The 68,597-nt window shown below is 33.1% G+C and overlaps 1 protein-coding gene across 1 annotated transcript; it reads right to left on the bottom strand.

The window, feature by feature from the left end:
• Nucleotides 1-31,029: 31,029 nt before the first annotated feature.
• On the bottom strand, nt 31,030-46,925 carry LOC111696135 (delta-like protein B). Its single transcript, XM_023465689.1, has 9 exons — nt 46,781-46,925; nt 46,377-46,476; nt 45,962-46,255; nt 44,872-44,935; nt 40,330-40,587; nt 36,901-36,961; nt 35,539-35,839; nt 33,539-34,605; nt 31,030-31,704 (listed from the first exon to the last, which is right to left on the bottom strand). Exons 2-9 carry the CDS (start codon nt 46,425-46,427, stop codon nt 31,548-31,550), a joined length of 2,253 nt encoding a protein of 750 aa, XP_023321457.1. The 5' UTR covers nt 46,428-46,476; nt 46,781-46,925; the 3' UTR covers nt 31,030-31,547.
• Nucleotides 46,926-68,597: the final 21,672 nt, after the last annotated feature.

Genomic DNA, 68,597 nt, shown 5'->3' with positions numbered 1-68,597 from the left:
TCCCCTCGTCATCTTTCACAACTCATTACGCTACATTTCTTCAGAAACGCCTTTGCTCCCCTGAACCTGGAAACAACTTATGGAAATTTTCAATAAAAAAATGTTGAGAAAGAAAGCAAAATTCATAGTTTTAATAATTTCAAGATAGGTCTAAACAGATCTAAAATGTGTTATAAAATGTTTCAAAACTGGTTTAATTAGAAATGTCGCATCAACGACTCCTTTGATTTATCTCATTAACTCATACATACTTTTTTGATATATCTCCTTAATTCATTAATACTTTTTTTTATTTATCTCATTTACTCATTCATACTTTTTTTAGATTTATATCCTTAACTCATGCATACTTTTTTTTATTTATCTCATTTACTCATTCATACTTTTTTTTATTTATATCCTTAACTCATCCATACTTTTTTTTGATTTATCTCCTTTACTCATTCATACTTTTTTTTTGATTTATATCCTTAACTCATTCATACTTTTTTTTATTTATCTCCTTAACTCATATACTTCTTTTTGATTTATCTCCCAAACTTAGTCATACTTTTTTTTATTTATCTCCTTAACTCATATACTTTTTTTTGATTTATCTCCCAAACTCAGTCATACTTTTTTTAGATTTATCTCCCAAACTCAGTCATACTTTTTTTTGATTTAATAATAAGCCAGAAAACTCTGTAATTGAAAGACAACATTGAAACAATAATTTTGTGAATTTGATGTTTTTACAAAGCAAAAAGTGTCACCAGTAACTTATCAAATCACTTATTGAGATAAATAGGTCTGTTTACATTGCACAATTATGTGTGTCATGTTTATTGGACCCGTCCAAGAAAATTTTTGAGTCTATATAAGTCGTCTTTCTATTCCAGGTTTTTCTTGTTCTCATTGTACCACCGAAAATTGCCAATACTTAAATAATGAATAAATGAAGAAAGTTAAGAGGATGAATGCATAACAAATGAATAAGAATGAATGGATACGAATGAAGAATGGAACGATATGGATGAAAAGTTCAGATTAAATCAGTATTTCAATGTTTGACGGATTAGAACAGACATTGATTTTATCAATCTTAATCTTATTGTTATGTCAGGGGACCTCGGTTCATCATTTGTTCAATTTGTTTAGAGAAAATAAGGAAGTTCGGATAGATAGATAGATAGATAGATAGATAGATAGATAGATAGATAGATCGATATTTAGATAGATAGAAATAGATGAATGGAATTATATTAAGATAACCCCGAATTCAACTTTTTATTGTGGCTTTATCTGTAAACATCTTCTCTTTGTACTATACAAAACAATAACAAAAAAAAAGTTTGAAGGTTGCATATTGCTTTTTTTGCGCATTTTCATAACTTTTTGTAATTCTTATCATCAGAGGGCTTTCATGAAGAATTAACGAAAAGTTATTCGTAAAATAAATTAGTATCTGTCTGAAATACTAATATGAACTTTTGCAACCTGAGCCGTGTAACTTTGTATGTACACCCTGATGTGGAAAATTTTGGCAAAATTCAAAACCGAGTTTTAAACATTTAAAAACTTATTTTTTGGATTTTCTTGAAACTTTTAAAAGCAATTTTTTTTTCTGTTGATCTACTAAAAAGAACCATCTTGCGAAGCCGTGTTTTGTTTTGATTAAAAGTTTCCTGTTCTTGTATTGTGAGTGTGTATAGATTGCAATATTCACAAGAGGATATTAGGGTTAGCCAGGTCAATTCACACATTTTCCTTCATACCTTGTCTTTACAATATTATTTGCATCAACACCTCCCTCACCCCCCCCCCTCCACCTCATCTTCTCCTCCTAATTCTTCTCATTTCCTCACTTCACCTTACAGCAATATACCATGTCAACTTTTTTATTTTCATTGATTCTTTTTCCACACCCATTTAGTTTCCATCCTCCTCTAAAACAACATTCGATTTCTTAATTTGTTTTTACAATCAACATTCAAAGTCCTTTTTTGACCTCTATCAGTTTATTCCTCTTTTTTTCCTTGTTTTTTAATTTATATCCGTCTTACTTTTCTGGTTTTCTTCCTCTTTCTATTTTTTCCAATTTCTCCCTTTTCATTTTCCTATCTTGCTTTCTTACTCATCCTCATTTCTTCTCAGTTCTTCTCTTTTCATTCTCCTAACTAGTTTTCTTCCTCTTTCTATTTTTTCCAATTTCTCCCTTTTCATTCACCTATCTAGCTTTCTTACTATTCCTCTTTTCTTCTCAATTCTTCTCTTTTCATTCTTTTATTTAGCTTTCTTCTTCTTCCTCTTTTCATCCCAATTCTTCCCTTTTAAGTCTTCTATCTAGCTTTCTTCTTCTTCCTCTTTTTCTTCCCAATTCTTCCCTTTTAAGTCTTCTATTCAGCTTTCTTCCTCTTCCTCTTTTCATCCCAATTCCTCCCATTTTCACTCTCCTATCTAGCTTGTAGAAAATACCCTACTCCAGAACGGTTTCTCTAACATGTATCTATCCAGGTACAGTTCAGTTTCACTTAGCTATCAATGTTTAAACCCAGCTATCAATCTCGTTGGGTATCTTTGTCAACTAGGACACTAGCGATTAATCGATCTATCAGGGCACGATCCACACGGCTACACTCCCGTAACTATCGATCTCAAATTAAATGGGACAATCCAACCTGTTTATCAAAACAATCTTGGATCTATCAATGAAGCTCGTAACTATTAATTCCAAATAAAAGAGGACGATCCTCAACCTGTTTTATAAAAAAGGGAACAATTACTCTCTCATCGTTAACAGTACGGAGTTTCTATATAAACTGAGCTGAAAACTTTAGAATGAGTTATCCTTAATCCCGATTGCTTAATCTGAGTATCCAATGGACACACTTTTGATTTTCTTCTTAAACCGTTCTTTCTTGGATAAAGTAGATAAAAATCAAAAACCGGTGTTAGAGAGTCCCTCCTGTTTCTGAAAATTAATCAAATTTATCGGCTTCATATACCCGACTCTGATTGGATGAATTTTTTACACATTTCAGGATTCAGTACAAGATTAGGTTAGTCTCGATATTAAGAAAAAGAGTGGATCAAGCATTGATCTAAATATCCACCATTCTAAAGTTTTCAGCTCTGGTGTATTTGAGGTTTATATGTTACAAGTTAAAGTTCGTAGCCGCAAATACAATTGTCGTTATCTAAATCACATAATTAAGGCAATCCTGTTACGCATTATAGCACAGTTGAAATAGGCACAGTTAGGATGTACGTTATTATATATATCACAGGATTAAGCTTCTTCCCACCTGACTGAGGGGAGGATGGCCAGCCACAACAACTTCTCATCCGAGCAACATTCTCCTCATTGTCTTGTGGGAGCCACCTCGGAATACTTGTCCTTCGATTATTATGTGCTTAAAAGTTTCCAATTCTCGAAGATTAAACTAAAAATCTGGCCACGTTAGGGCATAAAATATGTATGGACTATAGTATTGCAATTATTACATCATGTTGGAATCTTCAAATCCATAAGAATGATGTCAAACTTTATTTTGGTAAAACTTAAATGTCTTCTGCCTCCGTAATGGCTAACCTTCTCGATAAAAAAACAAATAGAAAAATATTTCGCATAACTCTGCATATCATTTTCCACATGGAACACCCTGGAAATATTTTTAAAAATTCGATATTTCATTTATGCCCTAACGTGGCCCGATTCTTTAAAAATAGTTTTATCTACAGTCATAACAAGAAAACTGTGGAATTGGAACACGACATTATAGCCGTGTCTCTACCCCCTTCATTCCATAAATAAAAAAATACTCTATCATATTCCGTCTCTCTTCCCCCTTCATTCCATAAGGAAAAAAAGTCTATGATATTCCATCTATCTACCCCTTTCTTCCAAAAGTAAAAAAAAGGAATCTATGATATTCCATCTCTCTACCCCCTTCCTTCCATAAGTAAAAAAAAGACTTTGATATTCCATCTCTCTACCCCATCCTTCCTTAAGTAAAAAAAGACTCTATGATATTCCATCTCTCTACCCCATCCTTCCATAAATATAAAAAGACTCTATGATATTCCATCTCTCTACCCCACCCTTCCATAAGTAAAAAAAGACTCTATATGATATTCCATCTCTCTACCCCATCCTTCCATAAGTAAAAAAAGACTCTATATGATATTCCATCTCTCTACCCCATCCTTCCATAAGTAAAAAAAGACTCTATATGATATTCCATCTCTCTACCCCATCCTTCCATAAGTAAAAAAAGACTCTATATGATATTCCATCTCTCTACCCCATCCTTCCATAAGTAAAAAAAGACTCTATATGATATTCCATCTCTCTACCCCATCCTTCCATAAGTAAAAAAAGACTCTATATGATATTCCATCTCTCTACCCCATCCTTCCATAAGTAAAAAAAGACTCTATATGATATTCCATCTCTCTACCCCATCCTTCCATAAGTAAAAAAAGACTCTATATGATATTCCATCTCTCTACCCCATCCTTCCATAAGTAAAAAAAGACTCTATATGATATTCCATCTCTCTACCCNTCCTTCTTCCACCACCTGTAAACACCTGGTCCCCCTGAACCCTCCCAACTCCCCAACCCCCTCGTCGCCCCCTTGAAAAATATATCCTACGCTCCTAATCATGGTGTCTTAAACAAACAGAGTTCTAATCTTGCCTTAATTCTTTTGTTTACATTTTATCCGTCATTTTATCATTTGGGGGATTTTGGGTTGAAAGGAGCTTTTTTATATCTGAGAATCTATTTTGAGTATTGGATAGGTATTGGTTAGGTTAGGTTTTCAATAGACATAGATTTTATTTAATTTTGGGGATTTTCGTTTTGTAGGATTTCCACCATTTAGATTTAATTTGAGATATATTCTTTTTCTTTAAATTTAAAGTTTATTTCAGACATTTCTCTAGAATCTCATTATACCCTCTAATATGATATAATATCTCTGTATTTCTTTCAATATCTCAATATTTCCTTCAATATCTCAGTATTTCCTCCAATATCTCAATATTACTTCCAATATCTCAATATTTCTTCCAATATCTCAATATTTCTTCAATAGTTCAATATTTCTTCCAATATCTCAATATTTCTTCCAATAGTTCAATATTTCTTCCAATATCTCAATAGTTCCTCAAAAATCTCAATATTTCCTTCAAATTTCAATATACCCTTTGATATCTCAATATTTCCTCCAATATCTCAATAGTTCCTCCAATATCTTAATATTTCCTCCAATATCTTAATATGTCCGCAAATATCTCAATTAATTTTTCCAGTATGTCAATATTTCCTCCAATATCTCAATATTTGTTCCTCTATTTCAGTATTTTCTCCAATATCTCAGTATATTTTCCAATATCTCAATATGTCTTCCAATATCTCAATATTTCTTCCAATATCTCAATAGTTCTTCAAAAATCTCAATATTTCCTCCAATATCTCATTATTTCCTTCAATAATTCAATATACCCTTCGATATCTCAATATTTCCTCCAATATCTCAATATTTTCTCCAATATCTCAATAGTTCCTCCAATATCTTAATATTTCCTCCAATATCTAAAAATGTCCTTCGTTATCTCAATAAGTCCTCCAATATCTCAATTAATTTTTCCAGTATGTCAATATGTCCTCCAATATCTCAATATTTCTTCCACTATTTCAGTATTTTCTCTGTGTATCTTCCAATATCTCAGTATTTCCTCCTATATCTCAATATTTCTTCCAAAATCTCAATATTTATTCCAATATCCCAGTATTTCTTCCAATATCTCAGTATTTCTTCCAATATCCCAGTCTTCTTCCAATATCTCAGTATTTATTCCAATATCCCAATATTTCTTCCAATATCCCAGTATTTCTTCCAATATCCCAGTGTTTCTTCCAATTTTTCATAATATTTTTCAAGATTCTCAGTATTCCTCCCATTCTCTATAATTCTCATGATTGTTAATAAATTTCTTTGTTTTGAAACTCACAAATTAAATAGAGAAGCCCTGACGTTTCTCATCAAAATATAACCAAACCCTCTCTAATTTTGCAAAAAACAATTTTCTAAATAATTGTTTAGCAAAAAAAGTTGCATTAATTTCCAAATTTCCTTATTTTAAATGATTACTAGATTGCTGCTCTATAGTCTCACAAGGACAGAAAGGTTCTCATGATAGCTCAGTATATATATACATAAAGTTTAAAAAGATGAACAAATTTTTAACACTTTTTAAAAATAGTTAAACCTGGGGTGGTACCCATGAAACTGTGGAATACGAAGACGACGGTGATGCTTAAGTCATGAATTAAAATAGTCCAATAAACATGAAACATAGCAATTATGCAGTGTACGTACACTGTACACCGACAGCTTAGCCAAAACATCAAATACGCACAAGATTGCTACAATAACCTCTTCCTATTCCACAGTTTTGTGGGTCTCACTGTAGTTTCGTTTTACTTTTAATGTTGTTTAAAGTCTCTCAACTCAAGACACTGACATCAGGAAAAGATAAAATTTACTATTACGACTTTGTGATCTCGTATGTCCTCTAGTTTTCTTTTATGTAATATAAGAAAGCACATTTACATTGACACTAGAAATTCATAACATTTTTATCCTTGAATAAAATAATTTCGGTCAATCTGTTTAGATTGAACCGTGTACCCTACATCCAGAACACTGATGTACTTGAGAGGAAGATCTGAGAGAGAGTAGATTTGAGTCTGGAGTTTATGAGGCTTGTGAGGAGTTCTGATCAACTTAAGCAGAGCATGACTAGGTGTAATATCTCAAGAAGAATCTTGATATTTTGAGCCTAGAATTTAGGTGGATTAAGAACTAGAAATTTATAACATTTGTATCCTTGTCAATAGGTCTGCAAACAGAGAAGTTATGACATTGGAAACATGTAAGATGTTAATCTAACCCGAGGCCAAATTTAATGAATTTGAGCCGCGACTTAAATTTAAGACGCGGCTCAAATATGGTTGGTTCCACTTAAAATTGTATTTAATGTTTCAAGATTTAAGTCGGCGCTCAATTAAAACCGGTTTTGTGGATTTGAGACGCGGCCCAAATTCATAAAATTCGGACTCTGAAAACTTGAATTTACAGCGAATCACCCGAAGTGAACTAGATGTTGTGCAAGGAATTACAGTTAATTATAAAAATTCATTTAGATTTTGAGAAAGATCAAATTTTTGACTTTATACCTGTGTTTTTTATTTTGTGGCTAACTAAATTCTAAAAGTATTATTATTATTAAAACTGGCGGTAAAGAACGTAAATTAAACATATCGGTTCAGCCGTATTCACGTTTATTTGCTACAAACAAACAACTTAAATATATGATTCATGAATCTTTGCGAAGTTTCTATTTTAAATATGTGATTTTACAACACTTCAACCCTTCCTCGGTAGCCCACGCCCCCCCCCCCCTCATTTCACACCTCTACTCGTCCTCTCTTCCAAAATCTGCAAAATGTGGCTAAAGGCAAAAACAAATATTCCTTATAAGGAAAAACTTTATAATTATTTTCCCAACGTAAATTCAGATCAAAACATGGTCAAAAATTGGTGTTGAATATATTTATTCTTATCTTTATCAAATCTATAGCTTTCTATCTATACCTTTCTATACATTCATATTACTGTTCATCTATCTATCTATCTAACTATTTTTTTATGATCAACAATTTATTATCCATAAGATATATTTTAGTTTTTTTATGCTAAATTTGTATGTTTTTTTCTTCCTAAATTCAATGTAAATATTAATTACAAGAATTTCTTTTCTGTTCTAAAAGGACACAGCGCTTTGCCCCTATATTGTCTTCTAAATGGTTAAAAAACCATATTCATAAGATACTTACAGCTGCACTTCTCTCAAGTCTCATTGTTTTATGGTACGTTTATAAGAATTAAATTCAAAGGGTAAAGGAATTGATTCTTTGGAACAAAATCAAATTTTTAAACCTCAATACCTTAGAACTCGATGTTGTAAACCTTTGATATTTCAAACTCAGATTACTTGATCTAACAGAATTCATAGTTTGAAATATCTAAGGTCTGCACCATTCGGTTCCAAAGATATAAGTGATTAGAAAATCAGAGTTTGTGGCAAAGACTCAATTCCTTTTCGCGGTATTTTTGTGTTCAAGCCTTTTCTAAGCGTTCAAATCTTTTAACAGTTTTATCTTTCCTGCCTGCTCTATATATATCATCCGCTATCTATCTATCTATTGTTAAATATATCTATCTATCTATTGTTAAATATATCTATCTATCTATTGTTAAATATATCTATCTATCTATTGTTAAATATATCTATCTATCTCTCTAAATGTCTATTTAACTATTTGTAGCTTCCTCTTTAGTTGGGTTTTATCTTTCAGTTGGACAATATTTATCTGTATATCTAGTATCCATTCCGAAATATCTATAATGTCCTTTCTATCTATTTATCTTTGTCTCTATCATGGTATGAAAATGGAAGCCCCCCCCCCCTGCCTCAATTGCCGAAAAATAAAAATATTAAATAATTTATGTTAGGTAAATTTCTTGGTTAGACATGCTATCGAGTGACATACTATGGGGATCGAGTGATACTGCTTTGACATGCATAGAAAATATTCTGTGTAGTATGAACTTTTTTCTTTCTTTTTCTCTGCTGTTTCTGATAATTTTTATGACACTCTTACTTTTTTACTTATATCTATATCTTTGCAATTTATTATTATTTTATCTTTCTAATATTCTATTTTTGTCTCTTCGCTAAAACTTAGAGCAAATATTGTCCTGCCCCCCCCCCTTCCTCCTCCTTATTATCATTCCCTTAACCCCTTAAAAACCATAACCCCTCCCTTCATCCTTAAGCCCACCTGCCCCCTTCACAGGGGTCAATATATTTAAACAATTAAAATTTTTTTTTAAATCAAAAAAAAAAAAATTCTTGGAAACTTAAATTTAAAAAAAATTTTGTATTTTAGATTTGAAGAATATCTAACCCTGTTATATGCAGTGTTTACTCAGGGCTTACAGCCTAGTATCTACTTAAATCCTTTTCTAGAGTTTCTAGATATATTATAGATATGGAACATCATTTATCATTGCCCAGTGACAACTTCAATATTATAGCTGGTGACATCAGTTCTGTATCCAGTATTCAGTATCCAGTAACCAGTATCCAGTATCCAGTATCCAGTATCTAGTATCCAGTATCTAGTATCCAGTATCTAGTATCCATTATCCAGTATCCAGTATCCATCTATCCAGTATCCAGTATCCAGTATTCAGTATCCAATATCCAATATCCAGTATCCATTATTTAGTATCCAGTATCCAGTATCCAGTATCCAATATCCAGTATCCAGTATCCAGTATCCAGTATCCAGTATCCAGTATCCAGTATCCAGTATCCAGTATCCAGTATCCAGTATCCAGTAACCAGTATCCAGTATCCAGTATCAAGTGTCCAGTATCGAGTATTAATCCTTCTTTATCCATTGTCTAATATCCAGTATCCAGTATCCAGTTTTTATGTTTTTTTTCATTATAATACTAGGTGTTAACCCTATTCCTGCTGGGGGGGGATGATTAATCCCCCCCCCCTATAGTTTTTTACATAACTCAAAATGTATTGGTTTGAGGCTGTTGAGATTTTGTGACTTTTTCTGAATACCCACAGCCCCCTTTTATAATAACTGCCTGACTACTTTTTTCTGTAACAAACTAAATATTTGTTTTGACCCACTTTTAGTTGTCAAATTTTGAAAAGCCTATCACAAGGAAACGGATTGCAAAAGTTTTGCAAAGACATTTTTGCAAATTATTTGCACGTTATTAAATTTCTTAATTTCACATCAGGTTGTTTAAAATTTGGCAAAAATTTTTGCATATTAGAAATGCGGCATGGTCAAGGGCTTTTCAAAAATGTATATTTCATCATTTTTTGGACATAACTCTTTGCATACATTTTTACCATTTAACTTGATTTTGCAGAAAATTTCAATTTTGGCTAATTTTTTTGCAGATTTTAAAAGTGGAGCATAAAACATTTCCATTTGTCACTTTTGCACATCGAACTTGGGATTTGGAAGAGGGGTAAAATTGCCCCCTCCCCCCAGCGTATCCTGGTTTTCAAGTACCCCAGCAAGGATAGGGTTAAAATAATTTATTCTTAAATATCTGAAGAGTTAAGCAATTCTAAACATAAAAACACTGATTAATTTTGATAATTAAAAAAGCACATTTTCTCAAAATTCTCCACGTCCGCACAATATAACTGTAACGCAAATTGTTTTACCTCAAACACTTTTTAACAATTAATTGTAAAGAAATAAAATACTATACTATGATAAAAAGTATCATTTAGGATTGAATATTTGTATCGTGTTTTTGATAAAAAACTAAATTAGCTTTATGAAGAGTGTTTTTACACATAAATCTCGCTTCTAATGTATGAACGTCAAAGCGGCTGAAGGTATATGGCGCTTATTTGCTTGAAATTTTTTTCGAATAAAAAAAATCATCTTAAAAACAAAACAATTCACGCGATTGCAATTTGTGTCATACCTCTCAAAAGTATGAAAAAACGTACCGATAGATTAAATAGAAAAAGGTAATTATTATATTATTATTATAAAGAGGAGTGCGAAGCACTCTGGAATCCTAGTCAATATATATATATATTTGCAAAGTATGATGGATGACTGGTGTATCTAAACCTATCTAGGATCAAAGCTACCCAAGCTATCTAACCTATCAGTGTCCAATGAGTCAATTTCCCTTGTACGATAGGGGGCATGTGCTCTCACTAGATGGATACACGACAGTTAGATACATAGATAGATAGATAGATAGATAGAGAGATAGATGGATAGATAGATATATAGATATATATAGAGATAGATGGATAGATAGATAGATAGATAGATAGATAGATAGATAGATAGTGAGATAGAGAGATAGAGAGAAAGAGAGATAGAGATATAGAGAGATAGAAGGATAGATAGATAGATATATAGATAGATAGATAGATAGATAGATAGATAGATAGATAGATATGTGGATAGATAGATATATAGCGAGATAGAGAGATAGATAGATAAAGGTATTTTGGATAGAAGAATGAAAGGTAAGTAGTCAGGTAAGTAAGAGGTTAGGTTATGTGCAGGGTTACCCACAAATGATGAGACTTCAGAAACGCGTGATTCTACTTAATTTGTACTGTCCTTTTTCTTTTTATTCGGGATTCCCTGTGACTATATATACTTGTTTCTCTGTTTGCCAACTCAGTAAATAAGCCATTGAAAGTTTGCACTTATAGCAGAAGACTTATTCTTACCTTAAATCGTCAGATTTAAAGAGTTTTAGTCTCATCCTTTATGGGTAATCCTGTATATATAGGAAGGTTGAATTTGAAGGAGGTTAATTAGGTAGCTAATTGAAAAAGAGGTCAGGTAGGTTAAGGTAGATTAGATTGGAGGGTAAGAATGTAATAAATATCGGATTATACAATATTCCCTAAAATTTGCAGTACGTTGTACGTAAAACCCAATAATTCATTTTTACGTCCCTAAATGAATACGTAGCATGGTTAGCTTAATCATGTGATATATGTGACGTATATCTTAACTTGCGACTATTTCTGATTGTGCTGTGTAATACGTAACATGATTTGCTTTAAATCATATAGATAACGACGTAGGAATTGTAATTACGTCTATTAATTTAACTGGTAACCTAATAAACTGTAATGCAATTAGTTAGAATAAGAACTCTGCTTTGATTACAATGTAGAGTAATTGTACCCCCGGCCATTGAGTATTCGGGTTGAGAGCTTACCTCAGTATATGGTAGAATCGACTAAGGGCTTGACAGATAGCCAATGCTTGTGTCCTTATGTGACATTTAGAGCTTGAGTAAAAGCTTTTTGACAGCTACACTTGTGTACCTGTGTGGCATTACAAGCCGGAGTAATAGGTTGTTTGATAGCTATGCTTGTGTCCCTGTGTGGCATTACAAGCCGGAGTAATAGCTTGTGTGATATCTACGCTTGTGGCCCTGTGTGGCATTTAGAGCCTAAGTAATAGCCGGTTTGATAGCTATGCTTGTGTCCCTGCGTGGCATTAAGAGCCGGAGTAATAGCTTGTGTGATATCTACGCTTGTGGCCCTGTGTGGCATTTAGAGCCTAAGTAATAGCCGGTTTGATAGCTATGCTTGTGTTCCTGTGTGGCATTCAGAACCTGAGTAATAGCTTGTTGAATAGCAACCGGGATCGCGCCCAGTGATAATGGTGTTGACACTTCACGGGATTGAAGTGTGTGGATTGTGTCCTGGTTGACTGTGATAGCGGACGGGTTGAACCTGGACAGATACAGTTTGGGACGAACTTTTAAGAGTACGGCATGTACTAAAAGGAGTCGTTAGGTAGTTGCTTGGGTTGAAAATGGGTTTAGGAAGGTAGGCATAATGAAGGTATAGGTTGATACTTGATAACTAGATTCACTTACAACTCAACTAGATTAGGTAGTTATAAAGGGTATGGTAGATAGATACATAAATGTATAAACACTTCGCGCAATCATAAATTTGATTTGGAGAGGTGGGGGTAAAACAAAGCCTTCTCATTTTTAACACCACCCCCTTCAATTCCTTCTCCCCATGCAAGAATAAAAAAATTCCCAAATTAATTCTTCTAGGGGTAGATTTAACTAAAAGTGGTTCAACTACGAAGATTTAGTTAAACCACTTCTATACAACTTGAACTGCCGCACAAGAGAAGTGGTTAAACTATTAGTAGTTAAACTAATTCTCCTTTTTTTATTAAATCTGGTTAAATTTTACTTTATAAAGCAAGAGATTCAATTTTATAAATTTCAGAATTCTCAGGTAAGAAGCTTGGGTGGAACAATTTTACTGTTTAAATAATTCTGCAACAAGCCTGAACTGATTGTTTGTTTACGATTAGGTCTATAAATTGTGTTCACACAGTACGCTAGCAGAAGCGTAAACTCTGATTTTACGACTTTATACACAGCATTTAAGAGAGATATTCTTTAAAAATAAACATTAAGAATTTTGAAAATAAATAATTTTAATATATATGTCTTTGATAAGAAGCTTGGGTGGAACTATTTATTGTTTAACTGATTCTGCCACAAGCCAAGATTGTTTGTTTGTTTACGATTAGGTCTAATTGTGTTAAACTAAACAAACATATGAAGGGGCAGATTATTTAATAGTTTGACAACAACCACGGCCTTACATTTTATTGTCATTTGTGACCATACTTTTAATTTAAACAGTAGACAGTAGACAGTAGACAGTAGACAGTAGACAGTAGACAGTAGACAGTAGACAGTAGACAGTAGGCAGTTGACAGTAGACAGTAGACAGTAGACAGTAGACAGTAGACCGTAGACAGTAGACGGAATACAAAAAGGGAATTAATAAAAAGTCAAAAGGTATAAAGTTGTTGCCACAAACTCTCACTTTCTAATCCCTATATCTTTTCAACCCTAAGTCGTAGACCTTAGATATTTCAAACAATGGATTCTGTTAGATCAAATCGACTAAGTTTGAAATGTTTGAAGGTTTGCAAAATTTGAGTTTGTGGCAAAGACTCAATTCCTTTCCAGCTTGGGACTGAATTTAAGCCTTACTCTCCCTTTCATTTATCTTACCTAGAGCAAGCTTTTCCCTCCCTTTCTATATAATTAAATCGGACNCCCCCCCTCCTCCTTCACCGTAAAGGGTCATGACAGCCGGTACAAGATGTTTGACGGAATTAACCCCTAGGATCTACCAACTTGTCCTAAAGCAAATTTTTGCGCTCGATGTAAATTTCGGAATTTTGACAATTTTACTGCGACACCATTTTTGATTGTTGTTATAAATTGTAGAGAAACAATGAAATATTATTTAAAAAGTGAAATTAAATATTCTTTATTTTCGAATTTTATTTATTTGCATCTCTGCTCGTGCCCGGGAGTTATCGGGCGACGGCTTATCCGTTGATCAAAATGTAAATTCTTGTTAAATTTGTTGAAAACTTTGCAAAAATATGTTAAATTCGCACTTTTTTGTTATCTTATGCTAAGCAGTGAGCATGGTTGGGTGCAAGGTAACCTTGAATTATAACTTAAAAGGTTTTAGACTTTATTGGAGGCCTTAAATAAGCATTTTTTCATAAAAACGTTTTTAATTTTTATTAAATATAAGAATCAATTTTTGCTTCTTCGTATGTTATAAGATTTAAACAGTTTAAGGTTTGCAATAAATAAACACGTATACTTAATCCACAGTTGAAAACTTTTAAATAAATAGAATACCTCTCTCTGTGGCGTCCAAAGTACCTCATTTCTTTATTTGTAAAGTTATAAAAACATTTCATATATTTTGTATTTTTTTGAAAATCTGAATATAAAATTTACATAAAAAGTGGCTTCAAAAATGATTAGGAAAAAAATATTAAAATACAATTCTGAAAAATCCCTGACCTTGCCGGTTTAGATATATGCAAAAATATTTGAAAAATATTTTAATTGCAAGTTCATAATTAAGAAAAAAAACTAAAAATATGTGAGCTCACTTCAAAGGAATTTGAGCACAAAAAATTCCGCACAATTAATGCAATCTGCAGTTGGTTAAAAACATCAGCCTTTCAGCTTAACCATTACTTGCATATTGTCAAAATATGAAAAAAAAACAAATGGGGACGGGTCCGTGGGACCACCTCATGAAAAGGATTATATAACTACTAGCTGAAGTGCCCGGCGTTGCCCGTGGAATAAAAGAAAATAACTAATATTGAAAAACAAATCCGATTTTTCAAAAAAAATCAGCCCATTCACTCCAGCCGTTAGGCCAGCTATTCTGTAGCTAAGATATAAATATGTATAAGCGAAGAGCTTTATTATTTGCAGACTTTGATTCAAAAGTTATTCGCTAAGTTTGTATCTTTTAAAGTTGGTTTTTCAAATTTATCTATCGTATACGACCTTCACTATCAGACAACAAATACAAATTCAATCTTTGATTAATATTTGCCCCGTCAGAAGAAAACAATGGACAATATTTCAGATTTACAATAATACTTAATATTTCATTTGATCGTAAACAATCAATAAAGTTCATCAATGATGGCTGCAGACCCAGAACAGAAATGCATAAAATAAACATTAAGTATTTTGGAATACAATAATTTTTAAAAATGTGTCTATATTTTCTTCTTAACCCTATCCCTGCTGGGGTACTTGAAAACCAGGATATGCTGGGGGGGGTCCAGGAACCTAGTTTTGATTGATCTCCGCGGGGGGTCGCTAGTTGTATCAGTAGAAACCTGGTTCATTACATAAATGCAACTCGTTGGTCAACTTTAGAGGCGTATTCAAGGGGGGGCTATGGGGGCTGAGCCCCCTTGGATCAGACAAATTTAATTTTACCAGTGGGTTTTGGGCCCCCTGAGTCTCCCCTTGGAAAACAAATTAAGCGCCCCCTGGGCCAGTTCCTGAATACGCCCTGGTTAATTTTTCTACAAAGAAATTGAAACTCCGATATTCTAATAAACCGATTATCTTAACCCTTTGATATTTCAAACTGCTTTAGATCAAATAATCTAAGTCTGACATGTCAAAGAATACACCTTCAAGTTGGAAATATAGGATTCAAAAGACTCAATTCTTTAGAACTCCGATCTCTGCAATGAAGTATAACATGAGTAAGATATCTGTTTTACAGATTGTCAACGAAAAGTGAAAAGAATTTAAATTAATTTTTTCAAGTGACCCAATTCATGCAAAGTTGAACTTGCCCGATTTGCAACGGTTTCCATTTATATCTTTTACTGGTCAAGTTTAGATTATATTTTAATGTTTATAATTTAAAAAAAAGAGATAATTTTCAATTGTGGTTTCTCTACAAATGAATGGATAAATAAATAAAATGTACAAGTTACTTGCGCATTTCTACTGCAGGAAAACTTATTATCATCATTAATCAATCTGAAATAAATACTTTCAAACGAGGAAAACGACAAAATTTACCAATTTATTAATAAGATAAAAATGTTAAAGGTACCGTTGTGAATCGGGCTTTGTCATCTTTGCATTGAGGGTTCATTTGAAATTAAGCTTCAAGTCAGTGTAATCAAAGCATATTTCGAATAAAACCCATATTCCTGATATAAAAATGCTCTCCCGGCCATACATGAAGTTTTTGATTTTAAATTTGGTATTAGATGATAAATAGATAGACAGATAGCTAGATAGATAGATAAACAGATAGATAGATAGACAGATAGAAAGATAAACAGAAAGACAGATAGATAGATAGATAGATAGATAGACAGATAGATAGATAGACAGATATATAGATAGATGAAGAGATAGGGCAGCCCAGTTATTATAGGAAGATTTGATAGATTCAAGTAAGAGAGTAGATTATACTAAATAACAGGGAACACATAGTTTAATAATCATACATACTTACCTTTACTCTACTCTATTCTACCTATCTACCTACCTACCTACCTACCTATCTACCTATCTACCTATCTATATACTTATTTACCTATCTACCTATCTACCTGTCTATCTACCTGCCTATATACTTATCTACATATCTACCTTTATACCTATCTATCTATCTACCTTTATACATATCTACCTTTCTACCTATCTACCTAGCAATATATCTACCTATCTACCTATTAACCTATCTACCTATTTACCTATCTACCTATTTACCTATCTACCTATTTACCTAGCAATACATCTACCTATCTAACAGCCCCATGCTGTTTGGGGGGGGGGTACTTGAGCCCCCTCCCCCCTCCTCTCTAGTGTACCCCACCAATCTCAGTTTGAAAACTACCAACTTGCCACTTCCTAACACAACTTAGAGGCCAAGCGCCGCAGCTAGGTCCGGCTAGGGGACCGAGCGCTGCGACGACAAGAATATTAATCAAAGAAAAGAAATTAAATTGTTTGCAAATAGAATTCAGTTTAAACTGAAAGAAAAAAATAATATAATAAAAATTGAAGGAAAGAAAGGTTTTGATAACAGAAAATTTGTGTTAAATTAATTTTTTAAGGCGTACTAAAATAATTTATATTTTATTTTTAACTCCGCCAATTCTTAAGAAAAAATAACAGATAACCGACATACAAAAAATAAAGACGATCATAAAGTATATTTTCGTGAATACCTTTATGCAAGCTGAAACTTATTTGAACACGCACCCCTGACAATTCAGTAAAAGTAAATTCAACCTAAAGTCTGACCGCGTCAACCTTGTTGCACCGTCTAGTCCTATTGAGTGTCTGCTTTATTTACCCAATGTCCGGGCGATACCGTACAAACTGGGACCGGAAAGGTTGACCCGGCTTGAAAATTCAAATGTACTACGGCTTTCCGTGTGGACCATATTACCTATGTCACGTCAAAATAAAGTTAATTTCAAGTTTGTTTGAAATCTTATAACAACCACATAAATCTGCCTTTCACATATTTGGCCTAAAATCAAAACTCCAGGAGCTATTCACAAAGTTTTTCCTTTAATCTATAGAATAAAGCTCTTCGCTCATATATATTTGTATATATGTTAGCTATAGCCGGCCAAACGGCTTGACAAAAATGGATGATTTTTTAAAAAACCCTTGAGTAACCCTTAAGTACCCCGGAGGTAACAAAGGCAAAAAATCGTGTTTCTAAAATTCCACGGGCAACGCCGGGCACTTCAGCTAGTATCGAATAAATTTGACCTTACTATTTGTCTAAGTTGAATTTATCTAATTTAATCTAAAATCTACTCCTATTTGTGACACCCTGTACATTATAAAGTATCTCCTATTTGTGACACCCTGTAAATTATAAAGTATCTCCTATTTGTGACACCCTGTAAATTATAAAGTATCTCCTATTTGTGACACCCTGTAAATTATAAAGTATCTCCTATTTGTGACACCCTGTACATTATAAAGTATCTATGATGGTGTTATGGTTGGCCCAGAAAACAAATATAATTACTCGGGAAGGTATTCGGTGATTAGATCGCCAGCCATGCAGGGTGTCCAAAACATTGTCATATGATATCTCAAATTAATATTTTTAAAAAGTAGCAAAGCTAGCATGCTACGAACGAAACAGAGCAACACTGATCGAAAGTTAGTTTTTTTGTGACATCATGCTTTATCCAGCCCAAAATATTATGTGGGTGGCGGGAAATGAGGGGGAGAGGGGGGGTAATTAGGTAGTAATATCACGGTACTGATGGTCCCAAAAATCTTGATTGCACTTTACAAATTCAAAAACTATTAGAGATTACAGAGAAATAAATTATATGGGTATTTTCTTAGTTTTTACCAAGTTTTAATTTTTTAAATAAAGAATAAAGACACATGCTTTGTTTTACATAGGTCGTTATTAGTAGATGGATAGATAGATTGATAGATATACATCGTGATGAACCAATATAAACTAATTATATTCTAAGAAATCTGGATATACGCCCCTATACTATATATGTCTTTAATAGTTTGTATCCAAGTATTAAAAATACGCTCATTTATATTATCAAGCATGCGACTAGATTGGGAACCCAGCTTTGTCTCAAAAAGTGGCCAAGAGATTCATGAGTTATGATCGGGAACACCAACAACCAAACAGACAGAAATTACTGCTGTAAATACTAGTTTCACTGTAGTTTCAATAGAAGTAAATATTTCCATTTACTGAAGGATTCATAACTCTAATTGGATAATGAGATAGATAGAAAACCTTTGTCTGAAAACCTAAGCTTTATCTATAAAATCAAATCACTCAAGTTAAAATTTTCGAACCAAGCTAAGAACATTCCCGTGGTTCTACCATGTTCCCCAGATAAATAAGAGGTTAATGCACAATTATTGAACATACAAACAACAAAAACACAGAGATGAATACTTTAAGTAAAAAGTTATAGACTTTCGAAAATCTGAACCGTAAATAGACACCATCTTTAGGAACGAAACAAAAGAACGGACATTTGATTTTTTTTATATTTTGACTGTATAATAAGCGTATTTATTTTTAGTAAGTCCTCTTTTCTAGAGCCCGATTCACAACAGTACCTTTAAACCATTATTCTGCACAATAGTGAGGAAATATCGTTGCACTTCTATCCAGGACAGTGTTAACTTCTGACTATTTGTTTCTTTGTCTCTACTGCATAAATCCCTTAGTCAAGTCAATTGCAACAAAGATTTAAATCTTTTATAATTTTAATTATAACTCTTCTTTTTAAAGAGCTATTGAGAAGAACAAAAATGTTTTGAATTTTTATACTTTAACTGAATAAATTTGCTATAATCTTACTTATGTGCCTAAAATCTATACTATAAGGGCTACGAGGTCACAAAGTCAAGCTAGTAATCTTGCTTTCAAGTTTAGTTTAAAGTGGAGTGATTTTAACAGAAACCCATTATTGGAAATAATCTATTTACAGAAAGAAAATCAATGATATCTTTACCATTACATGGCGATGATTTATTGGTAGTGTTGTAAATCGGACATGACACTCTATAAACTGTTGACAGTCCCTTTAAAACTAAATTTTTCCACTTTATTTTGGCTCAACTATCTTATAGATATTTCTGATTTAAAATAATAATGATAAAAGAAGGAGAATAAATTATAAACTCTGAAAAGGGTTGGAATGTTTAAATTGGGTACTTATACACCCTCTTTATCAGTATACACGGTGTACACTGTAAAAAAACAGGGGAAATTAGTATCTTTCAAGGATGAAACAAAAGATTACTGGCAGGGACTGATCCATAAATTCAAATATGACATGAGGAGCAATATTTATATTTATGTAAAAACAAAGTTTACGGTCTTTTGAACTAAAATTAATACTTTTGTAAAACCTTAAAGATAATTTAATTTCATAACTATTTTTTAAAAGTATTCTTTTTCTATCAAACTTACTAATTATTAAATTCATCTGATCTAAATTCAAAGTGGAGGTGTTATTAGGACGTAAATTCTTTAATTAATAATTTCAATTAATGAACCCCTTTCTCTTCTCTGTGAAAAGTAAGATAAAACTTTAATTAATTGTATGCGTACGTTCAATTCACCCTCCAAATAAAAATTCCAATGCTCGATGTGAACGGTATCCAGTATCCACCATAGTTTCAATAGAAGTAAATATTTCCATTTGCTGATAGCGCCGATTGAAGGATTCATCTCTAATTGGATAATGAGATATATAGAAAGATAGATGTTACCGCCATACTATTTCTATTGGTTTAGAATAGACATCAAACACATGACTAAACCCTGATTGGATCAGGCGCTAATGGACTCGGCATACAGGAGTGTATCCTTTAAAAGCTTTTACTGATCAAGTATACAATGTTTATTATTTTTGAAAACTGATTATTTTAAATTGTAGTTTATCTACAAAAGCTACTTGCGCATATCTACTGCAGAAAAGTATTTAGGAATTATCAGATTTAAAACATATTCAAGCATAGTAAAACGATCATATCTACCACATTATTGATCAGAAAAGGTTTGCAAGGTTAGCGCGCGTTGTGAATCGGGCATTGTTATTTTTGTATGGAGGGTCACTTGAAATTACGATTGCAATCTCTTTTAGAAGGATAGATTTGTTTATTAAACAACCTTTTTATATTGTCCAAACAAATTAGCGTAGATCTTAAAATATCGCTTTTAGTGTTCAGCGCAAATCTAAATTTGAAAAAATCGTTGAAATTTTGTCGAATTCTTTATTTATGGGGTTAAAGTGAATAGGTAGTTATTATGTGTATAGTTGAATAGACCATGTTATCTATTGGATCTCGAGTTATAAGTAGCATAGTAGGATAGGGGAGAGGGGGGGGAGTTTCAGAGAAGTTAGGTGTTTGGATTGGAATTACAGGGTTACCCACAAAGGATGAGACTGTAAAGACGACTTGAAACTCTTCAAATCTGACGATCCCAAGTTAAAGTTAAATGTTATCATTTAATGTGGTCTGTAAATGGTTTATTAAATGATTTGGAAAAGAAGGAAAGAACTTGGTTATTCAATGTAAATAGTTATATAAAAACATGAATTTATTAGAATTATAATTCATATTAATTAGATAAAATTGATGTCTTGTAGCAAATTCTCAGAGAGAGATAGATAGATAAATATAATGAAAGATTTTGTAAGTGTTGTTTTCAACGGTCTATCTTTAGAATATAATTTGCTCTCAGCATTTATCTACCAATCTAAAAATCTAAATATATTCAGATTTACAGATAAAAAAGATTATATGAGTATTTGAACTTTACACATTTAGCTCTCTTCTATAAAATATTTAGGTTAAAAACTGTCAGGTATTATGATTTTGATTGGATACGTCTACTTAATATTGCATTTTGTTACTTTAATTAAGCTACAAACTTTATAACATGTTATCAGGCTATAAGGCCTCTATCTTCTATAAGGGAGAGGAGGCAAAGCCCCCTTACACACCGAAATGATAGAATCTTCATATTTATCTTGAATTGTCAAAATCATTTTTTATTTGTTTTTCGTTGTCTGTTTAGGCGAGACAGATTAGGATTAAATGATATGATTTGTTTAAACTTGATGTTTTTTTAAATAAATAAACAAATAGCAAAGCAGACTTTTTAGACATGTAAGTTAGTTAGGGTTGAGAATTATTTAAAAATAAGTTTAGAGCATTTTTGGGTCTGTCATTATTTTCGTTATTTTGTTTGACATACATTATGCAAAAACATTATTTTATTACGAAATGTTTTAAAAGGGTTCAAATTACTGTTTTTTTGTAGTCTGTCATTCGGTTCTTTTGTGAGCATTCGATAGAAACCTACGACCAAGTACTCCACATTCGATAGAAACCATATAACCAAGTACTCCACATTCAATAGAAACCTACGACCAAGTACTCCACATTCGATAGAAACCATACAACCAAGTACTCCACATTCGATAGAAACCATATAACCAAGTAATCCACATTCAATAGAAACCTACGTCCAAGTACTCCAAATTTAATAGAAACCTACGACCAAGTACTCCACATTCAATAGAAACCTACGACCAAGTACTCCAAATTTAATAGAAACCTACTACCAAGTACTCCACATTCAATAGAAACCTACGACCAAGTACTCCACATTCAATAGAAACCTACGACCAAGTACTCCACCTTCGATAGAAACTACGACCACGACTCAAATATTTCAATGTAATTTGATTTAATAAACTAATTCTTAAAAGTTTTGAGAATCCTTTTTCGCGGAATTTAAAAACTAACTCGATATATTTTATTTTCGCAAAATTTCGAAGCTATTTTTGTAAATGTGTTTCTGCATTTTTACAACAAAAAACTTAGATCTTCAAATTTCGCAAAATTCGTTTAAAACTTATTTTTTCTGCCACCCCCACCCCATATTTAATCCTAGATATCATTATTCATATTTCCCTTCTAAATACGATCCTGCAAAAACACCTCTGCTCTTTCCCTCAAGGGATGAAGCAGGAAATGATGCCGGATTTATTTTTTAATTGACTCTCTAAAAAAAAGGCTGTCTAATCAAAAGTCTGTCTATTGAGATATTCATGTTTTTTCTTGAAAAAAAAAAGATTTTTCAGTTGTGGGTTTTTCTATCAGAGTAACTATAGCGTCGGACTTCATCTGCAATAACACAAGAGGACATTGTTAGGACTAAGCTATTTAAAAACTAAAAAACAAAAACTTCATGCAAAGATTTAGAATTTTATCAAGTTTGAAATCTGCATGTATTACATCGTCACAAAACGGGAAACATAGCTTAAGCTTGTGAAAGAATTTTCCTTCCTTTCTGCAATGTGTTTTTAAACTTTGTGGCACAAAAAAAAAATCTGATTTTTCTTCAATACGTTTAACCACATTAGTTCACATCAACAATATTTGGTCAATTTTTAGCCCAAAATGAGGTCAATTGCTAAATTCCTCAGAAATATTTTTATATTTTACAGAAAGCTGTATTTAAAAAAAACGTCGCAAAGAAATTTTGAATTAAATAACATTTTCCTGATGCATCTTGGATTGAAATCTTTTCTGCAATTCAGCAATTTTCTGTTTACTTTGTCCTTAAAAACAATTCTTTTTTTCAGAATTTCCTTTTTCACATTAACAACAAATGCGCATTTTTTGCTAAAAATGATAACTAACCCCATGCTAAGACCTGACTTAACCCCTCTTTCAATTATGTTCAGAAAATTTGATATTTTACATATGGAGGCAGCATGGCATGATGCAATATCACGACAGTTTCAAGACTGATTCAAGTTGGAACAAGTTTATTGTTTTACAAAATCGGTTTTTTTTATTTTCTCACGGACATCTTGATTCACACATTGCAGAAATTGAAATATTTTATATTTCAATTATCATTGTTTTATTATCTATTATTATAATACATGCATACTGCATAAGTCTGATCATTTTGATCATTAAATGAATTAAAAATACAATATCCTTAATTTTTTATTTCAAAATCAATTGAAAATGATAATCTTTGAATAAAAGAGACTGTTGGATTTATATCACAGGAAATAGAAGAAAAAAATTAACAGAATGAAACACTTTCCATGAAATCTATTCTTATTTATCTATCTATCTATCTATCTATCTATCTGTCTATCTATCTATCTATCTATCTATCTATCTATCTATCTATCTATCTATCTATCTATCTATCTATCTATCTATCTATCTATCTATCTATCTATCTATTAAAAAGCTAGCACTACTATATTTATAATATGATGGGAGCCTTTGAAATAATATTTCATAACTAATTTTATCCTTTATAAAAAAAAATTAGATTAGAAAGAACTATTTGGGCAGGATTTGGCCCGTTCTTTATTTTTATATTTTGTGGGGCATCTCCCCTTTCCCCCCCCCCCTTGTAAAGAGCTGAAAACGAATAGAATATAAATTAAAAGAGAAGAATTCCTACTACTGCATATTGAAGTATGGCTACTATAGACAATAACAAAATACGAGATTGCATGCCACTTTTATATAGATGGAACCCAGAGATCCAGACAGCTATGAAAATGATGCATCAATTTGCGAGCCCGGGTAGATTATTGGGAAGTAGAACAACGCCTTGGCCTACTGATTTACCTAAATAACTCATTTTTGATTTTTGCAAGAGAGCTCATGCACATTTATGAAAAAATAAGATTACCAAGATTACCTCCCTCCTAGTTCTGAACTCGTGAAATGGTAATCTTTTTGTAATCTTAAAACTTTGCTCATTTAGCTTTCTAATTTCACACCTGTAGAATTTAGGAATATGAAATAAATATTTCGAAAATAATTAATTATCATAATAATTAATAATAATGCGACAGGATGAAGATTGTGCGCCGGTGCGCCCTTCAAAAATGTTGAGTTGACAGAGTGGTTTGACGTGTGATCTTGCCGGGCGCAGGAGAGCATGAAAAAAATATTCTTTAAAGCTGATGCAGTTATTAATGATGTAAACATTACTCCCCGGAATGATGCAATTATCATATATCCGGACGGCAAAGAGGGGGCGGAGTGGCAATGAGTAAGGGGGGAGGGGGGAGGGCGGCTTCCTCTTCTCAAATTTTACATTTTTTGCGTATTCAAATATCAAATTCAGATTTTCTCAGGTTTACTTTGTTTCACACGGGACTCACTACTTCCAAAGAGTGTTAGAGAATGTAACACTTTTTCTACAATTTAAAGAGAGAGTTCACGATTTTTGAATATATTTTACTTAATCTAGACAAAAATTTTATTAGAAATGATTCTTTATCGAAACCATGTGTTGTTTTCAGGAGTTTATAATAAATAATTTGCATTGGATTGGATATACATTTAGTTCTAAACGGCTTGAGAGGTTGATAAACAACTAGTCTAATCATATAGGCCTTGTTCTGTCAAGCATTTTCAAAAGTATATCTTCAAAACTATCCAATTCCCTCTTTTCCATCCCCCCTACCCCCCATTTTACTAGGTGGGCATTGTTAATTTGACGTACCGTCCCATTTTGCCTTATATTTTCTGAAGTGAAAAGGATGGGATTTATGTGTCCCCTAAGGGGGAGGGGGAAGCTTATGGCTTAAAAAGGTGCTTTAGTAAATACTGACAGTGACGTATAGCAATTGTGTCACCAGCTATTTGACAAATTCTTTAAAAAGTAAAAATAAGCAAATTTTTTTGGAATATACATGATTTCTCGTACAGGATGAGACTGTAAAGACGACCAAAACCTCTTAAATATGACGAGTTTAAAGTCAAATTAAGTCTTCTGCACCTTAACTAAGATATTTCAATGACCAATTGCATGGTTTGACAAAGAAAGAAACAATTTTGCATTTATTTAGTTATGCATATATATATAAGAGTATATATGTATACTCGCTAAATTGATAAAAGGTTCAGTTCTCTTTCGTAAATCGTAAACCAATCAGAATCTATTTCAACCCCCAAACTTTTAAAATACTTAATTGTTTTGTTTTATTGTTTACTGTTAATTAAAAAGAAGAAAAAATACAATTTACAATTAATTTACTGAAGATATCGACAATTTTTGTAGATAATAAGAGCTTGATAAAGTTTGTTCAACAATCTTGTAACCCCCCCCCCCCTTTCCATCATCAACCCATTTATTGAAATATTTCTAATACACGGGAGCCCAGCGGTGTAGTTAGTACAGCATCATCATAGGATTCAAACTAGGCTTACACGGAACAATCGATTTCGAAATTTCGAACCAAAAAATTCTAAAAAAAATTTAACATAGATAAAACCATGAACCCTTTCCCTATTTTTATGATTCCTGCATATATAAAAATCTGATGGCGTAAACTTTTTATATTTGAAATTTTGACCCATTGATCTATATGTAAAGCTTGAGGATGTATTTGAAGACAATTTTCTTCAAATTCCAGGTTTTTTCCAGAATCTAACGCGGACAAAGTCGACATCAAAATTGAATCGACATAACAATAATTCAAGCTAGAAATAGACATGTTTACAATAAAAATATATTAAAAAAGAAATAAGAACTGTACCGTTGTTGAACGAAAGTCGAAAGTATTTCGGAAAAGCCTATACTCGGGTTGAGTATTATGTTATGTTTTTGACCATCCCTCTCTACCTACCCTATGTCATCCTAACCATACACTTATACACCATGATTTGTGGTTTAACCGTTCTACAAAATCTGGATAAAAAACAGGAGTTTTGATTTCAGATGAAATCTGTGAAAAAAAATTGAAAAATAGTAATTTGAAAATGTTTAGTTTAAAAATTGTTATTAATAAATTTTGGTTTTGGGATTTGTGTAAATCTCGAAACTTCCAGTTTTGTTGATTCTTTATTTATACTGAATACAATTAGAGTTAAAATAATATGAAAAAAGTTAATTGTATAGAAATAGAAATCTATTTAGTTCATCAGAGAAATGTTAACTTACCTCCAATTCTTTTATATTAATAAAACTTTTCTAAAAATAACGTTTTTAGAATTAAATTTTTAGAAAAGAAAACGATCAAACGTTTAAACGTTTTAAGCTCAAGAACTAAAATAATTACATTTTTTAATGAAATAAGTTTAAAATAAGGTTTATTTCTAACTCAAAGGCATGGCATGGTTTCAGTTTATAGCGTCTGAGTGTGAAAAAGTTTTAACTTTAATGGGACTCACGTCGTAATTTAAGTGACCCTCCATTTTTAGATGGGCATTTCCGATTCACATCACTACCCTGAACACGTTTAATTATTTGGAAGATAACACCTTTTTTTACTTAAAAAGTGTTTAATTTAGATAATGTCTGTATAGGTTTTTGAAATCTAATTAATACTTTATCAGACAAAGCTTTTTAGAGCACCTTTGTCGATAGAACATGCCACTTGATGTCACTTGAAATTAACTGTACAGTCCCTTTAAAGACATATTTAGCTAATTTTAACAAATGTAAAATATTTAGTGAACAATTCAACTTTATTGTTTTGAGAATCAAAATTTGAAATTAATTACATTGTCAATGTGAGCTCAATAAATGCTCCTTGGCTACACAATTTTAATATCTATGTGTTAACTTTGAAAAAGACGGGGCAGTAATCTTAATCAAGAAATAAACTCAATTACATTTTAACACTTAAACTTTTCAATTAAAACCTCCTTTTAGGAAAAGAAATTGAAAGACAAAGAGTTTTAAAAATTCATTTTTAGAACCAATTAAGTTTGCCTTTCTATGATATGTCAAATCAAAACTACAAGAATTCTGTTCTCGGAAAGTTGTAACAGTTTGTCCCACACACCTCTGACCCTTTAGTAAAAGTAAATCCAACCTGAAGTCTGACCGCGTCAACCTTGTTGCACGGACCAGTCCTATTGAGTGTCTGCTTTATTTACCCAATGTCCGGGCGATACAGTACAAACTGGGACCGGAAAGGTTGACCCGGCTCGGAAATTCATATGTACTACGGCTGCCCGTGGTCCGCTATACATTTGACATTGTTCCTTCAGTTTTAATTGTGATTGGGGTAACGACGGAACAGAAAAATTATCCCGCTCCCCTATAGGCCTACCCTGCCTAAAATGAAAACAAAATTTTTTCTTTTATTTTTCAAAAAAAACTTTTTCTGAAAATGAATTAAGAAAAAAAGAATTTTTTTAAATCGATTATTGGAATCAATTAAGTNTTTATAGGGAACCCTTGAGAACCTAGGGGGGTAATATTTTATAGGGAACCCTTGAGAACCTAGGGGGGTAATATTTTATAGGGAACCCTTGAGAACCTAGGGGGGTAATATTTTATAGGGAACCCTTGAGAACCTAGGGGGGTAATATTTTATAGGGAACCCTTGAGAACCTAGGGGGGTAATATTTTATAGGGAACCCTTGAGAACCTAGGGGGGTAATATTTTATAGGGAACCCTTGAGAACCTAGGGGGGTAATATAGGCTAAATTTTTTTTTTATTTCGATTTTTAAAAGTTTCACAAGCAGTGCCGGACATATCAGCTGGTCATACAGGGTTGTCCGCAAAGAATGAGAATTAATTAACAACCTGAATCTCTAACATTCTGAGGATTTATTCTTGGGTTTTAATTAAACTTAAACTACTGAGGGAAACATTTCAAAGTATACATGTTAAAGTAAAAAGACTGATTAAATTTCGTACAGTTGTCTCTGAAGTCTGATTCTTTTTGTGCAACTTTTTATCCACACAGTGCACCTTTCCTGTACTTTTGTGCTTTTGGTGAGAACCAGAAAACTGTGGAATAAAGGTCGTCTTTGTTCATTTTTTTTAACTATAGTGAGATTTTGTAGTATTTAATTGTTTCAACTGATATCTTGCAATTGGGTGTTTGCTTGCTTGTTTTTTTGTTTGTATCCAATAAACGTCAACACGGCTGAATCGAACGGGACCAAATTTTGTGTGGGACCTCAATGACCCCAGGGAAGGTTTATGGATGATTAAAATTTCAAAAAATAGGCTCTAACAAAAATCGATTTTTAATTTAAAATCTGCGAAATTTTTCGTTTGTTTTTATTTCACATTTATACAAAGAGAAAATTTTCACAATTAAAATAGAAGATGGACACTTTACAGAATGTTTCGTTGAAAATAACTTATTTTTGTGACCGACATTTCAAAATTTAAAAAAAAACACACAGCACACTTTTATTAAAATTGCTTCTGGCCGTGAAAAATCTGAATAAAACGTTATCTTTAAAATAATTTTGTCGAATTTCCAGAATTGGGTAGATTTTTATCGAATATGATCCTTAGAAGCGTATTTTGATAAGGCACTGATAAGAGAGTTATGGGGGGGGGGGTTATGTTTGTCTACATTCTAATGTTTTTATAGTTTATATTTCCGCCTTAATATAAAATCTTAGGTCTTGGTTAAAACTTTAGATAACCGATTGTTACCCATTTAATATTGATTTTTGATATTTAATACTTTTTTGCTGGACTCTGTATTTCGAATATTAAAGTATATACAGTATTTTATGCTTTTTTGGGGGATATTGAATTTAGATATCAAAATGTGATTGAAATTAGTGAAATAGAGACAGTATATATTCCGTCGTCGTTAGTTTTAATTTTGAGTTTTGACAGCCGTTGTTAAAAAAAGTTTATGAAGATTTATAAAGTATAAAATAAAATCATTTTTTGAAATATATCTTTAATGATTGTTGCTGTTTTTGACTAATTAAGATACGACATCTTTTCCTTGTGTTTAAAGGACATGAACGTGGTTTCAAGTTGTCAGATTTACAACAGTACCCTTTAATCATTTGTTTGAGAAACAATGAGGAAGATATCGTGTTTATATTTTAACAAGAGTTAAATTCTGACAATGTCCTTCTTTTTATTTTTAGCAATTCTTTGCAAGCTTACTTTAATAGATAACTAGATGAAAGGCCCTGCATTGCCCGAGGAAAAAGTTTCCAAAATTTTGAAGAAAAAAATTTCCAACATTTTTAGCCTATAACACCCCCCCTCCCCCCATGAATGTCCACACAAAATTTCAGTCCAATCGGTCCGTATATATGAATGTCTTGTTTTATTATTAAACCGCACCGAAAATTGTCAATTTTTAGTGAAGCATATTCTTTTTATTCCTGCTCAGACTAAGGGTTCAAGGGTACCGTTGTGAATAGGGCCCTATATTAAGGGACACTTAAAAGTACGTCAGCATTTCTTGTAACTTACAACATAGTGTTGTTAATCGTTTTGCTTCGCTTTTAGAAACAAATCAAACCAAATCCTCCAATATTTAAAACTTTATTTTGTTAAAGTTTGCTGTTAAACTTTGCAATATCTTTTATTAAACTTTAAAAATCCTTTAAAAAAAATGGAAAAACGGTTTAAAAATAATCGTTACCAAACGTCCGTTTCTTCATCGTTTTTCGCTTATATCTTCTGCCAGGGTCAACATTTAGCACAGTTTAAGAAACAAAAATGTTCAAATAAAAAAAATAAAAAACATTTGCTACCATTATATTATTCTAAATTTTGACCCTAACAGAAAATAAAGGCAAACACTACCGAAATATCAAATAGATTCAAGTACAATCGATGGCAATGTAGAATTTGTACACACTCAGTACAGCTGTTTTCTGACGTCACAAGTGTCAACTCAGTTTGTGCGTCAGACAAAATTATTAATAATAGTGATAATTATAGAATAAAGTGCTTATCTTGAGTTCTTTATTTTCTGTTTTTACACTTTTTTATTTAATCTTGGAAAACAGATCAACTAATGTGAGAACATTCGTTTTTCTTGATATATTTGACACTTGTGACGTCTTGTATAATTGGTCCATTACTCGGTTGCGACGCCACCTGAATTAAAGCACTACTTGTAAGCATTTCTAGTAATGTTTTTGTACCGTTATTTTCTGTAAAATCTGTTAAATAATTAAATTTAATTTATATAATATTTAAACTTTATCAAGCCTGTTAATTCTTTTATTTAGACTCAGTGAAAAATGAAAAATTATGTCGTCTTAAATTTGGTCTTCTTTGTTTTCAAATAGTGTTTTACATATTTTTTTAGAATTCAGTTTTGAAATGGGTTTTCCTTTGTTTGAAACTATTTTTGATCTAGAATATAAAAAGGACATTTTTTCGCTAAAGGATCGTAATAGTGTCAGTAAAACTCTTTATTCGATTTTTTCTTTAAAATTCGATTTTTTTATTCTAAACTCTAGGAAAAATAAATGTTAACAATTTTCTTTCAAAAAATCTCCTCTCATTTTCATAATATTTGTTTTCATTTATTTTTAATTTATTTTTTAATAGAAATCTATGATTCCCTTTATACATATAAAACATACTAACATTGTGACTCATATTATATTTTGTAAAAAGCAAACAAAAGACAAAAACAGCCAATGAATTTCGGCCCCCCGAAACATAGATCGGCTTTGCTATTATATTGAATGGATTTAAAATTGCATGGATTAAATTTAACTTATTTTATTTTATGACTTTAATATTAAAGGAACATCGGTTTACGGTATATACTGAACAAAATGGTTTATTGTAACTTTAAGGGTAACTTAAGTGTTTAAAAACACGTCAAAATGCTTTTACAAATAACAACTAAAGCGTATAAAATGCTATAATATACTATTTCAGAATGAATAACATGTGGAGTAATGAAACTGGCGGCAAATATGCATATATCTGCCGCCAGCCCAAATAAAAGTAAGAAACAGAGAAGCTCTAAGCAGCAAAATAGTTTTGCATGGATCTGGGAGAACATTGGGTTGCATCGTTGAGATCAGGCGCATCTCTGGGGCCACACCCCCGCCCCAACCAAGTTCTCCGTTTTCTGACAAAATCAGGCGGTTTCCGCCACGCCCCCACTCACTTCTTTGGTTTTCAGGTGTTGAAATCACCCAAACATTGAACACGAGCCTTCAAATAGAGTTGCGGCAGTACATACAGTGTACACTTAGCCGGACATTTCGTAGATTTACACCTCGGTGGCGAGAAGGTCGTCTTCGATACACTTGCCCGGATCCTCCGGCATATTGTAAACGGAGGATGGGGCGGGTGAGGCGGATCCACAAGATGCTCCGCCGGAGTAGAACATATCTCGGTTAAGATCCTTCTTGAACCCGGATTTTTCACTGAAAAATAAAGAAAAATTAGTATATTATAATTAAATGGTTTTTTAAACATCAAACTAATAGTCAAGAACTGTGAGAAAAGAAACTGATGGTTGAACGTGGTTTCAAGTTGTCAAATTTATATATGGCGGTTAAGAATCCATTCCGTTGGAATTGGTACAGAAATATATTACGAGTTGGTACAAATAAAAAAATAAATTTAATTAAATAAAAAAATTAGATTTGAAGTTTTTTATTATTTAATATGAGCATAGGTGTAGTACGTTCAGTGTAAGAAATCAACTTTCCAAAAAGATATAAATAAAGATGTATATTTTTTTTTAACTTACGCCTTTCTTTTTTATGTTTGAAACTTAGAAGTATATTCATATTTAATGTTTTATATAAAATAAAAAAAAACTGTTGTCGGTTTTACATAGAGCCCTAATTCTATGTTGTATATTTGTAAAATTATACATCAAACAATACAATAATATTGAATTCAATAAATAGGCGTAAAAACATATCCTCCTACCCTCTAATTTTATAAATTTTAAGATTTTCGGAAAGTATTGAATTTGAAAAACTGCCATAGGGAAAACAATAAACCTTTGATAAATTTGTGTAGATGTACAGGGTGTCCCACGAAGCATTACAATCGGTAAATAGTTTTGAATGTCGTCTTTCATACACTGTATTAGATAGTAAAGACTGTATGCCGTTTATTTGTTAAAAAATCTTTTGCTCAAATATATTTTAATTTGAAATTAATTTTACGATAACATGACCCATATATAATATTTTATTATTGTCTCTGGTATCAAACAATTAAGCAAATTATGGAAGAATACTAAAGAATACTAAACTATTTACCAACTGTCATGTTTCGTTGGACACCCTGTACCATAAAACGTACATATATTGAAAAAATTAGTAAGATCATTTAAAGCAATTTTATTTTTTTTAAATAATTTACGCGTACAATTGTAATCTTGAAAACGTTATTCCTGTCGGAAAAAAAGTATATATATCTATAAAATAAATCTCTTCACACATATATTCCTATATACACTTGTATTAATATATATGTTTGCTTTAGCTGGCCAAACAGCTGAACCAAATTTGCTGAATTTTATAGGGAACCCTTGAGAACCTAGGGGGGTAATATTTTATAGGGAACCCTTGAGAACCTAATAAAAAACCAGGAAAATAAAATAGACGAAAAGTTTTGATTTTAGGAAAAATTCCCCTTTACAAATTATGGTTTCGTGAATCAACAAGTACATCCAAAATTCGACACAGGCAGGAATGAAAACAGGGGGGAAAGAATGAAGAAAAAAGATCAAGGAAATAAAAATTATAATAAAAAACCAGATTTAAAAAGGAATAGAAGCAAAAACTGAAGGAAGAATTGAAGAAAAGGGAAAAAGGGATGGGCAAAAAAACATGACGTGTAGTTTTATGGTACACAAGTTCTTGCATAGTAAAGGGTGGTCATTTAGGGCATTTATTTTAGGACATATTGTAGGTTTTTGGGGACAATAATGATAGTGGTTGAGCACGGTCTAATGACAAGTCAAAAGATCTAGTAGATCCCACACGCGTCACAGTCTCCAAGTTCCCAAAGCATAAAAAGCACAGGAAGGGGGCCGGGGGCACTTAATAAATCTACATTTTCCCATGCGCGCGTAAACCCTGCCATGTCCAGCACCAATTTTCACATTTAAAACTGTGTTGTACAGGGAGTTTTCCCAGACAAATCAAATCCAAGAACTCAATGAAAAATTGGTTCCCACCAACTTAGGATCATTAGAAAGACCGGACAATATATATTGATTGAGAAATTAAACCTTACCTAGAAGAACTACAAAGTGTTGAGGAAGAAATGTCTAAATTTGTTGATTTCGTCAGACCACCAAATCTTGATTTGTCGATCTTTGATCGTGTGTAACTATTCTCTACTTTATCACAATACAAGCTGCTTCTCTGCACTGAGTCTGTGTTTAACTGTTTTGTGGATTTTGCTCTAGACATTTGAGCGTATTGACTCTCTTTAGCGGAGAAATTATTTTCTTCTGCTAGGTTAGGGTTTGTGTTTATGCTCTTTTGAGGATAATCCAGAGAGTTAACAATCATATGATCGTCCAAGATCTTTGTTTTGTTCATAGAATTCACTGCGTTCAGTTCGTTTTCTAACTGGGCCTCAAAATCTGCTCTTTGCTGCTCAATTTTACGACGCTGCTTCATGCAAAGGATGATAATAGCTGCTACAATAACCATCAAAGGGACCAAAGCCGAGAAGGTTCCAATAAGAGCTGCGTTCCCAGAGTTCCCAGCATTGGTGGGAACTCCCTTGAGTTCGTAGTATTTAGGATCAATAGAACCATCAGGCAAAATCTCACAATATTTTCCTGTATGTCTGGGTAGACATCTGCAGTTGAAGGTATTATTTCCATCGATACAAAATCCACCATTGAGACAAGGATTCTCTTCACATTCGTTGATTTCTAGAGAGCAATCCTTTCCTGTGTAACCAGGCGTGCACATACAGGTGAAATCATTAACTCCGTCCCGACATGTTCCACCGTTTGCACACGGCGTGTTCTTACAATCATTGTAGTTCTCCTCACAATGCTTCCCGATGTATCCCAGGGGGCAGATACACTTGTAGCTGTTGATGAAATCATGGCACGTTCCACCGTTCCTGCAGGGGTTCATCTCACAGTCATTGGTGTTGATTTCACAGTTCCTTCCCTGGAACCCAGGCGGGCAGGTACATGTGTATCCGGACATGCCGGAGGTACAGGTAGCTCCATTGTCGCAGGGATTGGTTGAACAGACGTCGAAGTCCGACTGGAACTCACAATGGTGTCCGTAGGATCCCGCCTTACACTGGCATGTGTAGTCTTCGTCGCGGCCAGGCTGAAAAATAGAAAATTCATAGGTTTTAGCTCCAACAGGGTTGACTGTCTTAAAATCAGAAGATATTTAGCATTTTGATTGCTGTTAAAAGTAGCATTTTAGGTACAATTTAGCCCCCACTGGGTCCATTGACTTGTTAATCTAGACTTTAGAGGGTTGTATATCTAAGCTGGATGGGTGAGATATAATTTATCAAGGTGGATTGATCAGTCAGGTGAACAAATTAAAATGGATGACTTGGCCATGCTCTAAAATACCAGACCAGAGCTCACAGTTTAAATCAGTAAAACAGGACTTAGATTTAGATAAACTTGACTTAAGTCCAGTTTATTCAAGTTTTAGTGGCAAAAACTCCCTGCTCCCTAAAGAAATCCCCCTCTAAATGACAATGCAAAAGGATATTTATTACTGGGCATTATGAAGGTTTTTATGATAGCAGCCAGACTTAATCTGAACTGTCGAGGAGGGCAGTATGAAAAGATTATATTTATGATACCAACAAGAACCGTACAGGAGTTGACATCCGTAGATTATAAAGTAAGATATGATTTGTTTGTATCCTGCCCCGGCCATCTTGAATTTTAGAAAAGCATTGTTTTGAATGGTTGCGAAGTCAAGGAGCGGAGCGCCGTCATGCCCAATGAAACCGTACAAAGCTAAACCTGTGGCATATTGTAAAGAGAAGGGAAGCTAAGGAGTAAAGGAACTATAAACTCTGGGATATTTCCTGTTTGAAAGAGTCCCCTCCCCCCCCTCTAAAGGGTATATAGTCCCCCCCCCATACAGAGTATATAGTCCTTTATAGAACCCGGGTCATACAACCAATCTCCTCTGTGGTTTAAACTAACGGTTTTGTAATACAATCTTAACTCTCCATGAGTTCTGTGAAAGTATATTTATTGTTTATATTTAAAGAATTATATAAAAACTTACCAAGCATTCTCCTGAGTTCTTACAGGGGTTCTCCATGCATTTACTGACAACTCTGGTCTCACAGTTCCTCCCGGAGAAACCAATAGGACAGGAGCAAGTATAATCGTCTCCGGTATTAAAACAGGTAGCTCCGTTATGACATGGTCTATGGTTGGTGCAGAAGTTCAGATCCTTGTTGCAAAGAAGACCTCCCCAACCCGTTTTACACTCACACGTGTACCGGGCACTGCATGTACCATGTACACAACCTGGATATCTCTTGCACTCTGTACATCCTGGACCCTGCCACCCGTCCTGGCATCTGAAAAACAAAAACGTTTGTTAAATTTTTGTCAAATGGAATTCAGGAGAACAATGGGGGGGAGTTGGTTTTCAGATTTTTTCCCGATTTTAGCAGGACTTAATCCTGTGATAAGAGATCTGAAATGTTTAGTATTTTACTCTAGGTGTACTGGTCTATAGACCCCCTACAGTCTCAGCTACCTTTACCCAAAGGTCCATAAAACAAATTTTAACATATCTCCCCATTAATTAAACTGGAGGGAGGGGTTGCCCACTTTGTGCTGCATCCTCTCATTTTTGTAGAAAGGTGGGTGGGGTAAGTTGCGACATTTCAATATATTAAACTCAACGCAAGTCTATAAACGTAAAAGAACCTACAAAGCTCTTTGTAAAGTGGATAAAACTGCTTTGTATCTCCAATATAACAACCATTGTTCCTACCAACCAAAACCAAGCCAATAAAATGTAGGTTGAGACCAATTTTATTGCTCAATAATTTGTCCGTGGTTTTAGCTAATCTCAAAGATATCATTCGTCTGGAAACTTGCCAAATTTTTAGTGAAATTTTGAAAGAAAACCCAAGTTTAGAATTATATATTTATCTTTAAGTTGATTTAGATAGAATGACAAAATATAATTAGCATGTTTCTTATCAGCCTTTTAATCTGACCAGTCTACTATATAGGAAACCCTAAACCCACANTTGATAGTTGAACGCCCCCGCCCTCTTAACAGAAGTAGTGTCCCACGATGTATTGATAAAGGCTGGACTAAGACATTTGATTTTCTCATTGATATAAACCCAACTTCAAACCATGAACATTACTGGACCCCCCCTTTTCATCCCCCCCTTCCCTACAGGAGCCACAGCTGACCCCTAAAAACATCTGACCCCCAAAACAACTGACATCAGACACCCCTTTTATCTTAAATAGTCTGGTAACAGTTGGTCTGCGGGGGGAGTTGACTACCGGATTACTTTTTGTAAACATATCCCTATATTAAACAAGCGTGGGGAGGGGGGGCGGGATGTTGCCCCCCCCCCTCTCTTACAACTAGGACTTGGATAAATGTACTTACATGCATTCTCCGGGCTTCTTGCAGTATCCATTCTGAGCGTTACATCCAGGTGAGCATTTGGCTAAAATAAATAAAATTAGATTGGTTAAATTCGCCATTTTGAAAAAGTCGCCATTTTGTTTATCAGCTGATTTTATAATAATCCAAACTTAAATTCTGTTTAAGACGGAGCTAGGTGATTAAATGTGTCCCCGACTATATCCTGTATATTTCACAATTGGGACAGGATGTATCATATAAATAATGGGAGTGGAGGGGGGGGGGTAAGGAAATAAAGGAATTAATGGGTGATGTTAGTGAGGGGGAGGGGGGGACGGGATTGGGAGGGGGAGAAAGGAAAAATGTCGTATTTCTATGAATCACATTTACAAACGAATTAATTTCAAAGTTGTATTCAGAAACTTCCTATGCCCACAAACAAGAAATGCGCAAATAGAGAAGGTAGCACGAACATGGCAAGCGCACAATGTACTGCACAACAACAAACAAATACCAACAATAGATAAGTACACAAAAACTAGATACTTATCCAACATATGGTACATTGGTATAAGGAGGGGGGGATACACATACAGTGTTTCAAGCCGATTCAGGCTTGCATGAGGTAAGCAGTAAATATTTAGCCAATTTCTAAATAATTATCAATAATCACTTAACAGTTAAAACCAGGCTCAAATGGATTTCAATATCTCTAAAAGGAGGGAGGTGACAATTGGTCCAGGAATGTTTACGGGGAGGGAGGGGGGATGCTACAGAGAATGTAAGTTTCTTTAGACAAGCGTGAAGGTATCCTACTGAGAAAATATTTCTAAATAGAAATGTTTGCAAGTATTAAACACTAAAATAGAAAGATAGTTAGACAGATAGATAGATAGACAGTTAGATAGATATATAGATAGAAAGACAGATATATTGATAGATAGATATACATATAGTTAGATATTTATATATATAGATAGATAGACAGTTAGATAGATAGAAAGACAGATAGATAGATAGATATATAGATAAAGAGATAAATATAAAAATATAGATGAAACTAAGAAAGATAGATAGACTGATATATATCTTTCAGGGTTTGAAGCCCCGTCAATTAACAAATTAACCTTTTCAAACCAGGACCGGCAAAGAACCGAAAATTCATCAATTAGTTTTTTTTCTAAAAAATCTGTAGGACGACAATTGTGACCCAGAAAATGTGAGAAAAATTGAAAAATTAAAATTTCATAAATTGGATTGATTGGGAGAGAAAGTCAACCCTCTTGCCCCCAATCCATCCTTGCTCGAATATTAATGCAAATGAGAACTTTAACACTGTGACATATCTGGGAAAATCCTAACAATGCAACAAAAGGGAAAACTCTCAAAATCGGGAGAAGAGTTTTGATTCTTTATCCTACGAAAGAGAAGATAAAAGAAATTGTAAATAGTCCTTTATATATTTATATATTTATTATGTTGATGTACACCACGTGTATATACTTGTCATAACGGAAACAATGTATATGGCCCAGTTTTTCAAATGTGCATAAAACATCGAACATACAATAAAAAAATAGAATGATATGATAAATGTAAATATTAGCTTTTCATAAAAATGTTCGTTATCTATCTATCTGTATATTTGTTTATCTTAGTTGTAAAGTATACAAACATACATTGTATTAATAACGATTAGAAAAAAAACTATTTTTTTATTTTCCCGCCAAAACAATAATAAATATCCAATCTCTCTAAGTAATAGATTGTGTGAAAAAGAGGAAAATTTTTTTGAATTTAAGGAATATATTTAACCCTGACTTCCCCTAGCCCATCTGCCCCCAGAGGGTCACAGACAGAAGGGGGGGGGGGCCAGCTGCAACAACTATCAGCTGATTTAAGCGTCCTTATTTTCTATTTCTAAGCCAATGTTGAATGCAACCATTTTTTGTCGCTTTTTCTAATTCAAAAACGTTATATCAGAATGCAGTCAGAAATGTATAATTTTTATAAGTATAAAATGTTGAGTAAAAATAGGTAGAAGCGCTAATAAAAAAGTCCCTTTTACATCCCCCTCCCCCCCTCCCCCTACATGGGGCCTGTATAAACAAGAAATTTATACGACCAATAAAAGGGGAAAGGAAATTTTTTATAACTTAGAAACGTTTTTAAGTATAAAATATACATTTTAAAATCCAAGATGCCAGTTGTTTAAACATGTTTGTTTGAGAAATCCGGGAAAACGTCAGGAAGAAATTCACAATAAACCGGAAGTTTAAAGATGGCGGGATTGATAAAACAAAATGGCCGACATTACAAAGATAAAAATAATAATAATGAATAAAAATGATTCATATTAAATCCCTGCAAGCACGCTTCCCCCTCTAGTCACGTGACACGGCCAGATGTTTCCGGCCAAGCCACGCTAAACCCCCCAGCTCCCCCCACCCCAACTTGTTCCATCCCCCATCCCCTTATAATACCTCCCCCTTACATGCTTATATCCCCCTCTTAAGCGTCCCCTGTATGCTTGTGGTGCCATGTAAAGGGCCCAGAACATCATATTCAATAAAACAAAATAAAGAAAAATTTGCAGCTGTACACTTCTAAAGTACGTAAAAGCAAAATATGTCTCGATGTCACATATTCTTAAATATATATTGTTCAATATTTTGAGATATTGTTTCAACACATGATCTTCTTTACTTGACAATATAAATTAGAAATAAATAAATTGTGAAAATGAATAAAATTAAGAATAATTGAACGCCCGGTCTTCTCTCAGAAAGCAAATGAATGCATGCGAAGGTGTTTGAAAACCCCGAGTAGTTGGTTTGAGAGTCTGTAATTACAATCTGACTTTAACAACCGTTGTTTGTTCTACGAGGAATATAATTATATGTAATTTGGTTGGTGTGTTGGGTCAAAACAATGGTTTTATATAAAGCTTCTCCTGCCCCCTTCCATCCGGCTCAAAAGGTGAAATCAAAATAAATCCTAAAATCCTTCAAACCACACGCGAGCTTAACCCTCTCCAGGTTTCCGGTTTAACCCTACCCTGACCGGATGTTGGCAGATGTCCCTTCTCAACAGGTGACGTTGCGTCCGGCTTATGTCCAGCCGATTAGAAAATCCATCAAGAAATTCCGAAGTTATCCAAAAATGCGCGAAAATGAAAAAATCCACAAAAGATTCCCCAGACTCCCCCCTCCCCCCCCCCATACCGCCCTAATGTTTAGAAAAACAATACTAAGCCGACTTATCAGTCATCGCACTCAATAAAGGCAACAAATGTATCTTCAGATATCCCCCTCGAGCCTTCTAACACATGTCCTGTTATCTCAATACGATCTAAAATGCCTGTTTTAAACTGTGAGATACAGAATGAGACCTTGACACACGTTTACTTGTTCATTAAGTGACTTAACTAAATGTTAAAATTAGACTTACGTTTAGAACAGTAGCCGCCCGTGCCCATTTCCCAGCCGGGCAAACATATCTTTTCTCCCTCAGGACCGCAGGTGTAGTGACCGAAGTTGTCGTCACGGGGCTTGCAGATGATGTCGCAGTCCTTGCCGTAGTAGTTGTCAGCACAGACCAATCTGTAGTCGAAGTCCAATTTTGAATCCTCTCCCCCAATCCATCGGCTACCAGAATCCAAAGATCTAGACTTTGCGACAACACGGTGTAGCAAACTATCGTTACCACCTGCAATAGATTATAAGATTAATATCATGTTACTAGTAGCATTATCAACCCTGCATCACAAACAATATAATAAACACTAAACATTAAAACTTTCTCGGCTTAGAAACCCCGCCAAATATTGTTAAAAAAATCCGCCAAATTCTTGTCAAATGTTAGCTAAGAATTCTCAGTAAGGTTTATTGATGAATCGTGAGTCAGTGGCCGATATAACCCATGCTCCCCTGCCCTCTTATTAGCAGGATGGGGGAGGCTATAAAAAAGTATTTTAGAAAGTGTTTTAAAGACGGGGAGGAGTTTTGAATATTAACATATTGAAAACCTATACAGAGACTGCATGTATAATTAACCATGGTTCAGTTAATTAATTTCAAATTTTTAATTGGAATTTTTTGTACTGGTCTACACGATCCACTGCTATTATGATGGTAACCCCAAAAACTCATTTAATTTAGGTTCCAGCGCTAAAAAGTGGTTGAATTGGGCGGACCTATAAACTCCATCCTAACTACCCTCTTATAAACAATTTATAGCAACATCAAACTTAATTATAACTTTCTTCCCAAGAAAATAATGCTGTGAAACTGTGCAAAAACGAGAATTGCCTCATTTGACGCTGCTAAAATTTTGTAATCTGACCAAAAATTTCTCATTAATTTTTTGTTAAACTTATTTAACACTTTCTTTTGAATTCAACATTTGATTAAAAATCTATCAAGTTTAAAACCGCAGTTTTTTTATTCAGCTACATATATATGACTGGAGAGTATATGTGTGGGAACAAGTTTAGTGGTTGTTAATAGTTACTATGCTATAATAATACTAGTAAATTATGTATCTTAAAACTTTAATATCTTTCTATGAATCAGGAGTCAGAAGTCCTGAATGACTTAATGGGCGACCCAAGATTTTGAACCAGTAATTTAATTTCAATTTAAGTTCTTCAACTGACGGAGACACTACAATTTAGTTTGGGTTTGAAGAGACCCTATTGTGTAATTAATTAGAAAAGCCCAAGGGGTGTCTGCCTAACAAGGCACATGGTCGCTACTACCATTTTTTGCTGGGGCCAACAGTTAAGGAATCTACTTTAAAAATGACGGTTTACAAAAAAGTAAATAAAGAAAAAACTTTTTATTTAACATGAAATAAGCAATACACAACCTTACTTTTAAAAGGTAGATTCCTCTACTGACATTTTTTTGTCCCAAACCTTTAGAATTCTTGGTTATGATGCATTATAATGGTGTCACAACTCGACCACTTTTTATAAACATTTTTAATTAAACTTTGAAAATCTTTTCAGCAAATTTTAAAAAATTTCCTTGATTTTGATTTACAAAAAGCTAGGGAGGGGGTCCTGCTTTGAGTTTGGCACCCATTTTTATTCAAATATCCGGTTGGACGGAACAAATATCCGCTCTTGATTAGTTGATTGTCATGTTTGTTATTGTAGGGTTGAATTGTCAATACTACAGCGTTGAGGTCTCTAGAGGAACCCCGCCCATATCCTTCTCATCTTCTTGCCCCGCCCACATCCCACTTTCATCTCCAAGCCCGCCCCTTTTTTATCACACTTGCCTTCATCAAAATGAAGGGAGGAGCTGGATTTTGGTGACTTCTTTTTTAGAATTAAACCACCAATGATAGTTTAATGGAAAGGGGTAAAAGTGTCAAGCGCAGAAAACGATTTGAATTTTATCCTTGGATAAAATCAGCGACAAAATTCCATTTCTGTGGGTGCCATGATGTTAGGTTTGATAGGAGGGGACCCCTACCGTTTCCGCCCTCCCCCTCCTGCACCAGGGCCGTACCAACTCGAAACCACTGAAGTTTCTATCAGGGTATCGTAGTACTAGATCTGTAGGTACTGTTCATGGTATGCCACAAACTAGGAGAAAAATGAGTGTACACCGACTCTTGGAATGAGATACTTAAAGATAGGGATGACTATCCAAGACTATGCATAACTAACTATCTAACTGCCTAACTATCTAACAGAGTGAACTACTTGACCACGGTATGCCTGCATACCTTTCTACCATCCCATCTCATATTTATCTGTCAGAAATTTTATATTTAGAAATCTCGGACACAAAGCCTTGTGTTTCGGACCACATATAATGGTCTTTATACAGGGTGTCTCAGGACTATAGCTACTGTCAGACGCACACAGTTATTGTGTCTGTTAAGAACCCCCTGTAGTACTTTTTATCCGTCCTGGATCACATATTTCATCTTTATGGAGGGTTGACATAATCTTGCTGTAAGTTTATCTAAAATATAGTTTTACAAATGAATTTATGTCAAGATATGAAGACCGAGAAAAGATAGAGATATGGTCAACATTTTTAAAGAAACAACAAGTCCCCCCCCCCCCATCTATAGAACCATACTGAGAGCAATGATGACAGTCATAAGAAATAGTCGCCATCAAATATAGTCAAAATATTCAGAACGTGTCACCTTCGGTCAGCATGGGGGCTTCCTAATGTCTCAATATATGTATTACGATCCTGCTGAGTGAAAACATGAAACTATATACCCCAACCCTCTCCTCATATACATATTTAGAAATTTATAAATGCTGTATATATCTATATGTTCAATAAGATTTGTAAGAAAGGTGATTTTGACATTTTGCAGATATATTTGAAAAGTTTGAATTTGAAATAATTAGTTTTGTAACTGAGCCGTGCTTTAGGGGTCTCTCAGGGGGCAAGGAGCGGATAGGGGAGGGTACAAATATGGGTACATATATAGGTCCCTAAGGGTCCATTTCCTTTTCCAGCAAAGTTTATTGGTTCCACATGTGGAATACATTCACACTAACTTGAGCACACACAAACAGTTTCATTTCTTATTTGTTTTAAGAATTAAAAATTTATAAAAGTAACATATTTTTATATGGTGAGAGGTGGGGGAGAGGGGACTACGCTTTGAAGTAATTAGACTGAATTGAAAGAATCGAGCTAAGGTTTCTCAGGGGTTGTATTGGATGGTTTAAGGGACCCGTATTAGAAACTCATTACACCTCCCATTCAAGGGATTCAAGGGGTTCATTCAGACCTCCTTAGACCCCTAGTTGTGACCCTTAACCCTATACATCCTAGCCCCTAACCATGCCCCCCGCCCCTCCCAATCCAACAAGCCGAATCAAAATTACATTTTGAAAGAAATTCCTCGAGAATCAAATCATGAAATTATGAAAAATATAAGTTCACAAACTCAAGAGTTGGTTATGAAGTTGCTTTTTTATGAACATGTTCGTGAGAGTTCATGTAAATTGTATATTTATGAACAGGTGCCCCGTAAAAAATAAAATAAAGTTCATGTCTGTAAAATCATTAAAAACCTTTTGTACATATTTTACAAGAAAACCAGCGGGGGTTGAACCAAAACGAAGAGAGGGGGGGAACCCAGGGGGAGGGGGTGTAACACCCTCTTTTTAGGCCGTAAAGCATGGACAAAAATGTAGGACTTAAACCTTGAATAAACGTCCATTTTGGATATTTATGTAAGGGGTCAAAACTCCAGCTTCTGAACAATTAGGATGGATCGGGGGGGGGGGGACATACGCCCCAGGATACGAGTTCAATCCTCTATAAAGAGTAATAACATTTTTCCAACCTATAAAGAATTTATAATTTTGATTCAAAATTGAGAAAAACTGGAGAATGGTTTGAAAACTAGTTTTGTTTATGAGTTTAGGGAGAGAAGGGATGGGGTGGTCAAAATATGAAGGGGAGGGGGTAAATTGTCTAGAATACCAAATTATAGTTTGAACCTAACCCTACTCTATAAGTAGCGCAGTCTGGGATGATGTTGAAAATATTTCAACCAAAAATTTAAAATAAAAAATGAACGAAAGAAAACATAAAAAAAATATATTATAGAATATTTATAAAGGTGTAAATTCTCTGGGGAAATTTTTTTTTTTGAAAAATTATGAAGTTTATTTATATCTTGAGGCAAACCTGTGTTTTCATACAAAGTATAAGGTATGCGACTATCTAGTAATGGCAAAGAATATAAAAGATATAGTTTAAAATTATACATTTAGATAAAACATATTTGGGTCAATGTACTCCTCCCCCCCAATCAAAACTGACCATAACAGTATTACTCCATGCTAACCCAATTTATTGGATATAAAAACATATTTTTCATTTTCAGTTTCCAAACCATTGCATGAGAATAGTCTACCAGTTAGAACCCTTACCAACCCTCTCAAAACATTGTATAAAACTGTTTTATGGAAAAAAGAAATTTATAAAAAAAACTCACGTTTGCTCATAGCTCCTATATTCTTGCCTTCATGCCAAGCCTCGATGATCAAACTGAAAGTTCCCTAAAAAAGAAAATGATGTTTATAAAATGACAATTTTGAATTTAAGAAATATGCTCGGTTGGTTTTCGACAAGAAGAGACTGACAAGTCCCCCGTCAGTGTTAATCATACCCATCAAGGCCCACATTATCATTAAATGTGCTATTGCAAAAATAGAATTAAATTTTGCAAGTTTGACACATTTTTTCTTCTTGTTTCGTACTTATTGCGAATATGTTTGAAACCAGTTTTTAGCACAACTAAACATATTCATATAATTTATTTTTGCATAAATTCGTAAGTAAATAATACATGACAATGATAGCACAGACATGCTAATAGCAGTGTCGTGTCTTGAAAATGCATATTGTCTGTCCGTCTGTTGGCTGTCTGGGACACTGAGTTCGGTCTAGTAAACATCAACACAGACTTCTTTCACATTTTTGAAGTGGCATTTTCAATTTTGTATTTAACTCTTTTAGACATTTCTCTTTTGCTCGTCTGTTTGTTTCAAAGGAAGGAGGCTGTAAAACAATTGAATAAGTTTGTTCGTAAAACATTACTGCCCCCCCTCCCCCCCTTCATACATTACTGTTTCACCCCCCCCCCTTCATTCATTACTTGGACACAACTTAACCGACAAACATAGAAACAAACAGACGAGGCGGGGTGAGAAAATGCTTTAAAGTGAATTAGTTTTAACAAATTAGGGAGTTAGTTTTCAGATCTTAGGCCATCATTTAATAGGGATTAAAGTTTCTTAATTCGCCACACCCATGAAGGGGTAGTAACAGGATAAGTGTATATTACCAAAACAGAAATATTTATATCGAATTTTTATAGATTTTTTAAGTTTTTTGAAAAGTTGTGGGAATTGGGGAAGCAATGATTAAATTGGGAGGGTCTGTAGAAACGACAAGATTAGAATTGAATGACAAGGCATTGTTTAAGACATAGACAAATTATCATGTAACCAAGCTTGAATCAATTAATGGGATAATTAAATGGATAGATAGATATTCATTCTCATTTAGGAAAAAAAACTTACCGGCCATTTGAAGTCGATGTCGAACTGAATAGGAGCAAGGTCGACATTTAGATTGGTCGACCCGATGACTCCGGTTATTTGTTCACCAAATGTGCAGGACGACATAAAGTCGACCTGGGCCATATAATGCTTCAAACACACGCGAAATTTAGTATCACAAGTTCCCGCGCACGGGCCAGGGGAAGTTAGTCCCGTACAACATCTTCCAGACGCGTCTTTCTGCGCGTTGTTGTGAAATTTTTTAAGTCTTAACTCAAATATACTCTGGGGACCGGCCTCACGCGCCTCTACGTCCTGAAATATGATATAGTCATCAATCATAAAAAGAACATATGCCAAACATATAGAATTTCAAAACAATCCACCCCCAACCCCTGAGTATTTCTTAAATTTTCATATTATTTAATATTCTTACCTTTGATAAAATTAGAAGGAAAACTATTGGAGAAAACTTTTTCAAATTCATTTTGATTGTTTGAAAGTGCGAGGCTCTTATTGGCCTCTTCTGAGGTCACCTGAAAAAACAAAGGGGTTATATGTGTTTATATATATATGTTTAGAAATGGTAGGGGAGGGGAGGGGGGTATTTGAAGAGGAGTAGAGGGTTTTCAATATCAACTTGAAGGGAAGTATAAACTTGGCTAAAAATATGTCTCAATATTTTGAGATGAAAAACAGCACTTCAATAGAAGAGAAGGGGGAAAGTTTAGGTATATTTTTGTAATGAATAAAAACTTTATAGAAATATTGTTATTGTTGAAGGATTATCTTGTGTTTACGAATTGTACTATCAGAGGAGAAATGTATTCTTGCAATTACCTATTGTCATTTATTGTAGGCCACCATTTAAAAATTTATTCAGAATCTTTTCCTTGATTTTGATTTAGAAACTGCAGATACCAAGCACTTTATGATCACTATAAAATGAATATAATCAGCACTTAAACGCACGTCCTGCTTTCGGTTCAGTTGAAGAAGAACTAACAGAAAGCGCGCGGGCCGGGCGCGGTATACCGGTAGGTCGGGACGGTACCTTCTGGGCGGGGTGGGATGGCTTCCCCTGGCTACTAGTCTGCTACCTGCAGGCCGGCACGGGTCATGAGACCGGGGGGGGGGGAGCTTCTTTTTCTAGCAATTTAGACAGATGGGCACAGACATGAGAGTCCTCAAAGACAACATAACATCAGCTTGACAGACACGAAAAATAGACATATTACAGTCTGACAGACAAGACAGCCAATAAAAGAGGATTTACAAGATAAACAGATATAGATAAATATGACACTGTTATCTTCAATATAAATCCATATTTGCAGATTATATTGGGGGAATATGATTAGGGGGGGGGGGATAATATCCGGTTTGCAACTTGCAAAAAAGTGATGTTTTAATGTACACTAATAATGTAATATTCACGAAATAAAAAACTGTTAACTGAAAAGGAAATCTGGGATTTTTTTCCTCGACAAATCTTTTTTTTTGGATAATTTGACTTAATTTTATGTGTTTTGTTTTCTGTTAGAAAAAAAAACAGATGGAAAATTGTTATTTTTCACAAATTTTCACATCGTTTTTTAAAAGTCGTGTCTTGACAAATTTAACTGAACCTGCTTTTATTTAATAGTTTTATTACGATCATTGATAAATATTTATTTCCAACAAGTGTAATTACCGTATTACGTATAATTATGCTATTAGTTCAATGGAATATTGAAGTTTTGTGTTTATAAGTATATGTATATGTATATGTATTTGTATATGTATATGTATATGTATATGTATATGTATATGTATATATATATGTATATGTACATGTATATGTATATGTATATGTATATGTATATGTATATGTATATGTATATGTATGTGTATATATATATGTATATGTACATGTATATGTATATGTATATGTATATGTATATGTATATGTATTTATATGTATATGAATATGTATATGTATATGTATATGTTGGTTTTTCATTAATTTAATCGTTTCACGATTATAATGGAGTTAAAATAACCAATACTTGCTGCGTTTGGTGACTTTTTAACATTTATACTTCACATTTTTATACATATATTATACATATTTTTTATACATTTATTATACATATATTATATACATTTTTTACACATTTATTATATATATTTTTCATACATATCTTTGAACTAAAAACTAATATTTTTCCCTTTAATATATCTATTTCTTGTGTATTATTGTGTTTGTATCCAATAAACGTCAAAAATAGCTAAACATTCATTGTGGGACCTCACATGACCCCACGGAAAGTTTATGGATGAGCAAAATTTTAAAAGTAGCCTCCAAAAAAACCAACAAACCATAAATTTTGAAAATCCACGAAATTTTTATAAAATCCGCGAAACTTTTTGTTTTCACAATAGAAATAGAATTTGTTAATTTGCTAAATAAAGTTGAGTCTCTGTAAGTAAATCATTAAGTCCAATTTTACAGTTACTTGAAACAGATTCCAATCTTTATTTTTTGCATTAAAAATACCTGCAAATTTACCAGTGTTCATAGTTTCCGTTGCAAAGTCAAGTGTGCACTTGATAAAACCGGTTTGAATCTAAAAATTGGCTTGAACGAGAAACTGGAAGAAAATATTAAAGATTGTATCTTCACCCTAACCCCTGCAATTATTGAACTGGTTGAGAGATAAAACCACCAACAGCTGTCGAGGTTCCGTGAATTTTCTAAAATACAAACCACCAAAGAAAAACCTTAAGAATATATATACAATTTTAAATCTTATTATATATTACTGGATGTAATTTTATTATTAGTAATATTATAAATATGTAAATCTAATCAAGATCACTTTTTTAAACAGATATTAACAATTATCTTATTTGACCTTGTCAAACAAAGCATATTATAAGCACACCCATATTTTTATTAATTTATACACTTTATGAAGCAAATCTTACCAATAATAATATTTACATTTGGTAATTGGTAAAATTTTTAATTATAGATTTTTGTTTAAGAGCTGCAACCTTTAAATCTCAGTGTTACGTTATTACAGTAAACAAACAAGTAACAAAATAAACTTAAAGAAAAAACTTTAATTAGTGTTACTAAAATTATGTTTCAAATATTTAATGTTTATATATATTTGAGAGAAATAACTATATTTATCTGGTGAATATTGTAAGGTTTAGAACAATGGTAACTTATCTACCTGAACACTTTAAGTCCTATTTATGTAAATTCATTCATTCAGATCGTTTACCGGCTCAGTGGTCGGGCACTGTTTTAGAGTTACATTCAAAGTAAATTTAACACAACTAGACCTAGCCTGGGGATATTTCAAGCCAAACCTAATTAAACCATTTCTAGGTAGTCGCCTCACATATACAGGGATTAAAACAAAAGCATGAGACGTAAAAAAATAGCTGGAGTTCATTATGTTTGCCACACTCCCCTGCCGCTTTGGTAATTGCAAATTGGCGGTGCAGTCCAAAGTAGGACTGCACTGGTTGGCCGACAGCTCGGATATTCAAATGTACGTCGGTAGAGAGTCTTGCATGGTTAACTTTTCTCTTTTTTTCTCTTTAGAAAGTTTATTCGAAATAGTTTTTAAAATAGAATTTTCAAATCATACCTTTTCCACCATAGTTTCAGTAAAAGTAAATGTTTCCATTTACTGCTACAACGCCGATATAAGGATTTATCTCTAATTGGATAATGAGCTAGATAGAAAGATAGATGTTATCGCCATGCAATTTCTATTGGTTCAGAATAAACACCAAACACATGGCTGAACCCTGATAGGATCAGGCGCTAATGGACGCGGCATACTTCAATTCAACTAGTTAATGTTGCAAAAAAAATCTCATTTTTTGTAGTTGAAAGTATTTAATACACTACTCGAAAATCAAGGGTGTTCACTATGTCCAAAGTTGAGTTCCAAATTAGCTATGGGGTGTGTAAAATTTAAAGCAATTTAAAGAATACATATGAAGATAATTATAAAAAATAGCAAAAAAGAGCCAAAAAGACAACAGGATAAGACCATGATGAAAAACCTGATAGGTCCCAAAAAGAACGAATACGTTAAAAAGAAACAGAATGAGAATATAATAACATAAGAGGAATAGGATGTTAAAAAGAGAATGATAAGAATATTTATGAAGAGGGGGGGGGGGGACAAAAAAAAAAGATTTGAAAACGACATCCCTCTCATCTTTCAAGTATTCTCCTTCACCCTACTCCCCCCCCCTTCCCAACTTTTCAATTTAAACTGTCCCCCCTCTCAGACTGCATTTAACGCCTTAAGTCATTAGCCACCCCATCTTTGTGGTCACAATCACATTAATAAAAATATTTAATTCAAATTATAAGACTAAAACAAAAATGAAAGGGTGTATAGACTGAAAGCTAATTACTTTAGCTCTTGATAGCGACCCATGAAAGTTATATCTGATGTTCCTATTCCATGGTTAAAGGCTTTTCAAAAATGAATATTTTATCATTTTTTGGACATTTTCTTTGCAAATTCACAAATTTTATTGCAGTATTGCAGTAGAACATCAAAGCTTTCCAATGATGTATCATTTGTCATATTTGTACATCAAACATGGTATTTAGAGAGGGGGGGGGTCAAATTGACCCCCCCCCCTCCACCATCGGGTATCATGGTTTTAAAGTACCCCAGAAGGAATAGGGTTAAAACGTGTATGCATTATGCATTATGCATGTGTAAAGTTATAATTTTTAGTATCCCTTCATTTATCGAGGGGCATGCCCGGTTAACACAGTCACGCACCTCTGACCCATTAGTAAAAGTAAATTGAACCCAAAGTCTGACCGCGTCAACCTTGTTGCACTGGCTAGTCCTATTGAGTGTCTGCTTTATTTACCCAATGTCCGCCGATACAGTACAAACTGGGACCGGAAAGGTTGACCCGGCTCGGAAATTCAAATGTACTACGGCTGCCGGTGCAGTTACCCTTAACCCTTTTCTCTGATCAAAAATGTGGAAGATATTGTCGTCTTCAAACTTGAAAAGTGTATATCTCTCACAATTCCTCCATTGTTTCTGATAATAGAAAGAGCATAATGGTTGGGTGGTATCCGAATTTAATTTGTAAAAGATATAAAATTTTGAGATGTCTATAGGAGATTTAAGAAGGAGGAAGTATCATATCATAAATCTACAATGATTATTTTGTTTCAATTCGTCGATTGATATTGTGTGCTCCACCCAAAATACCGTTCGCTAAAACTATTTCTCCATGTGTATTTAAGCTTTTTAGTTCAGGGATCTAGGATTCAGTTGGATACAAGGTTTATAGTTCAGGGTTCTAGGATTCAGTTGGATACAAGCTTTATAGTTCAGGGTTCTAGGATTCAGTTGGATACAACCTTTACAGTTCAGGGTTCTAGAATTCAGCTAGACTCAAACTTTTAGTTCAGGATTCTAGGATTCAATAAAAAAGGTTGGATTCAGTTTGAAAGCTGTCCGGAGCAAGGTTAGGTTTAGTTTGAAAATTCTTCGGATCAAGGTTGGGTTTAGTTTGAAAATTCTCCGAAGCAAGGTTGGGATCAATTTGAAAAGTCTCCGGAGCAAGGTTTGGTTCAGGTTTACTCAAACTCTGGAAAAAGGTTGGGATTTTGATTGTTCATTCTTTAGAATAGCTAAGCTTTGACTTTAACTAAACTACAGATTTTGTTGGATTCCAACTCCAGGTTGGGTTAATTTGTGAAATATTCGCACTCCATTTTGTTTAAGCTCGGAGAATAGATGGTTTTCATACCAACTTTAAAGTTAGGTTGAACTCAATAGCTCCATGTAGAGATTGTTGGAACTAACATCTACTATTTTTACTCTACAGAAGTTTGGCCCATCATCATCACCGAATTTTGAATATATTAAAAGGACTGTTAGCCAAGAATTCTATTGAATATTAAAACTTACTTTTACATTTAAGAAATTCTTTATCTCAATGTTAATGTTTAGATTTGTGTGGGTACAATTTTTGAAAATTTATAGACTATTTATATTATAAGCGTGTAGTAATGATGAATTTATGAACTTTTTGCAACACTATGAGAACATAAATCAATATTGAAATAAATATGTAAATTTTGACGATTAAAGAAGAGGGATTAAATACAAAATGTAAGATTTTTGCAAGTTGACATGATTTTAATGCACGTCTTTTTTTCTGCGTTAATGATAGAATTAATTTCATTTAAAAATTAATTAGTATTGTTGGAGTCCGATTCACAACAGTATAGGGTCCGATTCACAACAGTATAGGGTCCGATTCACAACAGTATAGGGTCCGATTCACAACAGTGTAGGGTCCGATTCACAACGGTATAGGGTCCGATTCACAACGGTATAGGGTCCGATTCACCTTTAATCTTGATTGATTGATTGATTGTCAAATAAGTCAAGGTTTTCAAGCATTATAAAATTGCGTAATAATCAAATTCAAAGCAGTCCAAATGCTTGCAGTTCATTTGAACTGCTCTTGTTTTGAATTTGTTGAGAAAGTTTTGTCTGTAATCTGACCCTCAACAGAAAACTGAGATTTTTTAGATAAATATGTCAAAATATACAAAAAATGGTGTATGGAAAAAAAATATATTTTGCGAATTTTTTGTTTTAAGTCATTTAAAAATTTCTTAATTTTACGTTTTAAAAACGTAGACTTTTAAAATTTTCAATCATCCTTTTTTATTTTCCTGGTATTATGTATGTTATGTCAATGTTAGATAAGGTTTTGAATATTCAAAACGCGTGTGTAATATAAATCTGAGAACATATTTCAACATTTAAAAAGTTTAAATGTGTACTGCACTTTTGAGTGTAAATAACCTTTTTCTATTTATCTATATATTTAAAGTAAAAATCTGTTTGTTTGTTGGTTTGGATGTCCATTCATAACTCAACTAGGAAACCTTGACCAATTTGCCTCAAATTTAAGTTGGGAACTCGGGAGAACTACGGGAATGTTCTTAGCTTTGTTTAAACATTCTAAGTTGAGAGGGATTACTTTTTTGAAGAAAGTACAGTAAAGTGTGGTTCAGTGGGAACTTACACTTTACTCTTGTTATGTTTATATCTTTGGAACTTTATGTCGGGATATTTCAATCTATGAATTCTGTTAAATCTAAAAGTCAAGGTGAAAAATATCATTAGGTTTACACCATAAGTTTGCAAAGAAATAAGTATTGGAAAATTGTAGTTTATGGGGAGTGGTAAGTTCTTTTAGTGGCAAAATGAATTTCTTTAGAATATTTAAGATGGCGGCAGTTAGCACAAATCCGCAAATCATTGTGGCGCTAAATGCATCAGCTGACCAATAATATTACGATATAAACTGATCAGCGGAAATTGAAGGGTTCATATCTTATTTCATCAGCAACAAAGTGGTCAAATAAAAATGCTAAAAATAAAGAAACAAATTTTTAAAAGTAAATAAAAATACTGTCGATATCTTTTAACAAGTATTCTCTTCTTGTTTGATCAATAAACTTTCAATTATCTTTTAAATTCTGAAAATCCTCAAATAGAAATTGAAAAATATGCGAAATTTTGTATGGAATTACTTCAAATGTATGAAAGACTTGCAAATAAGCTAAGAATGCTAAGCTGAGCCTTGATCTCGATGTAAGAGTTTCCAGCTATGTTAAAAGTATACTTAGTTTGTCGTAATTGGATTCATCTATTTACTGAGTGTTGATGAATGAATGAATGAATTAATAAATGATCCTGCTGTGCACAGAAAAGTTAGAACACGCAGATCTAATCCATTACATGCTCGGTATTAGCATCCTTTCTCAAAAGGGGGGGGGGCGGGTTAAAAGGAAGAGATCGTTGTAAACTAAAATGTTCAGATTCCAACATTTTGCGCCATTTGCATCACCAAAACCAACCTTTAGAAGGAATATTCTATTTTACTCCGTCAGTCCTTTTCGTTTGTTTTATTCCAAAAGTTTTTCCTCCTCCAAAAAATGTCAATCTTTTTTCATTTCTTCAAAGTTCCATAGATTCCAAAGCTTTAAACGCAATACAATCTCTATTTCATGTCCTTAAGACAACATCACTAATATTTCTAAATTAAATTTTCCCTGATTAGTCTTCGTTAATATATCTTTCCTAAAAACTCCAATTTTTTTCTAAACAAAAGGAGTCACGGAAGTTTGTAGTAAGATTTTGACTCCATTGGAGACCACCACCTAGGAAGGATATCTGAATCCTCCATTGGAGACCACCACCTAGGAAGGATATCTAAATCCTCCATTGGAGACCACCACCTAGGAAGGATATCTGAATCACTCCAGTGAAATTATAAACCCTCTGGATAGATATCTGAACCCACCAGTGGATTGTAAATCAACATGCGCAAAGTCTCAAATTGAAAAACGTGACTTTTCAAACCCCTCCAGTGAAAATGAAATTCCTCAAGTGGTCTCCAGTAGAATCGAAATCTTACTACGAACTTCTTTGAGTCAAACAAGAGTTTTTTTCAAAATTAACTCTTTCCTGTTTTAAACATTCTGTTTGTGTCTCAGTCTCCATTTTTGATATTTTGTTACATTACGTATATCTTTACAAGAGGCTTTGACACTAAATCAAAGCATGCTGCCTGGTTTTTGGTAGTTTGCATTATTGCATAACCAGTTAAGTTCTCTGCCTGTCTGCTTGTTCTCCTGCATTTAAATGCTACTGTTTATGTCTGGATGTATATTATGTCTTGTTGCAAAAGGTTGAAAATGGTCTTGCCTTGTATCATATAATTACGTGCTATAAACTTAACTTATTACACTTAACGTCCACACTGCAACAAGTGCACACTGCTCATACCAATGTCAAAATATTTAAGCCTCTACACCCCCCTTTTTAACCACTATACCCCCCCCCCAAAGACACCCTCCACCTTCCCCAATAACATTTTCTTTTACTAGAAGATAACAACCTACATTATTTATCAATGTTTTTTAGAAACTAATCTTTAAATTACTTTTTCTTTAAAATTCCAGAGAAATTACAAAGTGATTGTCTCAATTTTTAAATAGTTCTTTTAGGATACTATGGCCCATAAAAACATATGGAAAACAAAGACGACTTTTAGACAAAAAAAATAGTTGAAAATATTGTGTAACATATATCTTGAAAAGTATTTTTTTTGATTATTTTTGATTATTTGAGATTTTTAAAAGCTTTTACTTATTGATTGGAGACTCAGCAGAACCACAAGAGTTTTCTAAGTTTGGTTAATTGGATTGTCTTTAAACTTTGTATTAAAAAGAATTATACTAAACATAATGTTTCATGATCATCAGTAGTCAAAATTCTTTGAACATATATTTATATTCTAAATAAAATTTACCAAATCTCTAAGATTTCCACATAAATAAACAGATGCTCTATGTAAAATATTAAAATCAAAATGTACATATCTTATATATATATATATATAAAACTTAAAAAAAATAAAACACCTACAACTAAACCTGGCCAAATTTAAGGAATACAAACGCTATTATGGATCAGTTATCAAAAGAGCAAGATTGGTTTATTTGGAAAAAAAGTTTGATTAATATTCTAACACTATGAAACACACTTGGAATACAATAAAAGAGGTTATAAACTCAAAAAATCTAAAGAGTCGATTCCAAGTTTATTCTTACACGATTGAAAATTCTTTAATGGATTAGATGAAATTACTGAAGGTTTCAATACTTTTTTTTGTAAATATTGGCAGTGAGTTAGATTTCATATTCCAAACTCCGATACATCATTAAGTAGTTTTCTTGGAGATCCCTTTAATATAAACTTTATTTTTGCACATATGACAAATCAAAAAGTTTATGAAATTCAGAACAAACTTAAAAGTAAAAATAGTTCCGAGGCCGAATTCATAGGTTGAATAGTTCATCTAAGTGCTTCTAAGACGTACAAAAATCAAGAATATTGAAAGTATTAAAAAAAATGCTAAAAGAGCAGTTTCAAATTCCAGCTTCAAAGTGCATACAATTCCACTTTTTGGAAAACTAAATATTTTGAAACTGTATGATATTCTTCAATTGAAAGGTTCAATGTTTATGTACAAATACTTCAATGAACGGCTTCCTGAATCATAATAATATGTTTTGTGCTTTCACGCAGCTTTGACCCTTAAGTAAAAATTAAATTCAACCTAGAGTCTGACCGCGTCAACCTTGTTGCACCGGCTAGTCCTATTCAGTGTCTGCGGCGATACAGTACAAACTGGGACCGGAAAGGTTGACTGACTCGGAAATTCAAATGTACTACGGCTGCCCGTGCTTTGTCTCACCCAAACCGAACAAAGTATTAGAACAATTTCCTAAAGTTTTCCTACCACAAATATGGAATTCATTGTCACTAGAAATAAAAAATTCTTGTTCTTTTAAAACTCGTTAAAAAAAAAAATTGCATTTGTAAAAAAACGATTTAAATGTTCAAAATCAAACTGTCATTCATCTATTTATGAATAAATAAATGTGCCATCCTAAGTTCTGAGCTAACTATTGATTCTGATTGAGCTGCATAACCCCCCCCCCTCCCCTCTCTTCCCCCTTCCTATTGGACGAAACACCTCCAATTGCATGATTTAAAAATTATGTCAAACAATAACATCCTGGTTTGCCATTCGCCCATATTGGCTTGGCAAATCCCGCCATTAAAATAATTGTTAAAAAATATTATCTAAAATTATGTACTTTAATGATAAATATATATGTATCCATATGTTTAACTATAAAGCAATAATCAGAGTGCAGCTTCATATTAAGTATACCTGAAGTATTCTGAAAGATAGGAGGTCCTATGTGCAGATGCTAAAAATTAATGAATATTTAAAATTTAAAGAATTTATCTAAATAGTTTTCTGATGTTGCCGATCTACATATTTCGGCCTGTTTCAGGCCACACTGCCTTAAACACACAACAACCTACTGCCACCTGCTTAAACAGGACCTTTTTTGACCCTGAATACATAGATAGATAGATACTAAACAGAAAAAGCATATGCTGCCTTAGTACTACTAATCAGGTTTGACGCATTTTTGTACGCACAATCCGTTAGATAAAGACAGGGAGGTAAAAACTAATGAATTATAGATTATAGAGCAATTAACGCATACAACATCTCGGTAGTTTAGTTAAATCAAGGATATAACATGGTAGTCTAGTTAAATCAAGGATATAACATGGTAGTCTAGTTAAATAAAGGATATAACATGGTATTCTAGTTAAATCAAGGATATAACATGGTAGTCCAGTTAAATCAAATATATAACATGGTAGTCCAGTTAAATCAAAGATGTAAAATGGTAGTCCAGTAAAATCATAAATGATAGTCCACGTCCAGTTAAATCAAGGATATAGCATGGTAGTCCAGTTAAATCAAAGATGTAAAATGGTAGTCCAGTAAAATCATAAATGATAGTCCACGTCTAGTTAAATCAAGGATATAGCATGGTAGTCCAGTTAAATCAAAGATGTAACATCTTAGTCCAGTAAAATCATAAAAGATAGTCCACGTCCAGTTAAATCAAGGATATAGCATGGTAGTCCAGTTAAATCAAGGATGTAACATGGTAATCCAGTTAAATCAAGGATATAACATGGTAATCTAGTTAAATCAAATATTTGATACGGTAGTCCAATTAAGTACAACATGATACAATCATGCAAGATGGAAGTATGCAGTAGTTAACATAAAAGATTTTTAATTTAAAGAAAGCAATACATAAAGATACGACGATTAAATTTTTGTTATGCATCAACATTTCCTAACAGAATACATTTGATATAATTATGACATTTATGTCATCAACATGGAACTGAAAAAATATTTTTTATAAAAATGAAATTAACTATCCGTCGAAATTTGTTGACGTAATGAAGACAGTTCTAAGCCGATAGAATTTGATCAAAGCAAGCCCGACCCCTGTTCTTAGCTTTGTTTAAACATTCTAAGTTGAGAGGGATTACTTTTTTGAAGAAAGTACAGTAAAGTGTGGTTCAGNGTTGGATAGTTGGATAGTTGGATAGTTGGATAATTGGATAGTTGTATAGTTGGATAGTTGGATAGTTGGATAGTTGGATAGTTGTATATTTGAATAGTTGGATAGTTGGATAGTTGGATAAATACCAAGAATAAAAGAAGATTATCAAAAAACTTCAATTTTGATAAAAAAATAATCTTAGATAAGATGGGATGATACTTCAAGATTTGGAATTATTTTCTAGAACAGCAAAGCTTTCAAATCCTTAATGGCATTCATCCTACATAAATGCATATTGTGGACCCGCACCCCCCCCCCCCCCCCCCCCCCCCCCCCCTCCCCCCCAATTTTTGACATGAATATCATATGTACACGCAGTATTATCCACAAAGAATGAGACTTTCAAGATGACTGCAAGATATTATTTAGTATTTTTACTTTTATTTGGTTGCTGTAAAATCTTTCTTTGACATAACATTAAAAATTCCAGTAACACCAGTTTTAAGGTTCAATTGTACTTAGAACTATAGTTTCGGAACCCGGCTTTGCCTGGAAACTAAACTTTTTAAAATCTATTAAACCCAATCTATGTGTGCACACAGATATTTTAAGGTAAGCTAAGAACATTTCTCTTGTTCTAACGAGGTCCTCAGTCCAAATTTAATGAAAATCAGTCAAGGGGTTTCCAAGTTATGATCGGACATATAAACAAACAAACAGAGATTACTAATGTATTACTACATATAGTAGAAATGCATTTATAAAAACGCTTTTGGTTGTCATTAAATGATAATTAGTAATTACTGCCGAGTTCTATGTATTTTCTAGAAGTGGGGTCAATTTCTGGAGATAAAAGTTTAAAGCCAAGATTGTAAAGATCAAATAATTTCGTGGTCTAAACCCATGAAAGAAAATATATGGGGGCAATCGATGTCGGGGGGGGGNCCCCCCCCCTCTAAATAAATTGGTCCAAGTGGCACGAAACCTATGTAAAAAGTTCCACAGATTTTTTAGAGAACAAACTTCCGCTCATTCTTTCTATATTAATTCATAAATATTGAAAAGTTTGATCAAATATTTCCAATTTTTTTTAATGATTTTCTGCTTTATTTCCCGCTGCACAAAGTGACTGACACTTCACTTAGAGAGTTGGATGTCAAATTCACAGCGATACCCTTTAAATCTTTGTCTAATCAGACAGGCCCGTAGCCAGGGGGGGTGCAAGGGTGCAGGTGCACCCCCCTTTCTTCTGAAAGAGGGGTGCAATGACGAATTTGCACCCCCCCCCATAGTCCCATATAAAAGAAATTGTTTTTGAATAACCTGCCTCTTGACTTAAAAAGAAGCAACTCTCTAAGTATATTTAAAAATAGACTACTAAATTCTCTTTTTGATAATTACATGACAATGTGTTATAAACCGAATTGCTATTCATGTAAAACTAATTAGATATTGCTTTGATATTTGTTGTGCATATGTCAGAAAATTACTTTAAACTCTAGTTATTCTAATCAATGTATAAACTATTTTGCATATGATAAATTCGCACCCTGATCTCTAATCGTTCTCCTTAAATCTATTTAATTGAAATGTTTTGTTATTATTATTAAAATTAGGTGGGAAAAATAATCAAAACAGCCAAGAGGTATTTTCCACCCAATTGCTTTATACTTGTATTGTTAATATAATCATCAATTTGTGATTGTAAACTCGTTCTGTACACAGATACATGTATTTTAGCAATTAACTTTATCTTATCTTATTCAGATAGAGAGTCAACGGTTTCCGTTAGCATTCGGACATGACAAAGCCGATACAGGTGAAGTCACTTGAACTTTTTTTTAATATTATGAAAATGTTTTTTAGAAGAACCCATTTAATTATTAAACTTATATAATAAAACAAGACAAACGGCTGGACCGAATGGGCTGAATTTTTTGTAGTCACTCAGGGGTAGCCTGGGGGTGACAAAGCCTAACAAGAATTTGAAATTTTTTTAAATATTTTTTTTCTTTTTTTTCATGGGCAACACCGATCCCTTCATTACAGTCTTATCTATGTACAGTCTATGTACGATGTACACAAGATATTTGATAGCAAGGTATTAATGCAAGGAAAGTTAATTGCGGTCGCGTTTACTCTGCGTACATATTGAAACCAGTTCTCTCTGGGTGGACTTTGTAAACAAGAATAGATGCATCAGTGTTTTTTAGTATCCGAGGAGGTTAAAAGTATTTAATTTTGATAATTTTGAAAATTTACATAATAATTTCAGATGACCAGAATATTTCATAGATTATTTTTGTAAAAATGGATTCCATGTAAGGCTGTGACATTTGTCTTGTGTTTACTTTTCCGCCCAAAGTACAGTACACTGCAGTACAAAAAATGCGTATACCTTTGAAATAAGTTTCCTTGCATTAGCACCTTGTTTGATAGTGTACATGGTTCAAAAGTCAAATAAACATTTTGCTGAACAAAACAAAACAAACAAACATGTAACGGAAAGGAAAGAATGTACAATAGGATGTGAATCCTTTCACAGACAATTCAGCATCCTCCTCCCCCCCACTCCCCTCCCACACATTCCAGATTTGCACCCCCCCCCCACCCCCCTCCATCCATATTCCATCTTCCAATCCCCCAAATTCAGCTCTAACTCTGGAATAATAAAGAATAAATTTACACTTCTCCCTTTTTAGTTTAAACAAATTTTCTGGTTTATTTAAAAAAAAAATGTTTTAAATAAACCAGAAATTATTTTTTTATGGAAGTTTGTAAAGCCTATAAATCTATCTAATACAATAAATTAAGGCTCTTTGTTTATATATATTTTACTTTTATTTTGTCCGTTTGCTGTAGCTGTCCAAACACCTGGACCAGGGTACTCTGCATAAACGGGACTAGTCTTTAAAATCGATTTTTTACCCTGGGCAACGCCGGATACTCGATCCGGCTAGTTGTCAATATTTTGTTGTTGTTTTATAAAAGAACCATGAATACCTTTATTTGATACCTTTATGAATTCCTGCAAAGTCCTTATTTTCTAAGATTAGTGGCAAAAACTGAAGTGTTTTGAGAATATAAGTTGTTTTGATGGATACTGAAGGCTGAAGACAGTTCAAGTTGTTCAAGGGTCTCAGAATTAAGGATAAAAAATATGTTTTTTAGTTGTCCAAAAATATATCATGCAATTTATTCATCATATTCTTCATTCATAATTTTGCAAGCTAGCTTTGGAATAACAACCGTTTTATGCAAGGTTACTTAAACTAATATAATAAAACAGATTTTAAGTAGGGTTTCCAATCGAAATTACGCGGAATTGCGCAGAATTGTACGGAATTGTGCGGATTTTGCTCGAATTGCACGGAATTGTTTTATGTTTATGGTTGCCAAGCGTGCACAGGAAAGTATTTGAATCTCTGATTTAAATCCTTCCTTAAACTTTAACTTCAGATTTGAACCGGCGGTCCTAGAAAGCTTAAAAAACCACCAACTCCAATTTACTTTTCAACCCGGTTTTAAATCGGTTTTAAGACCTTGATCAGGAGATGATCCCAGCATTTACTAGATATTTAAGCCCAGAGTCCGAATTTGATGAATTTGAGCCGCGTCTTAAATCCGCAAAAAACCGATTACAATTGAGCGCCGCCGGCTTAAATCTTGAAACATTGAATACAAATTTAAGTGGAACCAATCAATTTGAGCTGCGTCTCAAATTTAAGCCACGGCTCAAATTCTTAAAATTTGGCCTCAGTTCAACACTAAGGACAGATAGCTAACATTTCAATTGACCTGAAGACTACAGAGTGGCCAGACAAATTTATCATTTTTAGAAAAGGGTATTTTCAAGTTTAGTATCTCTATTAACACATTCTTTCAAACAATTATAACGTTTAACTCCAAAATTACATATTTCCGACCTTTTACAAGGTCAATTCAGCCTCCTTTGAGATAAGTTAACAAGAACTGAAAGGCGGGGGGGGGGGGATACTTGTAATCTTATTTTGATTTTGATAATATGATTGTAACGTTTAAAGTTGCAATCTTTTATAGCTTAATATAATGAAATAAAGCACGAACTAGGATAAATTATAACAGTAAAAGTATAATGAAATATGAACTAAAGTAGTAAAAGATGACTTTCTTATTCGTTATATGTATCCTCACGAAAATATATAAAAATAAGTCAAAATTCAATAAGCAATTTTGAAAAAAAAAGAATTTTTAATTTTACTATATTAGCTTCTGTATTTGTTTTAAATTCGTTCATTTTCAAAAAAAGTGAAGAAAAAAAATAATCTTTTATCAAACGTGACGTGATTCGAACTGCAAAATTTTGACAGATTTATTAGTTTTTTTTAGAAACTTCCATCTTGTTAACCATATCCCATGGTACGGTTAACCCCTCCCCTCCCCCTCCTTCCCTCTCCCACCTGACACCTAATAACCCCCAGGGTCAGCTGCAACATTTATTTAGTCGATTATATTTTGATTATATTCCGCGGATTTTAGGATTTTAGTTTCCCGGATTTTAGCATCCGCTCAACTGTCGAGGATTTTAGGGGGTGAATGCGATGCCCTTTCGATGAAATCAAAATAAAGTACTCTCTGCCGTTTCCGAACCCAATTTGAAATTGTGTGAGAGGAAATTTAAATATATCTACATTAAAAAGTTATTACTTTACTTGTAAAAATCCATTTAAAAGAAATTTAAACAAATTTATAGTACACCGTTTATAAATGTATTTATATCTTTGAGGGTGAATAGATCTAAAATATGATAATTTGATTTGATTTATTATCTCAACCCCCCCCTGTCTCTACCCTGAGAATTTTAGCCTTTCCTGATCATTATAATATATATATATAGATACACCGTAACAACGTACGTCAATGTCAACGCAGATTGACGCCGGAAGTCCAAAAGAACCGGAAGTGATGATGAATCAAGGGCTGACCGGAAGGAGGACAAAAATTTCCAATTTAATGATAAATCTCCGCCCAGATGGATCACCATACTACACCTATAGTTAAATTGATAATCAAATCTGTTTGGTTGAATAAATTGGGTAGGAGGAGGGGGGGAGATGAACTATCTGAACTATAACTTACTGCAGTGCTTCAGCTTGGCCCAGCTAAACCAAAATATGTATTGGTAAAATGAAGAAGTGTAATATAAAGTGCTCCTCCGTAAATGCAAAGATGGCAATGCTCGATTAACAACGGTACCTTTAAAACCTTTATCTAATCAATAATTGGAGAAATATTTTCGGGTTTCTAGCTTTAAAGTGTTTAATTCTGATATTCCAATCTCTGTTTTCCTGCTGTAGATATGTGGAATTTATTTTTGTAGAGAAACCACAATTGAAAGCAATCGGTATAGAAAATGATAGAGATATCTTTTACATACCTTAATTATCGAACACAGTTTTTAACCCTGTTCCTGCGGGGGGGGGGGCAATATGACCCCCCCCACTGTAGTTTTTTTTACATAGCTCAAAAAGTATTGGTTTGAGGATGTTGAAATTTTCTGACTTTTCCTAAATACCCATAACTGTCCCGTTTGGTCAAAACTCGGGGTTTCATACTAACTACCTGAGTCCTCAGGCACACTGCCTGAATGACAAGTTTTTCCTTCAACAAACTAAATCTTTGTTTTGACCCACGTTCAGTTGTCAGATTTTAATAAAATTTAGCTTTTTGGAAAGCCTAGGACATAAGAAAACGGATTGCACAATTTTTGCAAAGCAATTTTTGCAATTATTTGCATAAACCCGTCCAAAGAAATTTGCACATTTTTAGTCATTCTTAATCACACATCAGGTTTATCAAAATTCTGCAAATTTCATATGGCATGGTCCAGAGCTTTGCAAAAATGTATGTTTTATTAATTTCGAACTTTTTTCTTTTGCAAACATTTTTACTACATAGCTGGATTTTGAAAAAAAATCAATTTTTGCTGATTTGCTTTTTTTGCAGATTCTCAAAGTAGAGCATTAAGAGTATTCCAATGATGTATCATTTTCAAATTTGGACATGAAACATGGGATTTAAAGGAAAGGGTGGGGGGGGGGGGGTTAAATTTACTACCCTTCTGCGTATCCTGGTTTTCAAGTACCCCAGCAGGGATAGGGGTAAGGAAACCTTGTTAAGTCTGGCACTGTCATTTTTGCATGGAGGGTCACTTGAAATTACGCTTATAGAGTCCCTGTTAATAATTTTCAAGAGATAAATATTAAGATGCCAGCTGAATGTTGTCAAATAATATCATATCAGATTTTAAAGCTTTGCATATTAAGAAATTCTTACAAATAAATATGAGTCTATATAATTTTATTTATCTATCAATTTCTAAGATTGTGTATACGTCAGTTTTCAATAAAATATATAACTTAAATATTTCTTAAAATATAGTTCAGTATCAGTAAATACTTCAATGATGTATACAAAGGAGTGAAAGAATTTTAAAAAAGTTAATAGGCACCACTCTTTTCTTGTGACTTAGAGTTATAAAAGGAAGAAATTTTTAAATTGCAATTGTTCATTTAAAATTTATTTCAATTTCATTTATGTACTATAAAGGTAGGGGTCAGATCCATGAAACTTTTATTTTTTAGAAAACCAATTTCCATGTTAAAAACTGCATATTTTACTTTAAACTAAAGTAAACTGCACATAAGATGAAATCTTTTAAAACTCGTGTTATTCAAGAGCTTTTGAGAGGAACACATATGATTTGAATTTCTTGTTTATAAATTTGCTGTTTTCAAACTTGTGGAGATATTAAGGTCACAAACTCGTACCAGTAATATCGCATCTTCTTTTAGTCTAGTTTGCAAATATTTACGAAAAGCTAAATATGTTTAACAGAAGACTGGTTTGAACATAAATATATAAATAAAAGAAGGGGAGGAGAATCCCTCCATTCATAGATCTAGAGTGCAGGCCCCCTCCATTCATAGATCTAGAGTGCAGGCACCTTCGATTTACAACTTGGCATGATCAAGAAAGAGTAAGATCTGATAAACGTGATTTATCTTCTTAAAACATTGTTATTTTCTTTTTGAATCTCTCTACAAAATTTGTTTATTTCTTCAGCAGAAATATGAAGGAATTTTTAGAATTGAGCATTTTTAAACCAGAAAGCGATGAGGACTTCAAAAGTATTAATCAGAGGTGTCAAGGGTACCGTTGTGAATCTGACATTCCCATCTTTGAATTGAAATAACAAAGTAAGTCAGTCATACATATTTTTGAACCTCTAATTCTTCTACTTCCATTCTTTCACGCGTCCAATTTGTATGAAGTGATCAAGTTTTGAATTGATTAATTGATTCAAATAAAAGAACATATCAGTGATTGATTGAACACAACCTAACTCATTGATATGCGCAGGTTTTGGACTCAACCCATCTAGGGATAGGATCGGGGGAAGGGGGGGGGGTATGATTGAGAAAGTGGGAAGACGGAGGGGGGGGGGAGCTGGTTAGACAACAAATTACTTTATATTTTACTATTCATTTCTGACAAATCCTAAGGTCCCATCTTTTAACAATGTTAAACTAAAAGGGCTGTAGAGATGTAATTTCAAGTGTAATACGGTAACTTAGAGTTTTCTCGTTTCCGGCACTAACATAAGAAATATTGACGTTGTGAATGGGACACAGCACTATATAAACGTAGGGTAACAATTGAAATTAGGGTTTCCAGCTCAAGTAGATTTTACAGTTCCACGCAATTCCAGCAAAATTCCGCGCAATTACGCACAATTCCGCAAAATTCCGTGCAATTACGTGCTATTCCCCGCAATTCCGCCCAATTTTGCTCAATTCCGCAAAATTTCATGGAGTGGAATTCCGATTGGAAACTCCACTTGAAATGACTCTGTTTAAAAAGTTCTGAAAACGATTTAATATTTCAGTATAGGAACTGCGTAGTGCGTTCCAACTTTTTCTATCTGTTTCGTTAACGGTTATATTTCCAACCGTTAAATAATAGAAATTTCAGTTAACCGTTAATTTTAAAGCTAAGAACGGAAAGATCGTTCCGTGAACGGCATTTTCCGTTTTTTTAATTACTGTTTGTTAACGATCTCAATTTTGTTAACGGCGTTAACGGTTCTTGAATGATAAATATTTGAATATCTTATGATCAACTTGACATTCTCAAAATTTTAGCAATGAACGTTATCTATCTATCTATGTGTAAAAAAATAAATTGGCTTTTCTCCTTACTTGTGCCTGACATCAAAAAGGTAGAGCTGCGTGGTCACAAAGTAGTACCTGCAGTGATGTTGCAACATTTTTACCTGCCCAGAGCGTTCCAGATTATCTTCATGAGCTTTAACGCCAAAATATGCATCACTTCTCGAAAAATTTTAGCCTTTTACAATTTTTCAAAGTGATTCAATCTTTTTAAATCGCAGTTTAGAGTTCTATACGATCCAATATGATGTGGGACACCCTGTATTACACACACAAGAGAGAGATGCTTTTCAATGTTTAATTAATAAACCACAATTATTTAGCGTCTCCCCACCTAATCAAATATTTATTAACATTCATTCAACATTATGGTGGTCCTTTTATCTATTCCAACCTATGTATTTGGGACACCCTATTGAATAACATTTATTACATTTACAGGACACATTGTAGATTTTATAAAAAGTTGTCTAACTCAACCAATAAATAGTTTGGCTTACCCGCACCAATTTACTGGCTCACCCATGAGTGTTCACAAAAAATTTTAGCCCAATGGGTCCAGCCGTTTGCTATACGCAACATATATAAATGTACGAATGTCTTGTTTTTAAATATAGATATAGATAATTTCATATTAAAATAATGTTAATTTCATCGTTTAATCCTGGCTTGGAAAGAAAACAAACAAATAAAGATAAAAAATCCTAACCTGTGCGTTCTTTGCATAATTAAGAAAATATTAAGTTGTATTAAATATCAATATTAAGATATTAATAATTAATTAAAATGTTGGTATTTAAATATTTGATATTTAAACTAATTTAAAAGCTAAGAATTTATTTCTATAATTTATTAATGCATAAGTCTTTCCCGCAAACTAAAATTTTGTTGCAGCTATGCATAACAAATCCTAACTTTTGCGTTAAATTTGCTAATTAAGAAAATGTTATACTGAATATTAAATTAATTAAAATATTGGTATTTAATTATTTTATATTTAAACTAATTTAAAACCTAAGAATTTATTTCTATAATTTATTAATGCATAAGCTACGCTAGCCTAAGTGTAAAGTGAATTAAGCTTTTGTGGATAACAAGTGAATTCTGAACTTTTAAACCTTTTACCTGTGGCGCACGCAGTCACATAAAATAAAACTTCCCCCCCCCCCCGGTAAATAAAATATATTTTGCGCTACAGCCCTCTATTATTTAAACCATAAAAATCCGAAAATCATCTTCTTGGTTTGAACATTTTCTAAAGTTGAAAATGAAATATTGGATCTAAGTGGAATGCTAAATGTAAAAATATTTGAAATTATTCAACATATGATAATATTCTAAATATATGTAAATAATTAGTAATTCCTTTAGCGATGAATACATATTTAATAACAATAAATATTTTTAGTTTTTTAAAATTATTTAATAACGACGACAAAAAATGTAAAAAAAAGTAAACTACAGACGTCATGCATAAAAACATGTTGAGAAAATAAAAGTTAATCTTATCATCGAAAATAAGTAATCTTGTTCAATTATTAGTTTCTATTTTCTCATTATTCTGGTTTCTCATTATTCACAAAGATTTTCTAGAAATATTATATTATTTGTAGAATTTGAAGAAATCTGCAAATAAATTCAAAGAAAAAAAGAAATTCAATATAATATTGAAAAACGAAATAATCGATTTTAGCATTGATTTATTGACAAATTTCTTTTTGAGAAATGTCTACCTAACCATCTAATTAGATTACTGTATAATTTTTACTTTATTTTTCGTTGTCGTTATTTAATAATTAAAAAAAAATTAATTCTGAAAACGTATCCACCTCCAAAGTAGGAGTTTTGAACGTCGAAAAGAATCCGAAAGAAGTTTTCCACAACACTGCATACTCAGTTCACTACCTTACATAGCCGGTCACTCCCTTTAAAAAGAATAAATAGATATATTCAATAAACTTGCAGCTTTATTGTACAAGGTGTACAGTTAGTTATCTAACTTGTAACATTATAACAGTGTACTTTTTGATTCTACAATTTCTTGATTTATTACAGATTTAATAAAGATCCTTGTGCACTGTGCAGCCATTATAAATAGATTAAAATAAAAGGGTGTCCAAAACATCTTAAAGAGACTGTAAGCTTATTTACAAGTGACCCTTCATGCAAAGATGGCAATGCATGATTTACAACGGTACCCTTGAAAGCTTTGTCTGAGCAAGTATACATTTTTAGAACTCCATGTCTTGGTTTTCGAAAACTGTATTTTCATTTTGGGGATCTCTGCAAAAGTGACTTGCTTATCTTTTGCAAGGAGAAATCACTTGAAACTAAGTGTACAGTCTATTTGAATATATAGTGCATACAGTCTATTTGAATATATAGTGTATACAGTCTATTTGAATATATAGTG

This window comes from Eurytemora carolleeae, unplaced genomic scaffold (genome assembly GCF_000591075.1).
Source record: "Eurytemora carolleeae unplaced genomic scaffold, Eaff_2.0 scaffold188, whole genome shotgun sequence".
Classification (NCBI taxonomy): domain Eukaryota; kingdom Metazoa; phylum Arthropoda; class Copepoda; order Calanoida; family Temoridae; genus Eurytemora; species Eurytemora carolleeae.
The sequence above is the reverse complement of the archived record's forward strand: the minus strand, read 5'-3'. Positions and strand labels throughout refer to the sequence as shown.

Bases quoted from the DNA above. Each gene is read 5' to 3' on its own strand.
- LOC111696135 (XM_023465689.1), bottom strand. From the start codon at position 46,427: ATGAATTTGAAAAAGTTTTCTCCAATAGTTTTCCTTCTAATTTTATCA. The intron at 36,962-40,329 runs GTAAGTCTAATT...TATTTATTTTAG, and splicing joins GGGCGGCTACTGTTCTAAAC to CCAAATGCTCACCTGGATGT. The intron at 34,606-35,538 runs GTAAGTTTTTAT...TCTATTTTTCAG, and splicing joins AGAACTCAGGAGAATGCTTG to CCTGGCCGCGACGAAGACTA.